This window comes from Phaseolus vulgaris, chromosome 4, assembly GCF_000499845.2.
Source record: "Phaseolus vulgaris cultivar G19833 chromosome 4, P. vulgaris v2.0, whole genome shotgun sequence".
Lineage (NCBI taxonomy): Eukaryota > Viridiplantae > Streptophyta > Magnoliopsida > Fabales > Fabaceae > Phaseolus > Phaseolus vulgaris.
In genome coordinates, this window is record NC_023756.2 from 29,917,284 (window position 1) to 29,988,245 (window position 70,962).

General features: G+C 46.2%; 3 protein-coding genes across 3 annotated transcripts; 2 read left to right on the top strand and 1 right to left on the bottom strand.

Annotated features, from left to right (window-relative positions):
* Positions 1-16,836: 16,836 nt before the first annotated feature.
* LOC137838626 (uncharacterized) lies at positions 16,837-48,775 on the bottom strand. Its single transcript, XM_068647866.1, has 3 exons — positions 48,596-48,775; positions 47,628-47,884; positions 16,837-17,752 (listed from the first exon to the last, which is right to left on the bottom strand). The coding sequence occupies exons 1-3, from the start codon at positions 48,773-48,775 to the stop codon at positions 16,837-16,839; spliced, it is 1,353 nt and encodes a 450-aa protein (XP_068503967.1).
* Positions 48,776-57,266: 8,491 nt separating this feature from the next.
* Positions 57,267-58,987, top strand: LOC137838627 (uncharacterized). Its single transcript, XM_068647867.1, has 3 exons — positions 57,267-58,253; positions 58,341-58,802; positions 58,934-58,987. Exons 1-3 carry the CDS (start codon positions 57,267-57,269, stop codon positions 58,985-58,987), a joined length of 1,503 nt encoding a protein of 500 aa, XP_068503968.1.
* A 3,209-nt stretch (positions 58,988-62,196) lies between these two features.
* On the top strand, positions 62,197-62,535 carry LOC137838628 (uncharacterized). Its single transcript, XM_068647868.1, has one exon. The coding sequence runs from the start codon at positions 62,197-62,199 to the stop codon at positions 62,533-62,535; it is 339 nt and encodes a 112-aa protein (XP_068503969.1).
* Positions 62,536-70,962: the final 8,427 nt, after the last annotated feature.

Consider the following 70,962-nt stretch of genomic DNA (forward strand, 5'->3'; position numbering starts at 1 on the left):
ACTGACTCTGGCCTCTTCTCGCACTTCGTCTAGCAGATCCAGATTCACCTTACGCTCTTCATTGGACTCTTCAGCAACGAAGTTCAAGAATCTGGGGGAGCTCTCCTGTATCTCCACAGGAATCATGGCGTCTGTCCCATAGACAAGGCTGAAGGGTGTCTCATGGGTGCTGGACTGTGGGGTGGTGTGATAAGACCATACAATTCTGGGGACCTCCTCTGCCCATCCTCCTTTGGCCTTGTCTAGTCTTCGCTTCAGCCCCCTGAGCAGCACTCGATTTGCTGACTCCACCTGCCCATTGGTTTGTGGGTGCTCCACTGAAGCGAAAACCTGTTGTATCTTTAACTCTTCACACATCTTCCTCAGCTGATGACTTGTGAACTGGGTGCCATTGTCGGAAACCAGCCTCTTGGGTATTCCGAAGCGGCAGACAATGTTCTTGCAGACGAAGTGTTCGACTTTCTGTGCGGTGATGTGTGCGACTGGCTCTGCCTCCACCCACTTGGTGAAATATTCGATGGCCACAATGAGGAACTTCATCTGCCTTGTCGCCAGGGGAAAGGGTCCTAGGATGTCAATCCCCCATGTATGGAATGGCCACGGGCTATGGATGGACCTCAACTCCTCAGGGGGTGCCTTGTGCCAGTCTGCATGCAGTTGACATTGTTTGCATCGCTGAGCAAACCTTATGCAATCCTCCTTCAGCTTTGGCCAGTAGTACCCCGCGCGGAGTACTCTACTTGCCAAAGCGCGACCACCTACGTGGCTTCCGCACACCCCCTCGTGCAGCTCAGACATGAGTCTGGTGCATTGCTCGCCGTGTACACAGATCTGCACAGGGTGAGAAAATCCAAATCTAAATAGGCTTCCATCTATAAGAGTAAACTTACTTGAACCCCTCTTTATTCTTTTTGCCTCTGCCAGATCAAGCGGGAGTACACCATCTTCTAAGTATAGCTGGTATGGCGTCATCCAGGTGTCGGGTTCCTTTTCCGCATGGACCTCCATCGACTCATCGGTCTTTGACGGTCGCGATCTCACCCTCGGTGCTCTCAGCGTTTCTTGAGTCAACGACCGATGACCGATCGTTAGACGCTCCATTGACTTGTATACATGAAGCACCTGGTTGTCTGATACGAACGCGCGCGGCACCTTCAGGGTCTCTTGAATGACGGTCATCTGCTTCCCCCCCTTGCCTGAGCTGGCCAGCTTGGCAAGCAGGTCTGCTCGGGCATTTTGCTCTCTTGGCACGTGCACTAACTCAAACTCGGCGAAGGACGTCTTCAGGAGCTGCACATACTCCAAGTAGGCTGCCATTTGGGGATCCTTTGCTTGGAACTCCCCCGTAACCTGCCCGGTGACCAGTAAAGAGTCGCTCTTGGCCAGCAGATTTCTTGCTCCCATTTCTCTTGCTAGCAACATTCCTTCGATCAGGGCCTCATACTCCGCCTAATTGTTGCTAGCTTTGAAGGCAAAGCGGAGGGACTGCTCGATCAGTACCCCGTTTGGTCCTTCCAAGATGACTCCAGCGCCGCTTCCCTGCTGGTTAGAGGAGCCATCCACCGATAACACCCATCGGAAATCTAGCCCTTCTGCAGGTGTCGCGATTGATGACAGCTCGACCACAAAGTCCGCGAACACCTGCCCCTTGATCGGTCCTCGGGGCTCGTACTGAATATCAAATTCTGACAATTCTACTGCCCATTTGACCATCCTGCCTGCTACATCAGGTTTCTTCAATACGTTCTGGATAGGCAGATCAGTCATCACCACCACTGTGAAGCTGTGGAAGTAATGCCTGAGTCTTCTGGCTGAAAACACCACCGCCAGAGCAGCCTTCTCGAGGGCTTGGTACCTCGTTTCAGGGCCTTGCAGCACTTTACTCACAAAGTAAACAGGCCTCTGGGCCTGGTTCTGCTCTTGCACCAGGACTGAGCTGACTGCTCTCTCCGTCACAGCAAAGTATAGACGAAGAGGGATGCCTACCTGGGGTTTTCGCAAGACTGGTGGGCTCGCCAGGTACCCCTTTAACTTGATGAAGGCCTCCTCGCACTCCTGTGTCCAGAGAAATCTGCTGTTGCGTTTGAGACACTGGAAGTATGGGTGACCTTTCTCCCCTCCAGCGAACATAAACCGGGACAGAGCTGCCAAGCGACCGGTTAGCTGCTGCACCTCCTTCACCGTCGTTGGGCTCCTCATTGCCACGATCGCCGCACACTTCTCCGGGTTAGCTTCGATTCCCCGCTCTGTCAAGAGGAAACCCAAGAACTTCCCAGCCTCCACACCGAAAATGCATTTCTCAGGGTTGAGCTTCAGCCTGTACTTGGCAATGGTGGTGAATAGCTCTTCCAGATCAGCTGCATGATGCTTCTTCTCTTGGGACGTAACCACCATGTCATCTACATAGGCGTGTACGTTCCTTCCCAGCATGGGCGAGAGCACCCTATCCATGAGCCGCTGGTAGGTAGCCCCCGCATTCTTTAACCCAAATGGCATGACCTTGTAGCAATAGCAAGACCGTTCCGTCATAAACGCAGTCTTGCATTCATCCATTGGGTGCATCCTGATCTGGTTATACCCCGAGAAAGCGTCCAAGAAGCTGAGTAGCTTTCCCCCCGAGGCGCTATCAACTAGAGCATCTATACTGGGTAAGGGGTAAGAATCCTTGGGGCACGCCTTGTTGAGGTCAGTGAAGTCCACGCACATTCTCCACTTGCCGCTCGCCTTTTGAACCAGTACCACATTCGCTAGCCACTCGGGGTACTGGATTTTTCTGATGTGGCCCACGGCAAGGAGCTTCTGCGCTTCGTCGTGGATCACCTTCCTCTTCTCCTCGTTGAATTTCCTTCGCCTCTGTCGCACAGGTCGAACCATAGGGTCCATCGACAGCCGATGGCAGAGGAAATCGGGGTCGATTCCTGGCATGTCGGATGCTGACCACGCAAAGGCATTTATGTGCTTCTCGATCACACCCACGATCAACCTTCGCTCTTCTTCAACGAGGGATCCCCCTAACTTGAACTTTCTTCCCCCGATGTCCACTTCGACCCACCCTTCAGCTGGGTGGGGCCTTCTCTCACTGGCGATGACCGCCCTTGCGATCCCTGACTCGCGGGGAGTGATCGCGCCTTCCTCTTCTTCTTCAACTTGGGCTACCTGGGAGCCCCCCACCGCAGCATCCTCCATCCTCTGAGCGCCCTGTGTCTCTCTGACCACCGATCGCTCTTCGCGCACCCCTGGTGGTGGTTTTGTGGTGACGTGGCACACACTTCTCTTTTGCTTCAAGCTGTTCTCATAACAGCGTCTTGCCTCAGCTTGATCCGACCTGATGGTTATCACGGTCCCCTCCATCGACGACAGCTTCAACTTCATATGCCTCGTCGATGGTATTGCGCCCAGTCTATTGAGTGTTGGCCTCCCCAACAAGACATTGTACGCGGAAGGGGCGTTCACCACCAGGTACTTTATCTTTTCAGTGTGGGCTGTCGTTCCGTCAGTGAATGTTGTCCTCAGCTCGATGTATCCCCGCACCTCTACCTGATCTCCTGCAAAACCGTAGAGACACCCGGTATACGGTCTTAGCTTATCGGGGGACAACTGTAGCTTGTTGAATGTTGGCCAGAACATGACATCCGTCGAGCTTCCTTGATCTACGAGTACTCTATGCACTCGTCTTCCCGCTGTGATGTGAGAAATGACCACAGGGTCGTTGTCATGCGGGACGACGTCTCGTAGGTCAGCTTTCCTGAAGATAATGTCCACTTCAGGGTAATGACTCTCATTCACTGCATCTACCGCCATCACCGATCGAGCGTATCTCCTTCTTTGTGAAGCTGTGCATCCCCCACCAGAGAAGCCTCCCGCGATCGTCTGCACTTCCCCATGCACAGGGACTTCATGCTGCTGTTCTCCAGTCTGGGATCCTGACGCGCGATCACCCTGCGGCTCACGCAGGTAATCTGCTAGAAAACCAGACTTCACCAACTCTGCCAGTTGGTGTCCCAGCGCCAAACAGGAATGAAGTGTATGGCCAAAGGCCTGATGAAACTCACACCATTCATTCTTCTTCCTTCCAAGTACCTTATCTGTCTTCTCTGGTACTCGTAGTCTTGCGGCTATAGCAGGAAGGGCAATGAGATCCGCCAATCCCACCATGAAGTTGTATCTCGGGGGTGCGTTATTCTCCCTTGCACGCCCCCTGCTCTGGTCTTTGCCTGGTGCATAGGGGCGAGGTTTTTCCCGCACCTTCTTCCCCTCCTTGGCCTCATGCACCCTTGCTTGCTGTGGCTTTCCTTGCCCTCCACGCGGTCTAGGTGGTGCAGCACTTCCCCTCTTCTCAGAAACCTCTGTTTCTGCCACTATGTGCGCCACCGCACGTCGTCGAATCTCTGCAAAGGTGTCGGGATGGTTCCTGATGAGAGACTCGCTGAAGGGGCCAGGCAGCACTCCCTTCTTGAACGCGTGCACCAGCATATCTTCATCTTTGCTGGGCAATCTAACCACTTGTGCCCCAAAGCGGTTGAGGTAGTCCTTCAACGACTCCCCCTGGTATTGGCGCACGTCGAACAGATCGTAGGACACCACTGCAGGTGCCTTGTTGACGATGTATTGCTCAGTGAAGAGCTTCGAGAACTGAGAGAAAGACGTGATGTGTCCTTCTGGTAGGCTCACGAACCATTCCATGGCGATTCCGCTGAGCGTACTCATAAACATCTTGCAGTAGACAGCGTCTGAACCCCCAGACAACATCATCTGGGTGTGGAACGCCGTCAGATGCGCCTCCGGATCTTCTACCCCTTTGAACGATGCCTTCACCCCCACCAGGTTGGGAGGCACCATGGTTCCCATGATCTCAGGGGAGAATGACATGGGGAACACTCTTGGAGGTGAGGGCTGTCTAGACACCCTTTCGTCAACCATGTGTTCCCTCTGCGCTTGCAGCGTCCTTCTCAACTCCTCGTTGACGCGATTCAGCTCGTCGTTCCTGCTTTGCGACGCAGCTAGCTCCGTCTGCATCCTCTCTTGTTCAACCTTTGACGCTGCGGCGTTATCCTGCAGCGTGCGCACCATTTCCAGGACCTGCGCCATTGTCACAGCTCCTTCGTCAGCGGATGGCGCAGGTGATGGTTGTCTGTTTCTAGGCATCTTTCTCTATCAACGAAACTGGTAAAACTCTGGTAAATCTTTAAAACTGTGGTATATAGGGGACAACGATTCACTCGTGCCCCACGGTGGGCGCCAAATGATCCTGCCGGCAACTCGAACGTGGAGGAATCGCTTCGTAGCACTCTTTGTCCCGTCTACGCGACTGCGTTTTCTTCAGGATCACCCTCAGAACCTTCTCTTGGATCTCCAAACGTGACCTGCAAAACACACAGACGTCGCCTCTAGCGGCCGTTTGCACTCCGACGATCAAGTTAGTCCACAGAACCACCAAAGACTAGAAAACTAGTAATGTGTGTGAAAAACTCTTGCTCTCTGTTTTTCGTATCCCCCTCACTCTCAACCTGATTCTCTCTTTTATCTCTCTTTCCCTACCTCTGGGCATAACAAAATTCTGTTATGCTTTTCTGGCATGTGTCAGAACCCTGTTATGCTTTTCAGAGAAAGCGTACCTTCAGAATCAGCAGTGGGAGCGTGAGAGTCTGTGCATGTCTGCGCGTCTCTACGCTTGGCTGCGCCTGTCTGTACCTTTAGCGGTACGGAGTGCACTTTTGTCTGGACCGCACCCCTCTCAGATGGTGACACGTGGAGGCCTGCAACTCACATCTAACCTCACACGTGTCACTTACTGGAAGGGCTCTAGCGCTTCTCTTTGTGTGCCTAAGTTACGCCCTTGCAGAGTAACTTAGGATGTTTCTCTTATCTGGGCAAATCGCATACTCTTGGGAGAACGTCGGGTGTGGCTGGTCTAGGCACACTCACCAAACGTTGCTCTCTGCGTAGGGGACTTACCCTTCGCGATGCCACGCACGTAATGGGTTGAGGGAATAACCAATCACTGACTGGTTTAATGGTTCCCTCAGGCCACTCTCGTGCATGATTCCCTGAGGTGCACTCATGCGAGATCCATGCGTAACGCTCTCGCTGGGAACCTCAGTTCCAGTTTAACTGCGTGTAACACGAGACCCCGATGACAATACACCCGATGACTGGTCAGTGTTTATTTGCTCCTCGCGTTCTGCCTTCAGGCGTTAGTCTGAGGACTGGTCTGTTGGTGGCCACTTGGCTACTGACCACCGATCACCATTCTGGATGATCTGTCCCCCGACCTCTCTGCCGCCTGATCTGTCGGTGGTCACTTGGTTACTGACCACCGATCACCGCTCTTGGCGATCGTCCCCCTGACCTCTCTGCCACCTGGTCCACGTGTCACCCTGCGAGTGGTCCACGTGGTTCCCTGTTGCTGACGTCATCGACTACCGATGACCGATCGGATCACACACCACGCCCCAATCTTCCACCAGTGAGACGCCTTTCACCTTAGTATACGGGTCGGATGCGATGATCCCGATGGAGATTCACGAAAGCTCGCCACGTTACCAGAATTTTGTGGTCGAAGAATCCAACGAAGAAAGGCGGGTGAATCTGGACCTCCTGGACGATGCCAGGGAAGAAGCAAGAATAAAGGTCGAAGCAATAAAGAGAAGAGTAGAGCGACAATATAGCTCTAAGGTGAAGCCACGGCAGTTTCAGGTTGGCGACTTAGTTATGAGGAAGGCTCACCTATACGAGTTAGAGAATATATTGTCTCCCAAGTGGACCGGACCATTCAGAGTTACCGAGGCTAAGGGGAACAGTTCGTACAACTTAGAGACTTTGGAAGGGGGTCCCATTCCGCACAGCTGGAACGCGGCCAATTTGAACTTTTATTTCAGTTGAATTATGTAAGTAAGCAGCCATGTAACAATCTTATTGTAGGGGACACTCTTTTTCCCTCTCGGGGGTTTTTTAACGAGGTCACCCAAATAAAAAGAAAAAAGAAGTTCAAGAGAAACCTTGCCTCAGTTTTCATCTTTTTCCCACTCGAAGTGCAAGACTAAGGGGTAAAGAGATAAAAGACAAAAACTCGAAGTGGTGACAGGCGTCGCCGAACGTACGCGTCTCCGGGAAGGGGCGTCGGCAGGAAACATAACGGAGGAAACGCGCGCAGTATGTAAAAGAAGTGAATGTAGACGATAATGTGCAAAAATGAAGCGGCGTTACAGAAATAAAAACATGGCGCCAGAGAGTTAAGATTACAAATAATGTTCGAGATAAAGGTGAACGAGACAAATGAGGCGAACAGGTATATGCCCTATGCTCATACCAAGAGTGCAAGCGGACCGCTTTTCAGTGGCCTCCGGAGTCTGGATGGGAGGAGGACGAAGCTCCGTTTTCAGCCTTCAGCGCTTGGGTAAGTTGCGACCTCTGTTGCCGGTTTATCTTCGAACCTGCACCGAGGGAAACAAACATGGTGCAGACACCACAAGACAAGGCATGCAAAGATTTAGAAAGGATTAAGAGCGGAAGTTTCTAAGGTAGTCACTCGTACATATATACTTCTCCAAGGTTTCGGCGTTGTACTCCAAACTAATCAGAGTGGCAGAGTCAAAACCCCCTGCCTCAGCCAGGATCCGACAAACCACCTGGTCGTTCAGGGGTAGCTTTTTAAAGGGTCTGGACCTTAAGGCCCGCGTCTCCCTCACCCAATGCAACGGAAAACCATCAATGGCGGAAGGCACGAGATCAGAACAGCAGACTTTGAAAAATCTGCCCTTCCACCCTGTGAAGGAGTTCTGGAAGGGAGTTAGGATAACCCTGCCGGGAACGTTGCTGAGGGTCACCCAGAGGTTGTTCATTTGCCTCTTCACCTCGAAGAAGTGAAGAAAGATGTCAACCGAGGGTGCACACCCCTGAAAGCCAAAGAGTATATCAAAGGCTTTGACGAAAGCCCAACTATTAGGGTACAATTGGGCTGGTGCAGCGTTAATCTCTGTCAGTAGCTCCCTCTCAAACCTGGAGAAGGGCAGGCGCACGCCGATGCTTTTGAACACCACCTGGTAGAAGTAGAAGAAGGGGACCCCGTCATTGGCCCGTTCATCTCCGCACACCGGCTCCCCTAAGGTGGAAGGGAGCACGACTATATCGTCGTCATTCCTCTTCGCGAAGGCACGATGATCGTAGGAGCACGAATCCCCTTTGTGTTCCCTTATGGCCCTGGCAGAAAGCAAGCATGAACACTCGTCAAGAAGCTCGCGCGAGGCCCATGCATACAGGTCCTTGGGGCTAACCCTAGGGGGGGGAGCACGGGAAGACATGTCGGAACAGTATCTGGGAAGGAGTTAGAAGGTCGAAGGGGAACGAATGCCGGGAGAACTTTTTGCGAGAAGAGAAGTGGTGCAAGGAGGCTACGAAAGCACAAAGATGATAAGGGCTGGAGTAAGATTTCGAAGATCTAAATATTACAGTTCGAGCGCCAAGTGACGCAAATGGGAGCACCGTGCGATTGGGCCACGTGTCAGAGGATGGGAGGATGATCCTAGCGTCACTGGTTAACATTCAGAAAAAACGGCGCGTCGAAAAAATGCCCAAGGGTACGATGCGCCGTCGAGAACGGGAGCATCTTGTCAGAAGCTCAGAAAATGTCAAGATCAAGTCAAGTGAGGGAACGTCCCATCAGCCATACGGGAAATGCCACGTGGCTGGCGAGGGCGAGACCTTGAGCCCTCTGCTACCCCCCGGTGTCGACCAAAGTCCAAGTCAACGCCAAGGTCAAGTCAACGGGATGATCGTGCCGGGCATCGCCAAGACACTGAAGGCGTCGCCAGAATGATACGCTGAAGGCGTCGCCAACATGATACGCAGAATGCGTTACCAGCATAAGGCATCAGTGGCGTCGCCTCCCCGATACCCACAGGAAGGAAAGATTGTGAAGGGAGACGAGTTCACCAGAAGCAACGGCGTCGCCTCTCCGATACCCACAGGTAGGAAAGACTGTGGAGGGAGACGAGATCGCCAGAAGCCAAGTGAGTTGCCGTGGGATTGCTCCCCGATACCCATGGGAAGGAAATACCAAGGAGGGAGCGACCCATGGGGGGCTTCGAGCCTTCCCGGTGCCTGACGTTTCTAGACACCCTGAGGACGATACGACGCTGTTGTAGCAAGCCTCTCCTTAGGCGTGGGCGCCAAGCACCAAGGACTAAGGAACGGGTCGCCTTGGTGTTTAAGACACCCCATGGACGATACGGCGCTGTTAGACAGGCCTCTTCATGGGCGTGGGCACTGAAACGCGATCTGGTCCCAAGTGTTTAGACCCAGAGCAGGTCTCGACTTTGGCGTCTATAGTAATGGCAGAGCGGCCAGAGCCTTCACGAGGCAGAGGCCTCATAGATACGAAGGTTGAGCAGGTTTGAGGTACACGTTAGAAGTGAGGCACCGGATGCACAGGATCGCCCAACACAGCGAAAGAAACGGGTAAAAGCACAGGCAAAGCAATTGTAGCACACAAGAATGACGGACGAAGGTAAAAATATCATACAAACAGAACTCGATACCTCAGAAGTGTAAAATGGTCATACAAAACCCATGGTTCCGACAAAAATGTAAATAGTTCAAAAGATTTACAAGTTTATCAAAGGTTGGCAAGCGAATATAGAGCACAAAAGATAAAGGTGGCAGCTGAGGGTTGGCGCCTCAGTCATCCAAGTCGAGGGGCACGACATGCCCGTCAACGACATGGTGGGTGGGATCGCAATTAGAAATCTTGATCCCCGGGTTCTCACAGGCAGCCTGTGCCAAAGCCTCCTTGAATCCCTACTCGAAGGTGCCGGCCATGTCATCGACGAGTGCCTTCTTGGCGTTCTCCATCTCCTCGATGGTAGAATCCCCAGAGGCCACCTGCTTCTCCAGGGCCTCCTTCTCCACTCGGAGCCGGTTGACCTCAGTTTGCAGCTTGTCATGGTCAACCTGGAGAAGGTCCCATGCCTTGGCCTTGGTAGCCATTTCTTCCTCCATCCACTCCAGTTTTTCCGCCTGCCCGCAACACTGATCCTCCAAGTCCTTCTAAAGCTCTTCGGAGGCCTCAGCCATGTCGCGGAGATCCGTTATTTGAACTTGGAGAGATACTTCCTGGACATAGATATCAGTCTGAAGTTCCAGCGCCTCACCCAGTTGCCTGTCAGCCTCCTCTTTGGCCTCTTGGGCCAACTTCAGAGAGGCTTGATAGGCCTCATTTTGGCGTCCCAAAGCTTCCTTCTCCTCCTTCAGAGCGGCCACTTCTTCTTTCAGGGCTTCGAGGGCTTGTGTGTTTGAAGCGGCATTTCTAGCTTGGGCGCGCCAGTCAAGGGCCAAGGCCAAGAAGGCCCCCAGGTAGAAAGGCATCCCTTCTCTCCTGTCGGAGCCTTCTGGCATCAATCCTCCGTTGAAGCCCCTCATCAAATGCATGATTGGAGGTGGAATGGCAATGAGATTGGGGGCAGCAGAAACGGGGGCAGGAACAGCAAAAGCCTCTGCTGGTGGTGGAGTTGGAGCAGACTCGGCCCCTTCGCCTTTTCCCTCTTGGACTATTGTGGGTTGGGGAGAGGTAGCGCTAGGGGGATTGTCCCTGAAGGAGTCCCCTCCCTGGGATGATGCTGCTGGTAGGATTGGAACCCTAGCAGCCTTTCTCCTCTTGAAGACTACCCCGCCGTGGAGTCTTCGTCATCGGAGAGGACCTCCAACACCCTTTTCCCTTTGTCAAGGGGGGCTGGAGCAGGTGATGAGGCCACAGCCAGTGGGACTGTGGCGATGGGTGGAGGTGAATTGGGTGTTTGAAGTGTTTGGGGGCTACGTGGGGGTGGTGAAGATGGGCCTAGTGGGGTTTCGGTGGTGGTTGGTGTTGGTGAGGGTGAGGATAATGGGAGGTTTGGGTCATCAGCGGGGGCGGTAAAGGCGCCAGCCTTGGAGGCACGAGCAGCCTTCAATGCTCTCGCCAAGACCATCCTCTTAGAGGAATCCATCACTGATCCTGCATTCAGAAAAACTAAAGAACGGGAGTTACAGCCACACCAGACTAAACACAAGGCGTTAGTTATCTACAAACCACAGAATGCCAATCCCACTACCAATGCAGTTATATAGATCCACCAGGCACGCAGGTAAATGAAATATAAAGAGTACAAATAAACACTTAGCAACGAGGGAAACAGGTGGAGGAGGCCAACAGAACAAACATGATGTAATAAAACACACATAAGAAAGAGCAACAAGAAACGAGCCTCCCTACGAAAATAGGTGGACAGGGTGTGTGCATTGTATTCACACACTATAAGCTTCAGCATGTCAAAAACAATTCCCAGGCCAGCCAAGGCCTCACATACCCCTCTGTCAACGGAAGACAGTTCATCCAGGGCCTTGGGCTTGAGTAGCTTGGGATGCTCTGTCTAGTATAGGGGGAAGCCATCCAAGGCTGTGGGGTCCTGTTTGGCGCAACACACCGTAAAAAATTTTCCTTTCCAGCCTTTGTACGAGTTCTGGAATAGGGAAAGGAGGATCCTGCCAGCGATCTCGGAAAAGCTCACCCAGAGGCTTTTCCCTTGCTTCTTCACCTGGAAGAAATGTAGAAAGACGTCCACAGAAGGAAGAACGCCTAGATATCCACAAAGAATTTGAAAGGCCCGAACAAAGGCCCAGCTATTGGGTTGTAGCTGGGCGGGGGCCGTATTGATCTCCGTGAGGAGTTCCCTCTCGAAGGGTGTAAACGGAAGGCGCACACCAACGCATTTGAATACAGTTTGGTACATGAAGAAAAAGGGGGCCCTACCCCTGGGTCTGTCATCCACACAAACAGGTTCCCCTGGGGTGCCGGGGAGGACGGAGATGTGGGCATCGTGGGTGTGGTAGAAAGCGTTGAAGTTGTATAAGTGAGGGTCACCCCGATGGTCCACCAGATCCTTAAAGGTTGTCAAGGTGGTGCACTCGTTTAAGAGATCGTCGGAGGCCCATTTATAGAAGGCCTTGTAATTAGTCTTGGGGGGAGAACTGGACCTCGGTTTTGAGCGCACTATGATGCGGATAAATAGCTTAAGAAAGAAGAAAGCAAAAGGGTTGTAACAAGCAATGCCAAGGCAGAAAGGGAAAGAGAAACCCTAGAAAATGCCACCCACGCGAAGAAACCCAGAAAGAGGGGGAAAGAGAATGTAGAAGAACGGAGGAGCGAAAGAATGCAAAAATGCAGAAACATGAACAGTCCCAGGCAGTTCAATACACAGCAATGCAACGCGATGAAAAAGAAGAGTCATGGAGTTAGAAAAATCATACCTTTGAGTGTCGAGGTAAGGGAGGAATGGAAGCGCGAAGGAGAGAGCAGTGATTGTAGAGAAAAGAGCTTGAAGGAGATGAACAGTGCGAGAATGCAGAGAAAGTGGATGGAACAGTGGTTTTGAGCGCGGGGTTTTGGGTAACTTAAACGTTACATTTGCAACCAAGAGGCGCTAATTTGGGACCGCGCGATTGAGTCGCGTGTCAAAGGATTAGGCGCTCAATGGGAGCGCAAGAGACTTTTGAGGCTGACCGTGTGATGAACCACGTGGCACGCGATTAAGCGTGGCCCCAAAAGGTGTTGCTTTTCTCGCTTCAGAGGATGTCCAATCAGCCATTAAGAGCACCACAATGGTTCAGAGAATGTCACGTCAATAGTTTGAGGAGTGTCAAGTCGGCAAAAATGACACGTCACCAGGGTGCCACGTGGATGGTGTGGGCGAGGCCTTAGTCTTTTCGTTGAAGACAAGTCATCAGCTTAAGACTGGGGGACTTGTGTACCGTCCCGTATCCGGGCGTTGACAAAGTCAAGGTCAAAGTCAACGTCGAGGTCAAAGTTAACATAAGGCATCGCCTAGGCGAGGCAACGCCAAGTGCAAGCATCGCCAAGGCGGACGTCGCCAAGAGGAAGCGTCGCCAAGATAAGACGTCGCCTAGTAGGCGTCGCCAAAGTAGGGCGTCGCCAAGGTAAAATGTCACAAGAGCAAGGCAACCACAGTGTTGCTCCCCGATACCCATGGGTAGGAAAGACCATGGAGGGAGCGACGCCATGGAAGGCTTTAAGCCCCGATAACCCGGGTTAGCAATAAAGAAAAGAAAGAGGTGGCTTCAAGGCCATAGTAATAGCGCCAGTGGAGAGCAATCTGACTCGTGAAGTGCCCGTGTCGCCCCAGAGAAGCCCTTGGGATAGTCACGATCCATGAGCAGGGTGACGCCCAGGGGTAGCCAGGTGCAGGGTACGAGAGGAAGGTAGATACGCTCTCAAAGTGAGTGACTAGAGGTTTGGGGGCATGAGTTGGCACCCAAAAAGTCACCCCTTGCGTAGATGCACTCCCAGGTAGGAGGACTCACACGGGAAAAATACCCCTAAGTTGGGTCGCAGTACTGTGAGGCTCTCCACGTGTGATAGCATCCAAGTCAGAATAGAAACATCAATTGGTCAGGTACAAGGTAATTAAAGCTATTTAAGTTAAAGTTTCTGTTTCGAGCGTTTAAGGTACTTTAAATGCTCCAAGCGGTTTAAACGTCTTAAAGGCGCTAAACGTTTCCTTAAATGCGCTTTAAGATGCTTTAAATGCGAGAGTCGTTTAAATAGAACCTTAGAGGTTGGAAACGGGGTTCGGACTTTTGGCAGATTTTCCCAGAATTCACTCTAGTTGCTTGTTCGAGACTTGAGGCTATGCACAAGGGACTAAAGAAGGGTTGTTTGCCAGAAGGAGAAAAGATACACACACACAGTTCTTTTGACCACCTTCAGAGTGCCATTCACGGTGCTCCGATACGGAGGTGTAGAGTTTTTGGTGTTTCTTGCTAGTTGACTTGAGTGTCGAAGTGCAATCGGCCGCTAGGGCGCCCTTTGTCCTTCTTTGCAGGTATCCACTGATTGCTAAAGGGAAGGTGTCCCTAGCTGACGGGCAAGGTTGCGCGCGAAGACGTCCCAGGGCAACCGGCCGGAACAAGTACACATGAACCGATTAGAATGATATAAGGAAGCATTTGCACCAATTAAAATGATGAACAACTCATTACAACCGATTAGAATCACACAATAGCAACATTCAACTTAACAAAAATCAAGAACAAAGAACAAGACATGTTTAGAGTTTGATATGGAAAGGAAATGGAAGAAGAAGATGAAAAGTTGGAAAGACTTATGTAGTTGACGCCAAGGGAAGGGTTCACGCCACTTAGTAGGTGAATGGCTCCAAGATGAGTGAGGAATGCCGCCACTTGATAGCTCCCAAAGACTCACAAGATAAGACTAGGAGAAGGAGAACAAATCTCACAAAACTCTCTCTCAGTTTGAGAAGAGTAACTTTACTTCAATTTCAATCTAATGTGTCTTAACAAGAACCAAGCTCCTCTTTATATAGAAATAGAGGGCCGGTCATTTCAAAAGGCAAAAGTGAGAAAGAGCAAGTGAAAAGGCATTTTAGAAAATGCCGCCCAATAAGTCACATACTTCATGGAAAGTGTGACTTTTGGTATTACTTCTAATAAGTCCTATACTCCTTTTCATACTTCATTTTTATGTTCTATTTTAAATCTATTCTAAAGAAATTACAAATGTTTAAGAACACTAATAGGAAGAACTTCAAATGTTTTGGTCCTTGACCATTCCTCCTATTGATGGCATCTTTATTTGTTTGTTGAGATGATCCTTCAAGTTTACCATCCTTGGTTATCTTCATGTATTTTTGGGTCAGATCACTTCAATAGGGAGAACATCACACAAGACCTCATCCTTATTTGCCAATGGAAAAGGCTATGAGGACTTGTTTACTTACTATGATCTCCCCTTCTTCAATTAGCCATTGAAGCTTATAGGGATTGGCAAGAGAGATAGTAGACAAGCCAAGTTTATCTACTACTCTTGTGCTAGCCACATTGGCACAACTACCCTCATCCACTATTAAAGAACACAACTTATCATTGATGAGACATCTAGTATGAAAAATATTTTCTCTTTGACTTTCATCAAAGGGTTTCAAAACTTGTCCTAACATTCGTCTCACCACCAATAAGTTGCCTTCAAAAGTAATCTCACTCTCATTTTCACTTGAGGATCTAGAGGTATTGGGAGACTTAGAGTGTTGGGAACTATGATCACTAACAACTACCCCTTCATGCACCATCATGTTTCGTTTAAAAGGACAATTAGAAGCAATGTGACCATAGCCTAAACATTTAAAGCATTTTCTATTTGAAGTTTAAGTTGGAGATTCAGGATTAGAAGGTGAAGGTTTAGACTCTCTAGTTTTGTAAGTGGACTCTTTAAAATTTGAAGAAGTTTTGTTTTTGTTTTTCCAAGAAGAGTGGTAAAAGCCATCATTGTGAGATTTTTTAAAAGAAGTTTCCTTTGAAAGTTGGGATTCTACCTTGATGGCAAGGTCAACCAATTTTTCTAAAGAAGAATATTCATACAATTCTACCACGTCTTGGATATCTCTTCTTAAGCCACTTACAAACCTAGCCATCTTTGACTCTTCACTTTCATGCATATCAATCTTAATCAACATCGTTTCAAGCTCTTTAAAATATGAATCCACACTTAGTGTGCCTTGCTGAAACCTTTGGAGTTTCAACAAAAGGTCTTTCCTATAGTGTGGAGGCACAAATTTAGCGCGCATGCATTCTTTTAAATCCTCCCAAGAAACCACGGTTGGTCTCTTGTTTAGCCCAATGTCCATGAGAGTTTTGTGCCACCATTGCATGGCATAGACCATAAATTCTAAGGAGGCTAACCTAACATTATGGTCATTTTGGACCTCATGTACATTAAAAATTTGTTCTACTTTAGCCTCTCATCCTAAATACACATTAGGATCACCTTCTCCACTAAAACTAGGCAATTTTACATAAGGTAGAAAAGGCTTTGTGATGGCATTAAGCTCTTCTCTTTTGTGAATTTTGGGTGGTTTGCGGAAGCTTAGTGGTTTGCTGATGGAACAAGGCCTTCCTAGGAAGTGTGGGTGTCTTGAAGGTGCATGAAGAGAGTGAGATTAGGGAGGTTCGGCCAGCCCCTTTGAAGGTGTAAGGATTAAAGACTAAAACCTAGATTCTAGGCAAGGAGTAAGGTATGGCTCAAGTTTGGCAGCATAACAATACTCAATTTAATCTTACAAAATGAGAGCCAAGCACCTCAATTTATAGTGTTTATAGGGCTATAAATTCAAAAGAAAGTGGAGGGAAATTCAAATGAATTCCCTCCAAAAGTGGAGCCTAAATGAGCACATGGGGAGAGGTGTGTCTAGTTTGTATGCTTACCCCCTGCATGGGCTTTCTAGACCGGCCTTGGTAAATTTAGAGGTTTTTTTAGAAACTCTAAGTTTACCTAGGTTGGTGTTTTAGGTGCCAAAATTCATTCTAAGAAAAATTACAAATAAATTTCCTATGCTAATTTTGACAAGAAATTAAAGTCTACTCTACACTAGAGTTTATGGCATTTGAACATGTAAAAGAACGTCTTCTTGGATCCTCTTGGCCATAACTCTAGGGTTGGCCCAATTCTACCCTTTGGTGGGCTTGCATGTGGGCTTGTGCTTGGGCCTCTTCCATCATCCCCTCCCTCTTGAAAAGGATTTGTCCTCAAATCCAATGCTTCTTCTTCTTCAATGTTAGGGGGATGAATGTGGTTGGATGGTGTCCATCATCTCCTCCTTCTTGAGAAGATCTATCCTCAGATCTACAGGGTCGTTCTCGAATAGCAGCCTCTTGCTTTGACAACTATGCTCGTCCTCCCGAATCAAACGTCCATCTATGGGAATCATCAAACAAAGCAAATGAGTTAGTTTGAGCAGTTGTTTAAAAATCAATTGTATGAAGTTGCCATTCTTTTTATTTTTCTATTGGCAACTTTTTACGATATTTCTTTAGGGAGGAGTTCATATTTTTGTTTTCTTTCAAAAGCTCAAGAGTTTGATCAACTCCAAAAAGACTTATGAATCCTCCTTCATGTGACTCATTCACAAGGAATTTTCTATGTGTTATTTGGGGTATGCAAAGTTTTTCTTCTTTAAATACGTTCCCCTCATAAACATAAAACCCTCCATGTGCTCTATGTTGATACTTAGCAAAAGTGGTTGCAAAATCTTGATAAAGTTTAGGTATGTTATCAAATCCAAGAATTTGGGCTCTAAGTTTTAAAAATAAGGCATGTTTCCTTGATAGAGCGTCCACCACAATATTTGTTTTGTCCTTCTTGTATTTGATAACATATGGAACTTGCTCAAGAAATCCCATCCACTTTGCATGTATTTTTAACTTGTGTTGACTCTTTAAAGATTTTAAAGACTCATGCAGGGCCCTCACAAGTGTATAGAGCTCTTTGTTATAGATGGGGTAGTTGAGGGTTGCACCATGAAGTTTTTCAATAAAATATGCAATTGGGTGCCCACCTTGCAAAAACCCAACACCTATTCCTACTCCCAATGCATCACACTCTAGCTCAAAAGTTTTTACAAAGTTTGGTAAAGCTAGAATAGGTGCATTGGTGAGTTGAGCTTTCAACCTTTGAAAGGCTTGCTCATGCTTCTCCATCCAACAAAATCGAGTGTCTTTCTTCACTAACTCATTGAGTGGTGAAGCTAGACTTGAGAAGTTAGGATCAATTCTCCTATAATAACTTGCTAGACCATGACAACTCCTAACATCTCCTACATTTTTTTGTGTTGGCCATTCTTGGATGGCTTTGATTTTCTCGGGGTCAACATGTTCCCCGTTTTTGTTAGCTATAAAACCCAAAGACACTACACTATCAACATAGAAGGTACATTTATCAATATTAGCAAACAAACTATTAGTCCTAAACATTAAGAAAACTTTCCTAAGGTGGCTTAGGTAATCATAAACTACTATATATTTACCTAGGCACTCCTCTTTTAAGGGTTCTTTTTTGACTATATTTGTAAGGGATGTTGTAAGATATTCCTTATTCTTTCTAGATTCACACAATCCCTCACTTGGCTTTTCTATTTCTATCATCACCTTTTTTCTCTTTTCTTTCTCTTCTCTAGCTTTCCTTTCGTCTTCCTCTTTTGATCTTTTCTCTTGCATCTTTCTTTCCTTCCTTACTTTATGGGAAGCAAACAATTGTTCTACCCTCATTTCCCAATTTAGGCAAGCTTCTATATTTTCTTTCCCATGGAAATGGGGTAGGTCTACCCTAACCTCTCTTGGGCTTTCTTGCTCTATCCTTCTATTCCTTCTAGGGGGTGGTTGATAATATTCATTTATTCTAAGACTTTCCTCCCCAAGATAATCATGATTTTTAGAGCTAGATGCATGAGAATGTATTTTTTTTTATTTTTGAGAATTCTCATCCTTTGCTTTAGTCAATACTTTAGTTTTGGCCTCATTCTCCAATTGTTGATATGAAATTAATTGAACATCCTTGGAAAGTTGTTTTAAAAGAGATTTCAAGGATTTCACATCACTTTTAAGAGATTTAGAGGAGTGAGAAGACATGACTAAAACTTTGTGTATAGAAATGCTTTACATTAAGAAAGATGAGGAAAGCTAATGAAGGTAGTTTTCCAGGTAAGAGAGGTGAGTCACAATGGACTACTTAAATACCAAGTCTTGCCTTAGCCAAAAACTATCCCTCAAAATCTTCACACAAATCTTTCTTTAGGTAAATCACTTAAAACACAATGAGGATGGGAAAATCAAATTTTATGCAACAAAAACAATGCAAGCTATCTCTAACAACTAAAGCAATTTATCAAAGCTTTAAACAAGGTTAAGCAAAAGAAATTAAGCGAAACTAAACAAAAGCAATTGGCGTAGGTTAAAGCAATTAACAAAGGCTAAACTAGAAAGCTTAAACTAATCGTTCCTAGGTGAGGCTTCTTAGACACTTTGAGCCTTTGAAGACACACTTACCGCCTAATTGCGTGATTGATCCACTAATTAAAAAGAGTGAAATGTAATTACAATTCAAGAAATGCAAAGAAATTAAATTGCACAAATGAAAGTTCAGCAAGGCACTCTTTTGACTTGTTGTTACTCTTCTTGGTTGTGCCCTTCAAGGTGTATGGTGTATTTTGGTTTTGTGTTTGTTGCTGCCCCTTGCCTTGATCCTCTTTGAATTAGGGAATTAAATTCTTCAATACAGTACCTATTAAGTAAAGCTAGACTCTCCTCAAGTCAAATCCCACTCAACAAGCACCAATTGATATTTATCCACCGACAATTTTAGAGGTCAAGAAAAGAAAGCAAGAAACAATTAAAATTTAAAAACAGCACCACTACAATTGGATTTAATAATGTGACACAACTAGAAGGAGTTCAGAATGAATTGGACAAGCAAATAAAAATAGGCACTCAAATAATGGATGGCACACAAAAGGAACCTAAAGATTGGCACTAGAATTGATTTAAAAACCGAAACAGCACCACTGAAAATGTTGTGGTCCAGAAAGCGTGACTTAAATGATTTATGTTGAGCTGGCTATTTTGTATTTGTTTCTGAAAATTTAAACACAATCAATTCATTTTCTCAACAAAATTTTGGGCTTTGGTTTCACTCCAATCACATGTGCCAATTAATTATGATAATTTTTCCAAAAACAGTGTCCAATTATCGTCAGGTATAGTGCCAGAATGCACACTTCTTTTGTATGATTTATCTTTTTTTTCTATTTCGTTTTTTCAACTTATTCTTTTTTTTTTCTTTTTGTGATAACACCTAAAAATATTGAAATCCAGAGGCTCATAATTTTCTTGTGACGTATTTAATTTTCATAAAGCAAAACAGCCAAAACAGATTTGTGAAAACAGAGGATTCTGAAATCTGAAATCAAAACAGAAAGATATACTTCAAAAACACAATGAAATAAATGTGATGGAATTTGTGTGGATCTAGCACAAAAATATGAACTCAAACTAAAAATAAAAATGCACCAAAGGATCAAATCAAAACACAATTCAGATTAAGCACTCAACTCAAAACAAGAAACAAATAAATCAAGAAAAGTACTACTAAGATTTGTTGACAATTTTTGGAATCACATGACTTGACAAAACTTATAGATTCAGAAAATAAAATGACTCAAACATATTAATATGAACCGAATAGAATTTCAATCAAGACTCAAGCAACCTAAAAAATCAAAAACAGCAACACAATGTATCAAGAATCCTACACAAAATTGAAATAAGATGCTCAAGCACAATTTGAACAAAAACTACCGATTGAAATGAATAGAGAAGAATTCAAATCATATTAAAAACATAAAACAAAAAGACAAGATGAACACAAGATAAACAAGCTGGAAATAAGAAGAACTCAAGCAAAAAAATGAAAAGAGATACTTATCTCTTGAAGACCATAGCTCTAGATACCAAATAATAGCATTGAGCTCTTCTCTTTTGTGAATTTTGGGTGGTTTGCGGAAGCTTAGTGGTTTGTTGATGGAACAAGGCCTTCCTAGGAAGTGTGGGTGCCTTGAAGGTGCATGAAGAGTGTGAGATTAGGGAGGTTCGGCCAGCCCCTTTGAAGGTGTAAGGATTAAAGACTAAAACCTAGATTCTAGGCAAGGAGTAAGGTATGGCTCAAGTTTGGCAGCATAACAATACTCAATTTAATCTTACAAAATGAGAGCCAAGCACCTCAATTTATAGTGTTTAGAGGGCTGGAAATTCAAAAGAAAGTGGAGGGAAATTCAAATGAATTCCCTCCCAAAAGTGGAGCCTAAATGAGCACATGGGGAGGGGTGTGTCTAGTTTGAATGCTTACCCCCTCCATGGGCTTTCTAGACCGGCCTTGGTAAATTTAGAGGTTGTTTTAGAAACTCTAACTTTACCTAGGTTGGTGTTTTAGGTGCCAAAATTAATTCTAAGAAAAATTACAAATAAAGTTCCTATGCTAATTTTGACAAGAAATTAAAGTCTACTCTACACTAGAGTTTATGGCATTTGAACATGTAAAAGAACGTCTTCTTGGATCCTCTTGGCCATAACTCTAGGGTTGGCCCAATTCTACTCTTTGGTGGGCTTGCATGTGGGCTTGTGCTTGGGCCTCTTCCATCACTTTGCCACATTTTGGCGCCTATCTTCATATTGGTGCCTCCTCCATTCGACTTCTTCTTCATATCCTTGATAATTTTGAGAATTTCTTGAATTCTATCTACGATGGTGCCTCCTTTGTCTTTGTGGTTTTTCATTCATCATTTCCAATCTTTAGAATCTTTCCTCCATTTGTCTCATTTCTTCCTTTTTTTGTGCAATGATTCTTTTAGCTTCCTTCAATTCTCCAATTAGAAAAGCTTTTTGAGGAGAATGAGGTTTAGATGATTCACCACTAGAAAGATTATCCATATTATCGAAAAACACAAAACACAATGAACAAACAATTAGAGAAAAAAAGTTAGATAGATAAAATGCTCACGGAAAAATGAAGAAAAGGAAAGAAGCACTCAAAGAAAAATTTTCTTTCCTTAACCGAGGTTTCTCTTGTGAATTGGATAACTCTCTAGTGAAAGATGCCAAACAACACTTGCTCAAAGTCAAATCACCATAAAACTTTAGGGAAGAAGAAAAGACAATCAAGAAAAGTGTAAAACAGGAAAGGCTAAACCAAAGTTAGAAAAGAGATACGACAAAACTTGGAATAGAAGACAATCAAGAAAAGCACAAAAGAAGACTCAATGAACCTTACTAAACTTTTAGCTATGAAACTTTTTGATATGGAAAATTGCTAAAGCAAAAGGATACACAATTCCACAAAGTAGAAAACTATTTGTCAATCAAGTTGAATCCATGGATGTGAAAATGAATTTCTAAACCAAATGATAAGCAAGATGCCTTTTCAAACAAATACTCCACTGTTTTTTATATATAAATGTTTGAAACGTCACTGTTTTGTAATTCTTTTATAAGAAAACAATACCGTTTTGCGTCTTTGAATACAATAGCTTGCTGCTTTTTTTTTCCTAATTGCATCATGCAAAATATCAAGAACATTCAATTTCACAAAAAAAAATATTGGTGGATTCAAGATAATTGAACACTTGATGTTCTTGCCGGTTGACTCGATTGCCTTCGTACTTCTAACGACGATCACACACCCAATTCTCTCTGCCTTCGTTCGTGCTTTCCCTCAATCAAACACCCTGAACCTGCAAACACAAAGGGGCGCCCTAGAGGACGTTTGCACTCCGACGCTCAAGTCAATACTGGGGCAAAGAAACAGAAATGTGTATCTCAACTCTCGTCTCAAGAACCGTGTAAAAACTGCGTAAAACTTGCATACCTTATGAGGTTTATTACTACCCTTTATATAGTCTAGGGTTTCTGCTTTTTCCGCTACCCGCATTAGGGTTTCTAGGGGTATAGCTTAGTTTCGCTATCACCCAATCTTAGAGCAACCTAGCGCGTAAGGCTCCCTTACTGGAGTGCTACCTCTGATGGAATGACCACCTAGGTACCAACTTGTGCCCCTAATCTCTGGGGCCATCCGTCCTGGGCGTGCCCTAGCTGTTCACGTGCCATGCATGCAGCCTACCCCTGGAACGCAACCCTAATGGGCCTTAACGTTTCAGGTGGTTCTTACTTGTGTCGCACCTGAATGCGCTATTCACACCAGACGCACAGACCCCTTGTGATCTAGGCTTCCCCCTACTGATAACTGGCGTGTTGTCTGGTACCCACCTCTCGTGGCCCAGCTCTATTGTTTGAGTCACCGAGGCCTGATGTCACATCGCCTCACTCTGTTGTCGAGGACATATCAAAACACCCTGGTGATCGACGTCTGACCACTTATCAGCACCCTGACGTGTGCCGCTTGCAAGGCACGGGCCCATGCTGCTTATGGGACCCAGCTTACGTGGCCCACCATTACTAGCAGTCAACGACGTTCGAGGACTGGTTTTATATGTGCAAAATGGTGCGGAAGCCATGGATGTAAATGTGCAAGATACTCCTAGGAGCTATGGTGATCTTGAAGCTGCATGAAGTGTATGGAATTAGGGAGGTTCGGCCAGCCCTATGGTAGGTGATGAAGGTGAATATTAGATCCTAGAAACTAGGAAAAGCAAAGTATGGCACAATGTTGGCAGCATAACTTTACTCTCATTAATCTTGCAAATACATGAGCCAAGCCCTCTTATTTATAGTGTTTAGAGGGCTGGAAATTCAAAAGAAAGTGGAGGGAAATTCAAATGAGAAGCATTTGAATTTGGAGCCAATTCCTAGTCACAAGGAAAGTGTGACTTGGTTTCTATTTTTGGCACCTCCTAAATCTATACCTACACCTTCTTTTTATGTCACATGGAAGGTGTGACTTAGCTTTATACATTTGCACCTCTTATACTTATATCTACACCTCCCTTTATGTTCTACTAAAAATACTCAAAAGTAATTACAAAAGAAAGACATCCAATGATGCTTAGTTTGCCCATATCTTCTATTTGTTGGGCTTGAGTTGAAGCTTGAACTTGTATTTGGGCTTGGGCTTGGGCTTTTTCTACCATGGGCTTGGGCCTCTTCCATCATCCCCTCCCTCTTGAAAAGGATTTGTCCTCAAATCCAATGCTTCTTCCTCATCATCATTATGTGGATGTATGTGGCTGGATGGTTTCCATCATCCCCTCCTTCTTGAGAGGATCTGTCCTCAGATCTACAATTTTGATCTCGAACAACAACCTTATTCCTATTTTGAAAACTAGGCTCGTCCTCCAGGATCAAATGTCCATCTCTGTGAGTCATCAAACAAATCAAATGTGTTAGTTTGAGCAGTTGTGTAAATATTAATTTTAGGAAGTTGCCATTCTTTTTGTTTTTCTATTGCTTTTGGCAACTTGTCATAATATTTCTCTATTTGTTGTTGTATTTGTTCTTGAATCCTCTCATGCATTTTCTTAAAAAAATCATCTTTTGTAACTCCTTCCTTACGCACAAAGGTATGTGGATTAGGAAGGGGTAATAAATCTAAAGGAGAAAGAGGGTTAAGTCCATATACAACTTCAAATGGGAAAATATTGGTAGTTTTGTGAACTACGCTATGGTATGTATCCTCATCTCTAGAGTTGTGTTTGTCCTTTATGATTATTTTAGGCATAGTAGAAAGAGCTAGATTTTCAAATGCATTTTGACCATGCTTTTGAGGATGATAAGAATTTAAAGTGTACAACTTAGTTGCAAGTTTTCCCAAGAGAATCCTCAAATCATGGTTTGCGAAATTTGGAACTCTATCCAACACTATGCTTGAAGATAAACCATGAGGATGTATCACTTTTAAATTTTAAACTTTTGAATTTTAAATTTTGAATTATGGAGTATTTTGTAAACATAATTCAATTTTTTTTCATATTTAGTTTTAAAAACTAATATTTTGTCAACATAATTCAAAATTGCAGTTAGAGAGCAGTGAGTTATTCAACCAAACATTTTCCTTCAAACCCTAGTTTTCTCCCTTTCTTCTTCAATAGTTCAGAAAAACCACTTACACCATCCAAGAAAATCTCTCTCTGCAACGTCATTTAAGAAGTGAACCAGTTTTCCCAAAAGTGTAACTGTGTAATGATGCACGAAAGAAGAAGAAGAAGAAAGTTTCATGCTTTCAACAAGAAAAAGTCTTTCAATCTTTTAAGGTATGCACAATATCTTCTTCCCTTTACCAAACTTCTTTGTTACACTTTTTATGGTATATGTTATTTATTATTATATTTTTGTCTCTCATTTCTCCTATTCTTTTCTTTACAAAATTTGTTCTTTCGTTTATTCGTGCACCTTTTTTTCCTCTCTTTTTCTTTCTCCCTAGGTGTGTGTTTTCGTGTTAATATTATGCGAGTACACACCTTTTTCACTTTTAAAATTTAAAATTATTAATTATTCTTTTAAAATGGGTGATTTTATTACTCTTTGTATTTTCTTTTAAATCTTCGTTTGTTCAAAATCTATAAACGTTGATTAATTGTTGGATCCGAACAAGGATAAAGAAAAGAAACATGTAAAAAAAAAGAGTAAAGTGAAATTGTTTAAATTTAGAATAAAAACGTAAAAATTAAAAAGAATATATATATTTATTTGTAATGAATATTTTTATTTACATGGAATTACTTTAACTATGAAGTTTATCTATATCTTCTTCTTCTTCTATATTCTATATCTTCTATATATGAAGCGATTCCCCTCTTAAATTACATTTTATTTTATTCAAATTTTATCCTTGTAATTATATTTTATTTTCTTATTTTAGGCTTTAGGGAAGGTGATATTTATCATTTTGTGACTTCTTTATTTTTTTATCTAAATTTTTGAATTTTAAATTTTGAATGATGAAGTAAATGTAAACATAATTCAAAATGTTGTTCATATTTATTTTTAAAAACTAATATTTTGTTAGAATAATTCAAAAAAGTAGTTAGGGAGCAGTGAGTTATTCGACCAAACATTTTCCATTTGTTTCTCCAAGCTACAAGAAGTTTAGGAATTCATAATAAGCTTGCAAAGAAATTTTTTATTTTTTCATCATCGTATGTATAAATACATATGCTGATGAAAAAATAAAAAATTTCTTTACAAGTTTATTGTGATTTCCCAATCTTCTTGTAGCTTGTAGAAACAAGTTGTGGGATTTTGTGTTCAAACTACACGTGTTATGGCTATTGCTACAACAATAAGTCTAGGAAATGGAAATCTACAAAGGATGTGGATGTGGGGGTTGTTTATATAATAAAATAAGACATGGCAACGCACGGTACTATTGTAATTTTTTTTTTCTCAATAGTTATTTAGGCCTCAGGCCCAATACCTTAGCATAAAGCAATTGCTTACTACACCATTCCGGATAAATTGCTTTTGGATGTGTATATTAATTACATATAGCCAGCTTACAGAGTTAAACTCTACTCTTCAATGCATTAAAATTTCTTTAAGGTCAACAGGCTTTGGGTAAGGAGAGCTTTTTGATTTTAGAATTCTGGACAGGAGCAGTCCTGTGTGAAAGGGAGTTTGTTACCTTTGAAGACATGGTTACAATGTGAAAGGGAGTTTGTTCCCTTTGAAGGCATTCTTTTGTAACAGTGAAACAATAATAAACAAGAATATTCAATGATTTGTTTGTGTCTTTCTGCCATTTTCTTGGGATCCTAACAATCTTCCTCTATATTTCTTCAAGTGGTAGCACAATTGGTTCAAATAAAAGAACTTAATAGTTATAGAGCTGAGAGTAAATTATACCCTACGTAGAGAAAATTTATCCTCAAAAGTACCTCCACAAATTAGAAGTAAACACTGCATATATAATATCAATCCAATGTGTAATTCTTGAATTACAAAAACACCAGAAGAATAAGGAGGTAAAGGCTAATTGTCATTATCCAAGGCAATAATAAATAAAAGAGAAAAGGAAAAGCACAAGTTAGTTTGTTCCCTTATTATAACTTCAATAATCACACAAAGTCACCACCAAAAATAATAATAATTTCTTAAAAGGATGATACACAGATTTCTCTTCAGCGTCTTGAAAGATGAACCAAATAATATATTCAACTTTCAACTTCTAATGGATCAATGACCAGGACCAAAACAAACAATGGGCCTAAAGATATACTATTTATATATATATATATAATTATTTTTATTTAAAAATTTGAATATATAAATAACATTATTTAACTTGATTAAATTATTTCATCCTTGTATCATCTTTGTTTTTTATCATTATGAATTTCACCGTATTTTTAATCTGAAGTGTATTAAGTCTTATGCATTATATAAATATTAGAAAAACAAATTAAATATTTAACATTTTATTTTCTAGTTACAATATTTCTAATATATATTCTCTTCTTCTATTCTCCAAATTTTTTAGATGAATTGTTAGTTACTATTGTCTTAAAAAGTAATCTAATAAATAATATAACTTATTATGATTGAATTGATTATATAGTTAAAATAATCGTCGAAAAAAATATAATTTATAAATTTTATTCCTACATATGTATTAAATTTTAGCTCTCACTCATTAGATCTTCGTTTGGTCATTCAACGCAGCAATAGAGTATAAATAACAGAAATGAGAAACTTTCTCTTTCACTATAAGTGAATATTGGAAGAAATAAAATAATAAAACTTCTATTAGTAATTTAAAAAATTATTTTCTTACTGTTTGATTATTTGTTTAAAAATTAAAACAAAGAAAGGAAAAAATAAATATTTCTCTCAATTTTGTAAAATTTTCAATGTTCTTAATTACTCACCCAAACAAAATTGAAAAATCCTATTTTCCTAAAATTACATAGAAATATAAAAACAAATTCAGAAAAATCATTTTAAAATTTGAAATATTGTCCAAGCAATATTTGACATTTATTGAATCTCCCAATTTTTGTTACACAGTGGTGTGAGAAACCTTATTATATCTTCACTTGGGAGAGAAAAGCTTACAATATAAGGATTAAGGATTAAGTTTGAGGTTATCCGAAATAAGAGAAATTACGTTAAGAGAAATTGCATGAAGTAAAACAAAGATCACAGATTATTGCGACGTTGTGGTTTATCCTTGGAGTGATCTTGGGTGCTTTTTCCCTTACATTTTGGACGTTGTTATCTACCCTTTCCAAGGAGTTTTCTGCTCTTACTCATTCCATCTGACCCTACAACATTATAACACTAATTAATCATTTCATTTAATTTCTTCATGCACATTGAGAAAAGGTGGAGAGGTTTATTATGAAGTGAAATTTAAGCCTAACTCAATCGCATAAAACCGGCTCATGGAGTGAGGTTTGCACCCACTTATATACAATGAAATACTCTAATCTCTAGTTGATGTGGGATCTCCAACAAAGTTCATCATCACTTACCTGCTTCTAAAGAAGCAGAAGCAAGAGCAAGGTTGTGTGTTGGTGATAATGTTTTAGTAGAAAAAATGAAGAGGGAAAAAAGAAAAAGAAGCAGGAAAATATTGGTTTTAGAAGCCATGAAGGTTCGTTGGCATGCTTTGCTTTGCTTTGCTACCTTTTTTATAATGCACAAATGCTTCTCTTTGCTTTGCTTTTCAACTATATCATTTAGACGTAGTTTTTGACTTTCTGTATCCAACTTTATTATTTTTTTCTTGTTTGAGTAGTAGAATACAGGTAGTGCAGGGAAATTTGTGTGCATTAGGCTACTTCCGCATTGTAGATTTAGTCATTTCAAATGGTGTCATAACATGAGAAGTAGTATAATGGCATTTGTTGATCAAGAGTGATCAAGGGCTTTGAAGAATCCAAATCCAAGTGTTTGATGCAAGGCTGGAGTTGTTGCTGTGTTTAGGATAGGATCTGGGAAGTTTAAAAGTGTAATCCACTCTTTGTTGAATCTAAAACTAATGCGTTTTTAAAACCAATTTGAAATTAAGTGTTTTTCAAACTAAGTGAAAAACAACCTGTTGTTTTGTCGAAACAACCGACTGTTTTACTCTTAGGTGTTTGTGAAAAGGTTGAAAACTATTTTGGTTGGTTGACTTGTTGTCAAACCAAAACAATCGTTTGTTTCGTGGTTTCAATCGATTGTTTCTTTGAAAATCCTAACAGAATTATGTTTTGATGGTTGAGTGTGCTTTAAATGATTTCCAACTGAATACACTCCTCTATTAAATGTTTTGACCAATCTTTGAAAAGTATAAATGGTTTGTTTATGTTTCAAAACAAACAAGAGAAACAAATTTGAGTTTTCAGTTGTGAGAAAGATAACTTTCAAGTTTTGAACATTCACATCAAGCTTTGGGTTTTGTCAAGAAAGAGTGGAATATGATTGGATCTGTATTGATTTCAGATTGTTCTGTAAACAAGTGTAATTCGTTCTGAATCTTCTGTATTTTCTGGTGTTGTTGCCAAGGAGTGTTGTGTTTTCTTGAGGTGGTCAAGATCAACATTTTTGGTGTGTGTTGTGCCAAAGTGAGTGTGTTTCTTAAAGGGTTCAAGGTCACTACTTTGGTGGTTTGTGTGTAATCTGTTTTGATTGCTTAGTGGATTGCCCAGTGGCTTTTGGGAACTAGATGTAGCTCTTGGTTTAAGAGTGAACCAGTATAAACTGATTGTGTATCTCTTTCTTCCCTTAAAATCCTTTAAATTTAAGTGTTATTGCTTTACTGGTATAAAGAACCGGTTGTTTCGCAGAAACAACTGATTGCTTTTCTGGTGCTTTGTGTTTTGTGCTTAAATTCTTGGAATTCTGAAATTCTGATCTGGATTCATACAAAGGATTTTGTTCAAGCTGAAAAAGTTTTCAAAAACCCCTCTTAAACAATTCAACCCCCCCCCCCTCCCCCCCCCCCCCCTCTCTCGTTTAAGGCCATATATTCTAACATCATTCTCATCATGCATGCAGTAATATATATTGTCAATTGAAATGGAACAAACACAACTCTCTTCCATAGTAACATGAAATAAATTTTAAACCTATTTACAATTATTTATATACTTAATGTTATTACTTTTTTAAATCTCCAAGCATATGTGAGTAAAGTATTCATGTATTTATGTGATACATAATTGACCATAATCTTCTATGATCTGAAAGCTTAGTTAATAATAAATTATTTTTTCATTTCAATAGTAAATAATTTATGTTTATCTTGAAATATTTACAATCACCTTCTTTTGTTATTAAATAAATTTTTGAAAAACATATATAAAAAAAATGTTAATATATATAAGAGTTAATATCAATAGATTAACATTAAAGTCCTTTCAAAATATCTAAGAATAAATTTTTTTAAGTGATGTAATACAATCATACCCACTAAAATAAAATTTCATGATATAACTCTTATTTACACTTATATATAAAAGAATTTTTCTTTTAACCTCTCTCAATTTTTTTCTTATTTTATCTTTATATTAATATTTGATTTAATTTCATTTCATTATTATGGGTATTGCGTCATTTCCTATTTTTTTAAAAATTTGAAATTTTTAAAATTCAAAATTTTCAAAATTTTAAAATTTTTAAATATATTCTCATTTCCTCATCTTTCATGGAAAAGTTACTTCGAAGCTGATTTACTTATTCACAATCTTCAAATAGGGAGAAACTTATGTTAGAAGAAAGTAGAAAGAGGAAGGAATGTAGAAAGAGGAAAACACTGAACCCAAGACATTATTTCCCATGCGTGTTCCTATCAATGTCGTGCTTACCCCTAAGCGCGAGGTTCCTATGTGAAGGAACATTGTTAAGAGCGTGTGTAATTTCGATTCGCTGCGTGTTGCATCCTCGAAAAAAAGTTGCATACGTTTCTACATCCACTGGAGAGTGTAGGGAAAGGTTGATAGTTTTGTTTGTGAATAGAAAAAAAAAGTTGCATACGCTTATTTTTTTCATTTTACTCTTATAACAACCTTTCATTCTATTAAATTATTCTGGGCATTTCGTAATTTCATAGAGAACAGTTTTCAAATTGATTTAAGAAACAATTTTTAATTCCTCTCTACTTGGTTGGTCACTATTGAATATGAATATCTCCGTAGAAACCCACGTACCCACCGTACTTTGCATTTTTATTCTCACTTGTCATTCTCTTTCTATGTTTTGATTAATCTTTCTAGAACCTTAATTTGACCTTTGTCTTATGATATTGTAATTGAAGTTTGTGAGTAGATGGAGGGGAAGGACTTAATAGGCGTTGTCTCTATCATTAGAGGGATTTGCTTTTGTCTGATCCTTTTTATTTCATGAATTCTAAAAGAAATGAGTTGAACTTCATTTTCTTAATAACTCTATTTTGTGATATTTATTTATTGATTTATGCATTACTCTTTAAAAATGGATGTCAAAATGAACGTTAACAACGATATCTATTATCATTTTTAGCATGTCCTTGGAAGTTTATAGTAGGTGAAAATTCTCCTAATTTATGACCTACCATAAGATCTGATCCTGCCTGTTGACCAGAACGCTGGAACCTGCCTCGTCAAAGGATCGACGTGTGCACCGCTTCAAACCTCCGTCCTTCTTCGAGATCCACCTCAAGAACCTACAAAAGTACAGAACGGCGCCGCTGCGGCCGATCGCACTCCAACGCCCAAGTCAGTGACCGAACCACCAAATACTAAGAGCAAGAACACTCAAGAAATCTCAAGGAACCGTGCAATGTTCTCTCTCCCAGTAAGCTCTAGAACTCGCAAGCGTAAAGAGTGTAATCTGAACGTGCGTACCTCAGAGTGTTTGTTGAGAACTCTTATATACCTGGTCACTTTCTCTCTCCTGGCAGTTACAGACCTGGACACGTGGCTCGCATCCAGTCGTACACGTGCCATCATCTGGAGCCTCCTTGACTTGGGCGTTGCTTCTGACTCTCTTTTTGGCTAAGTTACTTATGCATGGTACTGCCCAGTGCATAGCTAACTTGGGAGCGCGATCTCTACTGGAATTGGCGAGTTAGGGTGCTCTCGTACACCTTCCCTGTGGTCTCGCCGGCCGCCTTCATAATCTGCACCACCTTCATCTTCGGCGATGTGCTTGCTCTAGCGATCTCCAATCACTTGGTCGCCTGAGTTTATCATCTGGCGACTTCATCTTCAACTGGGCGATCGCCTGGTATGCTGGAGATCGGAGCACGCCAACTTAATAACTGGCGATTACACGAACCCCCCGACTTCCTTCCCTTCTGCAAATCTGGCGTCTTGTCAACACGCCTACTCTGTGGCTTGGTGCCACGTCATCACTTCCGACTACCAGGGCGGTACACAAGCCCCCCAGTCTTAAGCGAAGACTTGTCCAGCGAAAAGACTGAAAGAGTCACGTCAACACCGATCTACGTGGCACTGACGCAGAATTCCAAGCGGTTGTACTTTCTGGTTCTCTGACGCTCCACCAAACCCCTCACCCATCGCTCGACACGTGGCTTCATCAACGGTTACCTTCAGTTACCGTTTGCGCTTCCCAAACCCATTTCGAAAAACCCTTAAACCCATTTTTCGCTCCACTGTTCCATCACTTTTCTTCATATTCTCAAACGCTCTAACTTTCTTCTGCAAAAAAGCTCTCAGCGTTCTTCAACATTCTGAATCACCAGCATCCTTCATCGCCTTCCTGATCATAAAAAGGTACTTCCTTTCCTTCCTCTGCTGGTTTTTCCTGCATTTTAACCGATTCGCATCATCCTGTAACTGTCTGGTGCATACGTTGTGGGTTGTTTTTTCCATTTCTCCTTTCTCGTAACTTAGGGCTTCGTCAATCGTCAATCCTTTCTCCCATGGTCGAGTCAGCCTCTGCGAACCCTGATCATTTTTCCTTTTCTTCTTCCTTTGCAGCTTCGACAATGACTCGCTCAAATATCACCCCGAATCCTCCTCCTTCATCGCGAAACCCCTCTTCTCAAGCACTCAACCCACCGCGAGCACGCGGTGCTTCGTCTTCCCAAGCTGAGAGGCCTGCACCTTCCCGCCCCAACCCGGCCCAGGCTACTCCACCCGTCACCGGAGGAGCCTCCATTCCCCCACCAGACTTCAAAAACCTGTATCCATGGGCCAACTCGACCCTCTTGAGGGAAACGTCTTCTGTGAATACTGTTGGGGCAGTTCTGCGGTTGACAAAGGGGGATGAGCCTCACCAAACATTCCACAAGGAGCACGATGAGAAGATGACGGTGCTACCTTGCCCCCCCGACCTGCCAGTTTGCGCCGACGATAAGGCGAGCAATGACGGGCCCTTCTGCTTCGTCTACACAACTCTGTTCAAGAAGGTGAAACTAAAGTTTCCCTTTACTCGTTTCGAGAGGGAGCTCCTCACCGAGCTCAACATCGCCGCCGCCCAGCTCCATCCCAACAGCTGGGCGTTTGTGCGAGCGTTCCAAGTGATGTGCGACCATCTGGGGTTGCCAGCATCCGTAGATGTATTCTTATTTCTCTTCGAAGCCAAGCACCCAGGAGACCGCCTGTGGGTAAGCTTGAATGGGATTGCTGGGAGGTCGATCCTCTCCATCTTCCAGCAATCCTATAAAGACTGGAAGGGAAAGTTCGTCCAAGTGCGCCCCAACGACAAGGACGCTTCCCTACTCGAGGGCTTCCCCTTGTATTGGGTAAACAAGGGGAGCAAAGAGTCCAAGAGCTGCTTCAGGAGACCCAGAAGTCCTGATAGCATGGGCGCCTTGGACAGAGATCTCTGTTTCTTTTGGAAGAGTGTGGCGGACGCCAACATCACCTTCCTCACCACCACACTCATCAGCTTTGAGTTCTTCGAGGACCAACTCGAAATTCGTATAGGTTAGAACGCCTAAGTTCTTGTTCTAATATTGCTTCTGTTAACTGTTTCTGTGCGTTGTGCACAAGACTTTGGTTTTATTTTTCTGCACCCTTTATCTGCTTTGTTGTTGCATACTGCCTTATGCATTTATCTTCTCTCTGAACTAACCCATGCATTTTTGCTCTATGCAGATAATATGTTGGGCCAGGGCAAACTCGCTGAATTGAGGGCGCTCGCCCGAACCCACGGGTTGGCAACGGGTTCTCAAACAGTGCCAAACTCGGTGGTGGAGATCGCCGCCGCACAGGGCCGATCGCCACCTAAGGGCCCAGCTCCCTCCGATGTCCAACCCGCCGCCCAACGCAAAAAACTTGTCCTCAAAAGACCCAAGAGGAAAGCTCCCCAAGTAGTCCACGAGGAGGAGGAGGAAGACGACGAGGTCACTGAAGATGGCCTTGTTACGAAGAGGAAGAGGGTCGCACCTTCTTCACCACCTGCCCCACCCGCTCTTCCAACATCAACACCTCCATCCACGCCTGCTCCACCTCCAACTTTGCCATCTCCACCAGCTCCTGCCTCACCAGTCCAAGCAATCCCACTGGCAACTGCGCCACCTGCGGTTGAGGCCCCCGAGCCAAATTTCATGGAGGACCCCCCGAGCGCCTCCACGCCGTATGTATCAGCTGGAGGGGGTCCTCCTTCAAATGCCTCAGCCGCAGGCGTTGCTCCAATCGGGGATGAGGTTGCCCATACCTCTCCAATTCTGATTACCGAATCCCCGACGTCGCCACCACGCCCAGAAGCGCCTACTGAAGAACCGACTAAAGAAGGTGGCGACGAAAACCAACAACAGGCCCACCCGGCGCCTCTACAAGCAGCAAACCTCCCTCTTGAGGTCACGAGGATGTGGGAGCTTTTATCTGCCAAGCTGAAGACGATAGCAGAAGACATTCCCACCATCATAACTAGAGCTGTGGAGAGCTCCACCAGGAAGCTCCAGGATGACCTCTTCAACCTTAGAACTGAGAATAGCACCATGAGGGTTGAGGTGGAGAAGTTGTCCTTCAATCTGACACTCGCGGAGATTGAACACTCCCGAGTAGAAGACGCAATGAGCACCGAGCTCAGGGTGGCGCGCAAGGAGGCCACTGAACTCCGCCATAAGGTGCAGCAACTGGCTCAAGAAAAGATCGAACTAGAGAGAAAGATTGTGCCTTATCGCGTCAAGGTGGCTGACCTGGAGGCTCTCATAAAAACTGACGCCGCCAAGGTGAAGAAACTGGAGCAAAGGTCAGCCGACCGGGAGATCTTCCTTGGTAAGGTGGAGAAGGCGAGGGATGACGCCATGGCTGAGCTCGACGAAGCCAACAAGGAAAAAGGGGAGCTTGTTGCTGAACTGGGCAAGGTGCAAGCAGAATCCAAGAAGGTTGCTGAAGACCTTCTCCAGGCTCAAGAAACCAACGAACAACTCAAGAAGCAAGTTGAAGAGCTGGAGCAGCAGAATAAGGGGCTGAAGGAACAAACTGAAGAACTCAAGAAACAGATTGAAGAACTTAATCTGAGTTCTGCCCAAATTCTGGTTGCTGGATTCGAAGCTGCACGGGAACAATTCGCCTGCTTGTTCCCCGATCTGGACCTCAGCATGGTGTCCCTTGACAACGAGGTAGTGGATGGGAAAGTGGTTCCCGCTGAAGACTGATCAGTTTACTCCATCCACTGCCTTTATGCTTTTTCTTTGTGTATAACTTGTAATAAACTTTTTCCCTCTTTCTGTAGATGTGCCCGAACTGGTATTTACTTAATGAAATTACCTTGGCATTTCTTCCTGTAACTTCTTTGTCTGCTTTTAACTTCCCTTGCGTGATTTACTTCAAAGAAATAACTTAGCGAATTCGTAGGCACGATCTTATACTTAACTGCTTCGAACCACTTCAACTTCAAACAACAATCACTTTAACAACTCGTAACCTTAAGGCAATTAACCTTAGCGCAAAATCATTCCTCAAGCAACGAACTTTAACTCAACTACTGGCTTAAAACATCGCTTCACCCGATCTGCTTCATCAAAACGGGTCTTTAACTTTCTCGCCACTGTTTGAACTTTTTCGGTCGCCAAAGGCTCTTGGCGATATCAGCTTCTTTCTGGTTTCACCTTGGTCATTGTTCCTTTATCTGGGGGTAGAGACGCCTTTCGGATCCTTCTCTACCTTCCTGAACTTCAGAACAATAGACCGGGTGGCTAGGCGCTCTCTTCGAACCTACCGTAGCCACCTTCCAAACTTCGTCCACCCTTAACACCATACCTGAACTCGTTCGAGACGAGAAGGATTTTATCTTGCCTGAACTCGCTCATAGGCGAGAAGGTCTTTCTTTAACTCGCCTGAACTCGCTCATAGGCGAGAAGGTCTTTTAACTCGCCTGAACTCGCTCATAGGCGAGAAGGTCTTTTACTTGCCTCTACATTGCCCCAGGGGTTACATCTTCTCGCCCCCAGAAACACTGAGGACTTTTCGCTGGTGCCTCTACATTGCTCCAGGGGTTACATCTTCTCGCCCCCAGAAACACTGAGGACTTTTCGCTGGTGCCTCTACATTGCCCCAGGGGTTACATCTTCTCGCCCCCAGAAACACTGAGGACTTTTCACTCTTCCTCGCCTGCGCTCGCTCGACGGCGAGGAGGTCTTTATCTTGCCTCAGAACGCGCGAGGGTGCTGAGGTCTTTTAACTGGTGCCTCCGATCGCCGAAAGACGATGAGGACTTAAAACTTTTAACTGATGCCTCCTATCGCCGAAAAACGATGAGGACTTAAAACTTTAACTGATGCCTCCGATCGCCGAAAAACGATGAGGACTTAAAACTTTAACTGATGCCTCCGATTGCCGAAAAACGATGAGGACTTAAAAATTTTTAGAAAGCATGCAATATATCTTTAACTTGCCTTAAGTCACATATAAGTGACAAGGTCTTTCTTCAAAACTTTCTGAAAACAACAGGCACGCAATCTAAAACAACTTGTACTTTGAAAACTTCTCTTTATTGGGTGGCCTCATTAAAAACCCTCCTTAGGGAAAAAAGAGTGCCCCCTTCAAACTGTTTTAACAGAGACATTGTAATGTAACTTCGTGTTTATCTTTACTTACAAAGTTCTCAACTGTAATACAACTTCAGGTGCGTGGCGTTCCAGGTGCGAGGAATCGCCCCTCCTTCCAATGTCTCTAAGCGGTAGGCGCCGTTCCCGAGCGCCTCGGTTATTCTGAACGATCCAGTCCACTTGGGCGACAGTTTATTCTCCATCTCGTACTGGTGGGCTTTCCTCATCACCAGGTCGCCTTCTCTAAACTGTCTCGGCATCACCTTCGAGTTATATCTTCGTTCAATCCTTCTCTTCACCGCTTCAGCCTTCAATCTCGCCTCTTCCCTGACCTCATTCAGTAGATCCAGGTTCAGCCTTCTCTCTTCAATCGAGTCTTCCTCTACGAAGTTCTGGAATCTCGGCGAGCTTTCCTGGATCTCTACTGGAATCATTGCATCACACCCATAGACCAAGCTGAACGGGGTCTCATGGGTTCCTGACTGCTCGGTGGTGTGGTACGCCCAAACTATACGGGGCACCTCCTCAGCCCAACTTCCTTTGGCTTTTTCTAGCCTTCTCTTCAAACCTCTCAGCAACACCCGATTGGCTGACTCCACCTGGCCATTTGTCTGAGGGTGCTCGACGGATGCAAACACTTGTTGAATTCCCACCCCTTCGCAAAGCTTCTTCAACAGGTGGCTTGCAAACTGAGTCCCATTGTCCGACACCAGGCGCTTAGGCACACCAAACCGGCACACAATGTTCTTCCACACGAAACCTTCGATCTTGTGTGCGGTGATCTGAGCCACTGGTTCTGCTTCGATCCACTTGGTGAAATACTCAATCGCCACCACCAAGTACTTCATCTGCCTCATCGCCAGCGGGAATGGTCCCAGGATGTCGATTCCCCAAGTATGAAACGGCCAAGGGCTGTAGATCGACTTCAACTCCTCGGGAGGCGCCTTGTGCCAATCGGCATGCTGTTGGCATTGTTTGCAACATTGGGCATACTTCTTGCAGTCTTCTCTCATCGATGGCCAGTAGTAACCTGCACGGAGAGTCCTCGCGGCCAGAGCTCGACCCCCGACGTGGCTTCCGCATATACCTTCGTGGAGCTCTGCCATGATTCTCGTGCACTTCTCGCCATGTACACATTCCAAGAGTGAGTGAGTGAACCCAAACCTGTACAGATCGCCATCAATCAATGTGTACTTGCTAGAATTTTTCTTTACCTTCCTAGCCTCTGTCAGATCCAGTGGGAGAATGCCATCTGCCAGGCACCGCTTGTACTGTGTTATCCAGGTGTCTGGCTCATGGATAGCGCAGACCTGCGTCATGTTCACCTTCTCTCCTCGACATGCTCTGATTCTCGGCGATCTCAAAGTTTCTTGCGTCAGGGACTTATGACTTCTCGCTGCTTTCTCCGTCGACTTGCTTATCTGAAGAACCAGGTGATCTGCCACAAATGCTCTCGGCGTCTTCAGAGTTTCTTGAATCACCGTCCTCTGTCTACCCCCCTTGCCTGAACTGGCGAGCTTAGCTAGCAAGTCAGCTCGGGCATTCTGTTCTCTGGGCACGTGCACTACTTCAAAGGAGGCAAAGGAACTCTTCAATTCCTGCACATACTCCAAGTAAGCCGCCATTTGTGGATCTTTAGCCTGGAACTCGCCTGTTACTTGCCCTGTGACTAGCAGCGAGTCACTCTTAGTCATTAGCACCCTGGCTCCCATCTCTTTGGCCAGCAAAATCCCGGCGATCAGCGCCTCATATTCTGCTTGATTGTTACTGGCTTTGAAGGCAAATCTCAAAGATTGTTCGATCAGCATGCCGTTGGGTCCTTCTAAAATGACTCCAGCACCGCTACCCTGCTGGTTCGACGATCCATCCACCGAAAGCACCCAACGGAAGTCGTCCCCTTCAACTCGTGTCGCCTCAGATGAGAGCTCGACCACGAAATCCGCAAAGATTTGCCCCTTGATCGGGCCTCGAGGCTCATATTTAATATCAAACTCTGACAATTCTACTGCCCACTTCACCATCCTTCCCGCAACGTCAGGCTTTTTCAAGACCTTCTGGATGGGCAGGTCAGTCATCACCAGTATGGTGAAGCTATGAAAATAATGGCGCAACCTCCTCGCCGAAAACACCACAGCCAGCGCAGCCTTTTCCAGGGCCTGATATCTCGTTTCGGGGCCCTGCAACACCTTACTAACAAAATAAATAGGCTTCTGAGCCTGATCTTGATCCTGGGCGAGCACCACACTCACCGCCCTCTCAGTTACAGCAAAATACAACCTGAGAGGGGTTCCCACCAGCGGTTTGCACAAAACCGGCGGGCTCGCCAGATACTCCTTCAGCTTGACGAAGGCTTCCTCGCACTCCTTCGTCCAAACAAACTTGTTATTGCGCCTCAAGCACTGAAAATAGGGATGGCCCTTTTCTCCGCTAGCCGACACGAAGCGAGACAGGGCTGCCATCCGACCTGTTAGCTGTTGAACTTCCTTCACCGTAGCTGGGCTCCTCATCGCCAAGATGGCGGCACACTTATCAGGGTTGGCCTCTATGCCTCTTTCAGTCAAGAGGAAACCCAAAAACTTTCCAGCCTCCACGCCAAAAATGCATTTCTCTGGATTAAGCTTTAATCTGAACTTGGCGATAGTCGTGAACAATTCTTCCAAGTCTGCATCGTGCTTACTCTTTTCCGGCGAGGTCACGACCATGTCATCGACGTACGCTTGCACGTTCCTTCCCAGCATCGGTGCAAGTACTCGATCCATCAGCCTCTGGTACGTGGCCCCCGCGTTCTTCAGCCCAAACAGCATCACCTTATAGCAATAGCACGATCTCTCCGTCATGAAGGTTGTCTTCTCTTCATCCATGGGATGCATCTTGATCTGATTATACCCCGAGAAGGCATCCAGGAAGCTCAGCAACTTACACCCTGCAGCACTATCTACCAGGGCGTCTATGCTTGGTAAAGGATACGAATCCTTTGGGCAAGCTTTGTTCAGGTCAGTGAAATCGACGCACATGCGCCATTTCCCGTTACTCTTCATCACCAGCACGACATTTCCAGCCATTCAGGGTACTGGACTTCCCTGATGTGGCCTGCAGCGAGGAGTTTCTGTGTTTCGTCCCTGATCGCCTGCAGCAAAGGTCTCTAAAGGAGGGCCACGCGATGGGCCACGTGGCGCGTGATAAAGGGTAGCCCAAAAGGTGTAATCATCCCCATTGCAGGGAATGTCCAATCGGTCATTAAGAATACCCCTGTGGTTCAGATAATGTCGCGTCAGTAATTCGAAAATTTGCTGAGTCAGCAGAGAATGACACGTCATCAAGAAAGCACGTTGATAGCGGGGGCAAGGCTTTAGTCTTTGCGCTGAAGACAAGTCTTCGGCTTAAGACTGGGGGGCTTGTGTACCGTCCCGTATCAGGGCGTTGACTAAGTCAAGGTCAAAGTCAACGACTGGAAGGTCAAAGTCCGTTCAAGGTGTCGCCCAGGTGTAGGGACGCCAAGAGGAAGCGTCGCCAAGGCAGGACAAGGCGTCGCTAAAGCACGGCGTCGCCTAGCTGAAGGCGTCGCCAAGGTGGAGGCGTCGCCTAGATGAAGGCGTCGCCTCGGTGAAGGCGTCGTCCAGGTGAAGGCGTCGCCTAGGTGAAGGCGTCGCCCAGGTGAGGGCGTCGCCAGATCGAACAGTGTAAAAGCGAGGCAATCACGGTGTGGTTCCCCGATACCCATGGGTAGGAAAGACCATGGAGGGAGCGACGCCGTGTGAAAGCCTCAGGTCCCGATATCTCGGGAAAGTGATAAAGAGAAGGAAAAGGTGGCTTCAAGGCCATAGTGATAGTACCAGTGAAGGGCAGCCTGACTCGCGAAGTACCCCTGCCGCCCCAGAGACGCCTTCGGGACAGATACGACCCAAGAGGAAGGTCACGCCCAGGATAACTGGGTGCAGGGTGTGAGAGGAAGGCAGATACGCTCTCAGAGTAAGTGGCTAGATACTTGGGGGCATGAGTTGGCACCCAAAAAGCCACCCCTAGCGCAGTAGCACTCCCAAGCAGGAGGACCCACACGTAGAAACGTCCCCAGATGGGCAGAAACGCCCCCAGATGGGGTCAAGGCGTCGTGAGGCCCTCCACGTGTATGACAGCAATACCGGAATAGAAACACCCTCTAGTCAGGTGCCAGGTAATTAAAGATATTCAATACAGTTTCCCTTTTTGGCATTCAGGTACTATTATGGCTCCCAAGCGTTTCAACGTCTTAAATGCGCTACGTTTCATAATTAAGCGCTTTAATGAGCACGTTACGTTTGAGTTTAAAAGCGCTTTAAGGCGCTTTAAATGCTGGGGGCAGTTTAAATAGCGCTGAAAATGTCGGAAAAAGGGTTGGAACCTTTGGCAAATTTACGAGAAACTCTATGGTTGCTTGCCCGTGCTTTAGGATTACGTACAAGTGACTGGAGAATATTTTTGCCTGAAGGGGACAACACACACACATATACACAGTTCTTTTACCACCCTTCAGAGTGCCACACGCGGTGCTCAGATACGTGGGTGGACAGTTTTTGGTGTTTCTTGCTGGCTGACTTGAGCGTCGGAGTGCAAACGGCCGCTAGGGCGCCTCTTTGTCCTCTGTTTTGCAGGAAATTTGCAGGCATTCAGTGGGAAGGAATCCTTAGCTGACGATTGAGGCCACGCACGAAGACGTCCCGGTCAACCGGACGGAACATTTGGCGCCCACCGTGGGGCTCGATATAAAACATCAGTCCCATCACAAAGTTCGAGAAAATCTACCGGGTTACAGTAGTGCTGAAGGAGGTTGGAGTGACAATGGCCCCCACCAGACGAAGATCAACGCGCGCAGCCCCAGCAGACCTATCCATGCAGCAGGTCCTGGAAATAATGAGGGGGCTGCAGCAGGACATGGCGGATTCGAAGATGGAGCAGGAGCGCATGCAGGCAGATCTTGACGCCTCGCATGAGCGCAACGAAGAGCTCCACCGTGTGAATGAGGAGTTGCGCCAGGGCCTGAGAAACGATAGGAGGCGGCCTGGGCATGACGAGATGGAGAACCATTCCCCACCAAGGGAGTTTTCCACTCCGTTCTCGCAAGAGATCCTAGACGCAGCAATCCCGAACACGTTCGCGGGACCCAAGGTAATCTTCACTGGGATGGAGGACCCAGAGACGCACCTCGCGGCATTCCACACGCAGATGGTCCTGATAGGCGGTTCTGATGCCGCCAAGTGCAAGCTCTTCATGAGCACCCTGACCGGGATGGCTATGGATTGGTTCATTAGCCTCCCCGAGGGCCATATCACATCTTTCCGCCAGTTGTCGCGGTTATTCAGAGAACAGTATTTGGCCAACAAGGCCCCGCCGCCGGTCTCCTACGACCTGTTTGACGTGAAGCAGTATCAGGGGGAGACCCTGAAGGAGTATATCAATCGCTTCGGGGCCCAGGTCGTGAAGGTTGGTACAACAGAGGAGCCTATGATCGTGTACGCATTTGTGAAAGGCGTATGCCCAGGCCCCTTTGGAGAATCTATTATCCGCAATCGCCCTAGGACTTTCGCAGAATTACGGCGTAGGGCGGTGGAGCATATCGCTTCGGAAGGGGAGGTATGTGTGAAGCGCACCAGTACCGTGCCCTCACGCCCGAGGGGACCGGCGCGAGCTCAACCCGTCAGAGTCAATGAGACCACGACGGGGAGAAAGAAGCCAGAGGTGAGACACCCCTACGAGGCCAGAAAGCCCCAGCCTCGGGGCCCCGCAGGAGGCGAACGCCCCACCAGAGAAAGAGCAAGACCGGCGAGGTACAACTTCGTAGTTGAGTTGAAGGATTTGATCGCCGTGCCCAACATAGCCGAGAGGCTGAGGCGACCGGCGAAGACCGACAAGGTGTTAGGGCCCCGTAAAGACTCTTGGTGCGAATTTCACGAGGCTTTCGGGCACCAAATTGATAATTGCCTGTCGTTGGGCTACCAGCTAGATGAGCTGGTGAGGACTGGGTTTCTGAAAGATTATGTCGCAGAGTCCACCAAGACCGCCACCCTGCCGTCGCCGGCGGATGAGCCAGCACACGAGATGCCTGTGCTTGGCGAGGTCCACACCATTGCTAGAGGTTTTTCCGGCGGAGGACCCACCGCCTCCTAGCGGAAGAAATACGCGAGGGGGGTAAATTCAATCGAAGAGAGGCTCTCGGGGGAGCCCTGGGAGTCAGATATTGTGTTCACAGGAAGGGATCTCCGAGATGTGGTGCCCCATGACAACGATCCCGTTGTCATCTCGGTCGTCACGGCTGGAAGGAAGGTCCACCGAGTGCTTGTTGATCAAGGAAGCTCGGCAGACGTCATGTTTCTGTCGACTTTTAATAAGTTACGGCTGTCCCCCGATCTGCTGAGTCCCTATACGGGATGTTTGTATGGGTTCGGGGATAACCAGATAGAGGTCCGGGGGTACCTGGAGTTGAGGACTACGTTCACAGACGGAGAGGCCTCCCGAACAGAGAGCATTCGATACCTCGTCGTGAACGCCAATTCTGCCTATAATATTTTGCTGGGCAGACCGGCGTTAAACCGTCTGAGTGCAATATCCTCCACCCGACACATGAAGATGAAGATACCGGACCTCAGTGGCCGGGTGATAGTCATCAGATCAGACCAAGAGGAGGCAAGAAAATGCTACGAAAACAGCCTGAAGACGAAGAGAGGCGTTTTCATGGTGTACGAACGTCCGCCGAGCGCGGACGCAACGATGATCGAGGCGACGCCCGCTGGGCAGACCCTCGAAGAGGCCATAGCAGAAAGGGCGATGCCCGAAGCAGATGTGCCAATGGAGGAAGCACACGTGAAGAGGCGGCGCCCGTAGAAGAAGCGGCGCCCGCCGATGATGATAATAGGGAGCAACCCGCGACCAACATCCTAGAAAGGGAGATTGGCGGAAAAGCTTTCAAGTTAGGAAGCTCGCTGAGTCCAGAAGAACGGGAAGGGGTGGCGGAAGTGATTTCGCGCCACCTGGATGCCTTCGCGTGGTCCGCCTCGGACATGCCGGGCATCGACCCCGATTTCCTGTGCCACCACCTCAGCATGGACGCCACGGTTCGCCCCGTGCGTCAGAGAAGGAGGAAATTCAATGAGGAGCGACAACAGGTGGTGAAAGACGAAACACAGAAGCTACTGAGCGCTGGCCACATTAGGGAGATTCAGTACCCTGAGTGGCTCGCCAACGTCGTTTTGGTGAAGAAGGCAAACGGAAGATGGAGGATGTGCGTTGACTTCACGGACCTGAATAAGGCGTGCCCGAAGGATTCCTATCCGCTGCCCAGCATCGACGCCCTAGTGGACAGCGCGTCTGGCAGCAAAGTGTTAAGCTTCCTGGACGCCTTCTCAGGTTATAACCAAATCAAGATGCACCCCAGGGACGAGAGCAAAACTGCGTTCATGACTGAAACATGCAGTTATTGCTATAAGGTGATGCCCTTCGGGCTCAAAAATGCGGGCGCCACGTACCAGAGGTTAATGGACAAGGTCCTGGCGCCAATGCTCGGGAGGAATGTATACGCCTACGTAGACGACATGGTGGTGGCGTCGCAGAACAGGATGCAGCACATGGCAGACTTGGAGGAATTGTTCAATACAATATCCAAATACTGCCTCAAGTTGAACCCCGAGAAGTGTGTTTTTGGGGTAGAGGCCGGTAAATTCTTGGGTTTTCTGCTATCCGAGAGGGGGATAGAGGCGAACCCCGACAAATGTGCGGCTATTATCGCCATGCGGAGTCCGACATCGGTAAAGGAGGTTCAACAGTTGACAGGGCGGATGGCGGCGCTCTCGAGGTTTGTTTCCGCCGGAGGAGAAAAGGGGCACCCGTACTTCCAGTGCCTCAAGAGAAACAGTCGCTTTGCATGGACTGAGGAATGCAAAGCGGCTTTCGTTAAACTGAAAGAGTACCTGGCGACGCCTCCGGTTCTCTGCAAACCGGTAACGGGCGTGCCCCTCCGTTTGTATTTTACTGTAACAGATAGGGCCATCAGTTCTGTGTTGGTACAAGAGCAGGACCAGAGTCAGAAGCCCATCTACTTTGTAAACAAAGCCTTACAGGGAGCCGAGACAAGGTACCAGGCGCTGGAGAAGGCGGCGCTGGCGGTAGTGTTCTCGGCTAGGAGGCTCCGTCATTACTTTCACAGTTTCACGGTGGTGGTAATGACCAACCTCCCCATACAGAAGGTGCTGCAGAAGCCCGATGTGGCAGGAAGAATGGTACGCTGGGCTGTGGAACTGTCGGAATTCGACATACAGTACGAGCCTAGGGGATCCATTAAGGGGCAGGTGTACGCGGATTTTGTAGCAGAACTTTCGCCCGGAGGTGAGCAAGAACTGGAAGCGGGTTCACAGTGGCTGCTCTCGGTTGATGGTTCCTCAAACCAGCAAGGGAGTGGTGCGGGAATAGTGCTGGAAGGACCCGACGGCATACTAATCGAGCAGGCCTTGCGTTTTGCCTTCAAGGCAAGTAACAACCAAGCAGAATACGAAGCCTTGATTGCAGGAATGCTCTTGGCCAAGGAGATGGGCGCACAGAACCTCCTGGTGAAGAGCGACTCCCAGTTGGTCACGGGGCAGGTGTCGGGTGGGTTCCAGGCGAAGGACCCACAGATGGCGGCGTATCTCAAATACGTCCAGTTGTTGAGAGGGGTGTTCAACGCCTTTGAGTTAATACACGTCCCGAGGGAGCAGAATGCCAGAGCTGACCTGCTCGCAAAGCTGGCCAGCTCAGGCAAGGGGGGTAGACAGAGGACAGTGATCCAGGAGACCCTCAAAGCTCCGCGTCGATTCGTGGAAGACAACAGGGTGGATGTCCTCCAGATTTATGCATCAAGGGGAAGGCCGAGAAGCCATTCCTCATTAACCCAAGATACGCAGAGGGCGCCCCGCATCAGTATATACGCGGGTGTGTCTGAGGAAGAGCAGATGCAGGTTTGTGTCCTGTCCACGGGAGACACCTGGATGACGCCCTATAAACGATACCTGGCGGATGGGGCCCTTCCAGTGGACCCTGAAGAGGGTAAGAAAATCAAAAGGAACGCCGTAAGATATACCTTGGTGGATGGGGTGTTGTTCAGGCACGGCTTCACTCACCCTATCCTAACATGCGTCAGTGGCGATGAGTGCACCAGGATAATGGCGGAGCTACATGAAGGCATCTGCGGAAGCCATGTAGGAGGAAGATCCTTAGCCTCCAAGGTAATACGCGCAGGTTTCTTTTGGCCAACAGTGAAAGAGGATTGCGCACGGCACGCCCAGCGGTGTAGGCAATGCCAAAAGCACGCCGACTGGCACAAGGCGCCGCCTGAAGAGTTGCGGTCCATATACAGCCTGTGGCCTTTCCACACGTGGGGAATTGACATCCTGGGCCCTTTCCCACTAGCAATTAGGCAGATGAAGTATCTGGTCGTCGCCATAGAATACTTCACTAAGTGGATAGAGGCAGAGCCCGTGGCACAAATCACCGCGCATAAGGTACAGCATTTTGTGTGGAGAAACATCGTGTGTCGCTTTGGCGTACCTAGGCGCCTGATATCTGACAATGGGACCCAGTTCGCCAGTCAGCAGTTCCTTCTCGAACCGGGAGAAGGGTAAGCGCACCCCGATGGTCTTGAACACCACCTGGAAAAAGTAAAAGAAAGGGACCCCGTCGTTCGCTCGTCCGTCTCCACACACTGGCTCCCCCAGAGTGCAAGGGAGCACAGCGATGTCGTCATCGTGCCTCCTCGCGAAGGCCCGATGGTCGTAAGAACACAACTCCCCTTTGTGTTCCCGTACGGCCCTAGTGGAGAGCAAACATGAACACTCATCAAGAAGTTCGCTCGAGGCCCAAGGGTACAAGTCTTTGGGACGGACCCTGGAGGAAGCATCGTGAGAAGACATTCTTTAACAAGATCAAGATGGCTGGAAATGCAAGAGTTGAGCGAGGGGAGCAGTTAGAACAGCCCTTCGACAGAGAAGAAAGGGTGCAAGAAGAAAGGGTACAAGAATAAAGAACGCAAGTAGGTTATGAAGAGTGAGAAAATGGTGAAGATAGTTCCAGAGTTTGAAGAGTTAAATAAAGCGCCTAGAGCGCCAAACGACACGAACGGATGCACCGTGCGATTGATACACGTGGCAGAAGGTGAAAGGATGACGCTGGCACCACTGGTTTAAATCAGAAAACGTCGTATCAGCAGAATATCCAGTGGTACGATGCGCCGTCGAAAATGAGCCAGGGGTACAGCAGGAGTCAGAAAATGAAATGACTAGATACCCCACCGACCATGCAAGCAGCGCCACGTGGATCAAGTCGAATGACAGAAGGTCCCATCAGCTGTACCAGAAGCGCTTTGTGGATGGCACAGGCAAAGCCTTGGGCTCTTCGCTGTTATCAGGCGTTGACCAAGGCAAGAATTAAAGTCAATGTCGAAGTAAAGGTAATGCCCGAGGCGTTGCCAGGAAAGACGTAAAGGGCGACGACAGACGAGAAGTCGCGGGCGTCGCCAACCCAAATACCGACTGGCGTTACCTCCCCGATACCCACAGGTAGGAAAGACTGAGGAGGGAGAAGAAATCAGAGAAAGGCAAAGTTAGTTGAAGGCGTCGCCTCCCCGATACCCACCGGTAGGAAAGACTGTGGAGGGAGACGAGACCGTCAAATGCCAGCGAGTCACTGGCAGGGTGTTCCCCGATACCTATGGGCAGGAAAGACCATGGAGGGAACAAAAACCCCAGAGCACTCAGCGTTTTAGACACCCGGGGACGATACGGTGCTGCTTTGGCAGGCCTCTCCTTAGGCGTGGGCGCCGAGTGTTAAAAGATCAAAGAAAGAGCCTTTCGGTATTAGAGTCGTCCCGTGGACGATACGGCGCCACTTAGTGAGCCTCTCCACGGGCGTAAGGGTTGGCGAGCGACCTTACCCCATCATGCCAAACCGCCCAACGAAGTGTGAGAAACGGGCAGAATACAGATAAAATAAGTAAAGCGTATGAAGGGAAAAGATGAGAACGAGATCGCATAGGCGGAGTCGTATGTGAAAAAAGAAATAAGGACAACCATGTGAATGTCCCGAATCAGTAACAAGAGTGTGGATAGTTCAAAGAATTACAAGTTTTTGGCAGATGAAATTAAAAAGCGAAGGTAAAGAATGAAGAGTTAAGCTCGAAGAGGAAGGTGGCGGATGAGGGGCAGCAGTTCAGTCGTTCAAATCCATGGGCACGACCTTCCCGTCGACTACGTGATGTGTGGGGTCGCAGTTTGAAAGGTTGACGCCGGGATTCTCGCAGGACGCCTGGGACAGGGCTTCTTGGAACCCCTCCTCGAAGGTGCCCGCCATCTCTTGGATAAGGGACTTTTTCTCCTTCTCCAGCTCCTCAATGGCGGCGTCTCCGGAGGCCACCTGTTTCTCCAGAGCCTCTTTCTCCACACGAAGACGACTAACCTCGACCTGCAGATCGTCGTAGTCCACTCGGAGAAGGTCCATAGCTTTGGCCTGCGTGGCCATTTCCTCCTCTATCCGTTCCACCTTGGCAGTTTGTTCACAGCAGCGGTCCTTCAGGTCCTTTTGGGTTTCCGCGTCTGCTTTGACCAATTCCTGAAGACCCGCTACCTGTACTTGGAGAGCAACTTCACGAGCGTAGAAGTCAGCCTAAAGCTCCAAGGCCTCTGCCAATTTCCTCTCAGCTTTTGCCCTGGACTCTTGCGCTTGTTTCAGAGAGGAACAATAAGCCTCGTTCTGGCGTCCCAGGGCCTTCATCTCCTCCTCCAGGGTGGTTGCTTTCGTTTCCAAGGCCTGGAGGGTTTGGGTTTGCAAGACAGCGTTTCTGGCCTGGGAGCGCCATTCAAGAGCCACCGCCAAGAAGGCCCCCAAATAGAAAGGCATACCTTCCCTCCTGTCGGTACCTTCCGGCATAGTCCCGCCACTGAAACCCCTCATCAGATGCATGATTGGAGGGGGGATGGCAATGAAGTCGGGGGCGGCAGCATCGGGAGCCGGGGAAGCAGTGGTTTCTGGCGGCGACAGAGGCGGTGCAGATTCAGCACCTTTGCCCCTTTCCTCTTGGAGAATCATAGGAGGGAGTGAGGTTGCGCTTGGAGGGTTGTCCATAAAGGGGTTCCCTCCCTGCGGCGGCGTCTCTACCAAAAGAGGAACCCGCGCGGATTTTCTCCTCTTGAAGGGTGCCACGCCTTCTGATTCCTCATCATCTGACAGAATCTCCAAAACCCTTTTTCCTTTGTCAAGGGGGGTTGGAGCCGGTGACGAGGCCGCAGCTAGGGGCACAGCGGCGATAGGCGAAGGAGAGTTGGGAGTTGGAAGCACGTCAGAGCCAGGTGGAGACGTCGGAGATGGGCTAGAAGCACCTTCAGCAGTGACTGGAGGCGGCGGTGTCGGAGCCGGCGGGAGAATCGAATTGGCAGCAGGGCTGGAGGAGGCGCCTGCCTTGGCGGCACGAGCCTCCTTCAGTGCTTTCGCCAACATCATTCTTTTGGAAACGCCCATCACCGATCCTACACCAAGGCAGACCAAACAGCAAGGATTAGTACTAAAATAGCTATGCGAATTCACGATACGCGAAGAGACGTGAAATGCAAGTAACATGGTACAAGTGTAAAACAAGCATAATAGTATGGGGAAACAAACGCTCGATAGCAGACTGTTCATAGCTAGAAAGATGAGGGGAGAGCCCCTTACCAAAATAGGTGGTCAGGGCGTGGGCATTGTACTCGCTAGCGACCAGCTTCAAGGTATCAAAGACGATCCCCAACCCCGCCAAGGCTTTGCTTACCTCCCTATCGGCGGGGGATAGCTCTTCCAGGGTTTTGGCCCTGAGCAATTTGGGGCGTTCCGTCCAGTAAAGGGGGAAGCCATCCAAAGCTGTGGGATCATGCTTGGCGCAGCACACCCTAAAGAACTTCCCTTTCCAGTTCTTGTAAGAATTCTGGAAGAGGGAGAGGAGGATCCTGCCAGCGATCCCGAAAAAGCTTACCCAGAAGCTTTTCCCCTGTTTTTTCACCTCAAAAAAATGCAGGAAGACATCTACGGAAGGAGGAATGCCCAGGTATCCACAAAGAATTTGAAAGCCCCTCACGAATGCCCAGCTATTGGGATGAAGCTGGGCGGGGGCAGTGTTGATTTCAGTAAGAAGCTCCCGTTCGAATGGAGTGAACGGGAGACGCACTCCTACGCGCTTGAACACGGTCTGGTACATGAAGAAGAAGGGTTTCCCCTTTCTAGGTCTGTCGTCCAAACAAACAGGTTCCCCAGGCCTGCCGGGACGGACGGATATGTGGGCGTCGTGTGTGCATCAGAAGGCGTTAAAGTTGTACAAATGGGGATCCCCCCGGTGAGCTTCCAGGTCCTGGAAGGAAGTCAGGCTGGTGCATTCACTCAGGAGCTCATCGGAGGCCCAGGGGTAGAAGGCTTTGTAGTTGGATTTGGGGGTCGTAGGGGAAGAATCAGGCTCCGCGTTCGCGCGCGTCATGGTGAAAATAGATAGCTGGAGAAAGAAGAGAGGAAAAAGGGTTTAGCAAGTTTAGCCATGGCAAGAAGGGGAAAGAACCCCAAGAAGCGTCACCCACGCGAGAAAAATCAGAGGAGGAAGAAGAAGCGAAGAAATGCAGTAATACGTGAATAACAACAGTCCCAGGCAGTTCAATAAATCAATCCAATGCGACGAAGGGGAAAGGTCGTGAGTATCCGAGATCATACCTTTGCTATTGGAATGGAGGCAGCAGAAGGGCACAGGAAGGAGAGAATCGCAGTTGCAGAGAAAAAAGGTTTTCGAAGGCGATGAACAGTGCGGAGTTGCAGAGCGAATGAATGTAACAGTAGGGTGAGCGCGGGGTTTGGAGTAACTTAAACGTTACATTTCGTAACCCAAGAGGCGCAAATTGAGGGCCGCAGGATCGAGCCACGCGTCAGAAGGTCGTTTGCCCAGGGGAAGCGCAAAGGTCTCTAAAGGAGGGCCACGCGATGGGCCACGTGGCGCGTGATAAAGGGTAGCCCAAAAGGTGTAATCATCCCCATTGCAGGGAATGTCCAATCGGTCATTAAGAATACCCCTGTGGTTCAGATAATGTCGCGTCAGTAATTCGAAAATTTGCTGAGTCAGCAGAGAATGACACGTCATCAAGAAAGCACGTTGATAGCGGGGGCAAGGCTTTAGTCTTTGCGCTGAAGACAAGTCTTCGGCTTAAGACTGGGGGGCTTGTGTACCGTCCCGTATCAGGGCGTTGACTAAGTCAAGGTCAAAGTCAACGACTGGAAGGTCAAAGTCCGTTCAAGGTGTCGCCCAGGTGTAGGGACGCCAAGAGGAAGCGTCGCCAAGGCAGGACAAGGCGTCGCTAAAGCACGGCGTCGCCTAGGTGAAGGCGTCGCCTAGGTGGAGGCGTCGCCTAGATGAAGGCGTCGCCTCGGTGAAGGCGTCGTCCAGGTGAAGGCGTCGCCTAGGTGAAGGCGTCGCCCAGGTGAGGGCGTCGCCAGATCGAACAGTGTAAAAGCGAGGCAATCACGGTGTGGTTCCCCGATACCCATGGGTAGGAAAGACCATGGAGGGAGCGACGCCGTGTGAAAGCCTCAGGTCCCGATATCTCGGGAAAGTGATAAAGAGAAGGAAAAGGTGGCTTCAAGGCCATAGTGATAGTACCAGTGAAGGGCAGCCTGACTCGCGAAGTACCCCTGCCGCCCCAGAGACGCCTTCGGGACAGATACGACCCAAGAGGAAGGTCACGCCCAGGATAACTGGGTGCAGGGTGTGAGAGGAAGGCAGATACGCTCTCAGAGTAAGTGGCTAGATACTTGGGGGCATGAGTTGGCACCCAAAAAGCCACCCCTAGCGCAGTAGCACTCCCAAGCAGGAGGACCCACACGTAGAAACGTCCCCAGATGGGCAGAAACGCCCCCAGATGGGGTCAAGGCGTCGTGAGGCCCTCCACGTGTATGACAACAATACCGGAATAGAAACACCCTCTAGTCAGGTGCCAGGTAATTAAAGATATTCAATACAGTTTCCCTTTTTGGCATTCAGGTACTATTATGGCTCCCAAGCGTTTCAACGTCTTAAATGCGCTACTTTTCATAATTAAGCGCTTTAATGAGCGCGTTACGTTTGAGTTTAAAAGCGCTTTAAGGCGCTTTAAATGCTGGGGGCAGTTTAAATAGCGCTGAAAATGTCGGAAAAAGGGTTGGAACCTTTGGCAAATTTACGAGAAACTCTATGGTTGCTTGCCCGTGCTTTAGGATTACGTACAAGTGACTGGAGAATATTTTTGCCTGAAGGGGACAACACACACACATATACACAGTTCTTTTACCACCCTTCAGAGTGCCACACGCGGTGCTCAGATACGTGGGTGGACAGTTTTTGGTGTTTCTTGCTGGCTGACTTGAGCGTCGGAGTGCAAACGGCCGCTAGGGCGCCTCTTTGTCCTCTGTTTTGCAGGAAATTTGCAGGCATTCAGTGGGAAGGAATCCTTAGCTGACGATTGAGGCCACGCACGAAGACGTCCCGGTCAACCGGACGGAACAATCCTGTTGAGCGTGGGCCTTCCCAACAGGATGTTGTATGCTGAAGGAGCGTTTACAACGAGGTATTTGATTTTCTCCGTTCTTGAACCCGCCACATCTGTAAACGTTGTCCTCAATTCTATGTACCCCCTGACCTCCACCTGGTCACCAGCGAACCCATACAAACACCCTCCATAGGGCCTCAGCTGGTCAAGGGGCAGCTCTAGCTGCGTGAAAGTCGGCCAAAACATCACATCTGCCGAGCTTCCTTGGTCCACCAGCACCCTGTGGACCTTTCTTCCTGCTGTTATCAGCGAAATTACTATGGGATCGTTGTCATGAGGCACAACATCCCGGAGATCTTGCTTGGTGAATGTAAAATCCACTTCCGGCGAGTGGTCTTCAAACATATCCACCGTCATCACAGACCTCGCGTACCTCTTCCTCTGTGATGCGGTGCATCCACCTCCTGAGAAACCCCCTGCAATGGTGTGGATTTCTCCGTGCGTAGGCATCTCGTGCTGCTGAGCTTCAGCACCTGCTGGTTGGGAGCTCGACGCACCCCCCGTCCTTCTGTCCAGCAAATAGTCATTTAGGAACCCGCTCTTTACCAGATCGTCGAGCTGGTATCCTAATGCTAAGCACGAGTCCACTGTATGGCCAAAGCCCTGGTGAAACTCACACCAGGCGTCTGGCTTTGGTCCCAGCACCTTGTCGCTCACCTTTTCTGGCGCCTTCAACCTAGCGGATATATTGGGAATGGCGATAAGATCCGCCAATCCCATGACAAACTTGTGCTTAGGCGGGCGATTGTATTCCCGGCGCGCTGGTTGCTGGCGTCCTTGGCCCCTGCCCTTGTTCTTCCTTGGATCATAAGGATGGCGAGTCCTCTGATCCCTTCTGGTCGCCGCTATCTCCAGCACTCTCTGCGGCTGGATCCTGGTCTGGGCGCGTGGCCTAGTGGGGGCCACGCTTCCTCTCTTCTCGGCGACTTCGCTCTCGTCGGCGATGTGGGCCACCGCAAGTCGCCTGACCTCAGCAAACGTGGCGGGGTGTGCCCTGATCAACGCCTCGCAGAATGGTCCCGGCAGCACGCCTTTCTTAAATGCATAGACCAGCATTTCTTCATCCTTGGCCGGCGATCTGACCATCTGCGCCCCAAAACGATTCAGGTAGTCCCTGAGGGACTCTCCCTGATACTGCCTTATATCAAACAGGTCGTAAGACACCCTGGGCGGTGCCTTATTCACGATGTACTGCTCGACGAAAATCTTCGAGAACTGTTGAAAACTGGTTATGTGACCGTTAGGCAGGCTCACAAACCATTCCAGCGCCGTTCCCTGGAGCGTGCTCACATACATCTTGCAATACACGGCGTCTGATCCCCCTGACAGCATCATCTGCGTATGGAACGTGGTGAGATGAGCTTCAGGATCCTCCACGCCGGTGAAAACAGCCTTAACCGGAACCACGCTCGCAGGAATAGGCGTGTCAGTAATCGCCTGATCGAAAGGCATAGGAAAAACAAGAGGTGACGACGTCGGCGCGACCTCTTCAGCAACAGAACGCCCTTGCTGCTCCTGAAGAGCTTGACGCAGCTCCTCAGTCACCTTGCTAAGCTCGTCATTCCTGGCCCGATAGGTGGCCAGGTCCTCGTGCATTCTCGCCTGTTCTATGCGCGAGGCTTCCACAGTTGCCTGCAACGAGCGCATAATCTCTACCATTTGCGCCATGGTCATGGCGGCGACGCCTTCAGCAGTGACGGGCGCAACTGGACTTGAACGATTGCTTCTCATTTTTCTCATGAAACTTAGCGAATCACAGAATGCAGCGAACAACACTTACTTCAGCTACGATCGATTCAACGATCAATCGAAAAAAATTGCGCGAAACTCCGCAAGAAAACTCAAGAACACCGCGAACCTCCAAAGAAACCTGTAACTCCACCAGAAACCACCGCTTCTCCCACAGATAACCAAACGAGCGAAAGAACTCAAACTCCACCGAACAAATCACGCGTAAACAGCAGAAAACCTCACTTCACCGATCAAAAATCCAAACGAACGGTATAAAACGCGAAATCACCGAACAAATCTCAAGCGAACAGCGAACGATGGTTGCACCAGCACACAACCACGCAGAAAACTACGAAACCTCCAAGAACTCACGCTGTGGATGGGAGCAAGTTTTACACGACCCCACGGTGGGCGCCTGATGATCCTGCCTGTTGACCAGAACGCTGGAACCTACCTCGTCAAAGGATCGACGTGTGCACCGCTTCAAACCTCCGTCCTTCTTCGAGATCCACCTCAAGAACCTGCAAAAGAACAGAACGGCGCCGCTGCGGCCGATCGCACTCCAACGCCCAAGTCAGTGACCGAACCACCAAATACTAAGAGCAAGAACACTCAAGAAATCTCAAGGAACCGTGCAATGTTCTCTCTCCCAGTAAGCTCTAGAACTCGCAAGCGTAAAGAGTGTAATCTGAACGTGCGTACCTCAGAAAGTTTGTTGAGAACTCTTATATACCTGGTCACTTTCTCTCTCCTGGCAGTTACAGACCTGGACACGTGGCTCGCATCCAGTCGTACACGTGCCATCATCTGGAGCCTCCTAGACTTGGGCGCTGCTTCTGACTCTCTTTTTGGCTAAGTTACTTATGCATGGTACTGCCCAATGCATAGCTAACTTGGGAGCCCGATCTCTACTGGAATTGGTGAGTTAGGGTGCTCTCGTACACCTTCCCTGTGGTCTCGCCGGCCGCCTTCATAATCTGCACCACCTTCATCTTCGGCGATGTGCTTGCTCTGGCGATCTCCAATCACTTGGTCGCCTGAGTTTATCATCTGGCGACTTCATCTTCAACTGGGCGATCGCCTGGTATGCTGGAGATCGGAGCACGCCAACTTAATAACTGGCGATTACACGAACCCCCCGACTTCCTTCCCTTCTGCAAATCTGGCGTCTTGTCAACGCGCCTACTCTGTGGCTTGGTGCCACGTCATCACTTCCGATTACCAGGGCGGTACAAGATCTATTATATAAATATGTAAATGTTCTTTTCCATTATGGATAACAATGGTATGGCCAATCGTTGTAGGTAGATGCTCTATACCAAGTGAATATTATACTTTTTTCCACTTTTGTGTTATGTTGAAATTATTATTTTATCCTTGTAATTATATTTTATTTTCTTATTTTAGGGTTTAGGGAAGGAGATATTTGTCATTTTGTGACTTCTTTATTTCTAAAATCTAAATTTTGAATTTTAAATTTTAAATTTTAAACTTTTTAATTTTAAATTTTGAATTATCATAATTCAAAATGTTATTCATATTTATTTTTAAAAACTAATATTCTCTCAACATAATTCAAAATTGTAGTTATAGAACAATGAGTTATTCTACCAAACATTTTCCTTCAAATCCCATTTTTCTGCCTTTCTTCAATGGTTCAGAAAAGCCACTTATACCATTCAATAATCTCAATCTCCGCAACGTCATTTAATAAGTGAACCATTTTTCATAAAAAGTGTAACTGTGTAATGATGCAGGAATGAAGAAGAAGAAGAAGAAAGATTCATGCTTTCAACAAAAAGAACTTTTTCAATCTTTTAAGGTGTGCACATTCTCTTCTTCACTTTACCCAACTTCTTTGTTACACTTTTTATGTTATATGTTATTTATCATTATATTTTTTTGTCTCTCATTTCTCCCATCTTTTCTCTGCAAATTTGTTCTTTTCTTTACAAAATTTGTTCTTTCGTATGTTTGTGCACTTTTTATTTCCTTTATTCTTCGTTCTCCATAGGTATGTGTTTTCGTGTCAATATTATGCGAGTACACACCTTTTTCACTTCTAGATTTTAAAATTATTAATTATTATTTTAAAATGGGTGATTTTATTAGTTTTTGTATTTTCTTTTAAATCTTCGTTTGTTCAAAATATATAAATGTACCGACCCGTCCCCGGGCGTTGGCAAAGTCAAAGTCAAACATATGGTGGGACCCACCAAGGGGCCCCAGGGGAGGAAGTCAATAGGTTGACCACGTTGGGCGTCGCCAGGTGTGGGCGTCACCAGGTGTGGGCGTCGCTAGGTGTGGACCTCGCCTGGTGTGGGCGTCGCCAGGTGTGGACGTCGCCAGGTGTGGACGTCGCCAGGTTGAGGCGTCGATAATGTCACCCCCCGATACCCACGGGTAGAGAAGACCGTGGAGGGGGCGCCACAGCGAGAGGCCACGGTACGGACGAGGAGGCCTCGGGCCCCAGTACCTCAGAATAGTAATAAAGAGAAGAGAAAGGTGGCTTCAAGGCCATAGTCCCAGTACCAGTAGAGGGTAACCTGACTCGTGAAGTACCCACGCCACCTCTGTAGAATCCCTGGGACAGATACGACCCAGGAGAGGGGCACGCCCAGGGGTAAACCATGTGCGTGGTACGAGGGCGAGTGGCTAGAAGCTGGGGTGCATGAGTTGGCACCCAGGTAGTCACCTCTCGCGCCAGATGCACTTCGAGGAAGGAAGACTTACACGCTGGAATTTCCCTAAGTTGGGTTACAGTGTCGTAAGGCCTTCCACGTGGAGTTGCGGTTAAGTCAGAAAGGTCACGTGGCAGTAAGCACTGAGACCCAAGGTATATAAGCTTCTCTGAACGTTTAGGAAGGTACCTTTTTGACAGAGTTTACACATTTTCTAATCATTTGCTCGCTTACTCACTGTACGCACGAGTGATTGGAGAGAGAGAAGTTAATTACAATTCAGTTACACACCTTCAGAGCATTCAGCTACGGTGCTCCGATACGGAGGTGTTTGGTGTTTTCTGCTTGATGACTTGATCGTCGGAGTGCAAACGACCGCGAGGGTGCCCTTTTGTTATCTCCTTTTCAGGTGATCACGGCGGAGTTGGGTGAAGATCTGAGTTGGAGACGAAGGAGTCCTTGTTCGTGAGTCAAAGCAACGCACGAAGATCTTTTCGGTCAACCGGCATGAACATTTGGCGCCCACCGTGGGGCCGATCTGAAACCTCAGTCCCCCCGCAAGTGTTCAGTAGTTCAGTTGCTGTTTCGTGATAAGTTTCCTAGAATTTTCCAAGATCCACCGTTCTTCGTCAAGTTTACGCAGTTTCACCGATCGCTTTCGGTTTAGTTCGAGTTTTCGTTATTCGTTGTTGAAGTTCAGATCAGTTCACTGTTCATCGTGGAAGTTTCCTCAGTTTCCACCGTTTGTTCGTAGTTTCTTTAAAGTTTGCTTAAGAACCACCGTTGTTCGTGGTTTGCTCTGTTTTCACCGTTTTTCTTCGGTCTTGATCAGTTTCAATTGTTAGTTCTTCGTTTTCTTGAAGTTTCTACTGTGCGTTCGCGATTCCATTTATTTTTACCGGAAAAGTTGTCAAGAACCACCATAACAATTTGAAGATTTCCAAGAATTGCAAGAAAATGAGGACAACCAGGCAAAGTTCGACGCGCGCTGAGAATGGAGATATGACCATGCAGCAGGTCATGGATATGATGCAGGGATTGCAGGAGGCAATGACAGCATCAAAGGTTGAGCAAGAGCGCATGCAGGCGGATCTCGTGGCGTCTCAGGCGAGAATTGAGGAGTTATGCCGTACGAATGAGGAGCTGCGCCGCAGGTTGCGCAACAACTCGGGGCTACGTGATGCAGATGATCGTGATTGCTTCATTCCACCGAAGGAGTTCTCCACACCGTTCTCGCAGTCGATAATGGAGGCGGTGATCACAGGAATGGAGGATCCTGAAGCATATCTCACTGTGTTCCATACGCAGTTGATGCTGGTAGGTGGCTCTGACGCCGTAAGATGCAAGCTCTTCATGAGCACGTTGACTGGGATGGCCATGGACTGGTTCATTAGCCTTCCAGATGGCCACATCACATCTTTCGCCCAGCTCTCACAGCTTTTTCGTGAACAGTACATAGCAAACAGGGCTCCACCACTAGTATCGTATGATTTGTTCGACGTGAAGCAGTATCAAGGCGAGACCTTGAAAGAATACATCAATCGTTTCGGGGCCCAGGTGGTGAAGGTTGGCACCACAAAGGAGCCCATGATCGTCTACGCGTTCAGAAAGAGGGTGTGCCCTGGGCCTTTCTGTGAGTCAATCATCTGCAACCGCCCCCGAACTTTTGCTGAGATAAGGCGTCGCGCTGTGGAACACATCGCCACTGAGGGCGACGTATGCGAGAAGCGCACAAGTGTTGCACCCACACGCCCCAGAGCACCGTCGCGTGCACAACCCGCCAGGGTCAACGAGGCCACGACGGGGAGGAAGAATCAGGACAGAAAGCGCCCATACGAGGCGAGGAGGCCCCAGGCTAGGGGGCGAGCAGAAGGGAATAGGCCGACGAGGGAGGGAAATAGGCCGCTGAGGCACAATTTTGTGGTAGAGTTGAAGGATCTCATCGCCGTGCCTAACATAGCAGATAGGCTGAGGCCACCAGTGAAGACTGACAAAGTACTGGGACCTCACAAAGACTCGTGGTGCGAGTTCCACTAGGCGTTTGGGCATCACATCAACAACTGCTTGGCGTTGGGCCATCAGTTGGATGAGCTGGTGAAGAACGGTTTTCTAAAGGATTATCTTGCCGGATCATCTACGACTGCAGCCCTGGCGGTACCAGAAGAGGATCAGGCACAAGAGATGTCGATCCATGGGGAAGTCCACAGCATCTCTGGTGGCTTCTCAAGAGGAGGGCCCATCGCCTCTCAGCGCAAGAGGTATGTGAGGTCAGTTAATTCAGTACCTGAGGAGGGTTCGGATGACCCGTGGGAGTCAGACCTTGTGTTCACCAAGGCTAACCTACGTGATGTCGTCCCACATGATAATGACCCCGTGGTCATTTCGGTCGTCACCGCTGAGAGGAGGGTGCACCGAGTTCTCGTGGACCAGGGCAGTTCAGCAGATGTCATGTTCTGGTCCACCTTCAACAAGCTACAGTTGTCCCCTGACCTGCTAATGCCCTACACTGGATGTTTGTATGGGTTCGCAGGGGACCAAGTGGAGGTACGTGGCTATCTGGAGCTAAGGACAACGTTTACGGATGGAACGGCGTCACGTACCGAGAGCATTCGATACTTAGTAGTGAACGCCAATTCAGCTTACAACGTTCTGTTGGGTAGGCCTGCGCTGAATAGGCTAAGAGCAGTGGCTTCCACACGCCACATGAAGATGAAGCTGCCAGACCTTAGTGGCCAGGTGATCGTGATCAAGTCTGATCAAGAGGAGGCCCGAAAGTGCTATGAGAATAGCTTAAAAACGAAGAGGGGGTGGTCATGGTGGTGGCGATGCCCGTGGAGGCCTCACCCGCGGAGGAGACGCCTAGGGAAGCCACTCCCTTGGAAGAAGCACATGGCGAGGCCTCGCCCATGGAAGAAGTATCCGATGAGGTCTCGCCCATGGAGGAATTATCCGAGGAGGCGTCGCCTGAAGTAACTGATGAGGCGATGCCTAGGAGAGAAGGCCACAAAAACGAGTCTCGTGCAGAGAGCGTGCGAGATAGGCAACCCCAGCCGGTGGATAATGTGGTCGAGAGGCAAATTGGTGGGAAGGTATTCAAGTTGGGGCGATTATTGATCCAGGAAGAGCAAGATGAAGTGGCGGCGGTAATCTCACGCCACCTAGACGCATTCGCATGGTCCGCCTCGGACATGCCAGGCATCGACCAAGATTTTCTATGCCACCATCTCACCATGGACCCCAAGGTCCGCCCTGTACGACAGAGGAGGAGGAAGTTCAACGAGGAGAGGCACCTCGTCGTGCAGGAGGAAACGAAGAAACTGTTGAGCGCTGGGCATATCAGGGAGATCCAATACCCTGAGTGGTTGGCCAATGTTGTGTTAGTAAAGAAGGTGAATGGAAAGTGGAGAATGTGCGTCGACTTCACAGATTTGAACAAGGTGTGCCCCAAAGATTCGTATCCATTACCCAGCATCGACACGTTGGTGGAAAGCGCCTCGGGTTGCAAGAAGCTGAGTTTCTTAGATGCATTTTCGGGGTTCAATCAGATCAAGATGCATCCACGTGATGAGATTAAAACGGCGTTCATGACCGAGACGTGTAGCTACTGCTACAAGGTCATGCCGTTTGGGCTGAAGAACGTAGGCGCCACCTACCAGAGACTGATGGATAGGGTCCTTGCACCTATGTTGGGAAGAAACGTGCAGGCGTATGTTGATGATATGGTGGTAACCTCCCAGGAGAGAGGGCGACATACAGTTGATCTGGAGGAGTTGTTCGCCACAATAGCCAAGTACCGCCTCAAGATGAACCCGGAGAAGTGTGTTTTTGGGGTCGAGGCGGGGATGTTCTTGGGATTCATGCTCACTGATAGGGGGATAGAGGCGAACCCCGACAAGTGCGCAGCAATCATCGCCATGCGAAGCCCAACCTCGGTAAAGGAAGTGCAGCAGCTGACGGGGCGCATGGCGGCTTTGTCTAGGTTTGTATCAGCTGGTGGAGATAACAGCCACCCATATTTCCAGTGCCTGAAGAGGAACAGCCGTTTCGTGTGGACAGAAGAATGCGAAACAGCCATCCTCAAGCTAAAGGAGTACTTGGCGACGCCCCCCGTGCATTGCGAGCCACGGGCAGGCGAGCCCCTCCGTTTGTACTTTGCAATAACGGAATGGGCCATCAGCTCTGTGCTGGTCCAAGAGCAAGATCAAGTGCAGAGGCCCATCTACTTCATGAGCAAGGCCTTGCAAGGCCCAGAGACGAGATACCAATCATTGGAGAAAGCGGCGCTGGCAGTGGTGTTCTCAGCCAGGAGGCTCCGTCACTATTTTCATAACTTTACAGTGGTGGTGATGACGGACCTCCCCATTCAGAAGGTACTACAGAAGCCAGATGTCGCTGGGAGGATGTTTCGTTGGGCAGTGGAGCTGTCAGAGTTCGATATTCAGTACGAGCCCAGGGGATCCATCAAAGGGCAAGTTTACGCAGACTTTGTTGCAGAGCTCTCACCAGGAGGTGTCCCCAGGAGGTGGAGCTAGGATCACAGTGGATGCTTTCAGTGGATGGGTCCTCCAATCAACAGGGAAGTGGCGCTGGGATAGTCTTGGAGGGGCCTAATGGAGTGTTGATTGAGCAAGCCCTGCGTTTTGCCTTCAAGGCAAGCAATAACCAAGCGGAGTATGAAGCTTTGATCGCTGGAATGCTCTTAGCCAAGGAGATGGGTGCGCAAAGCCTCTTGGCAAAGAGTGACTCGCAGCTGGTCACAGGGCAACTGACCGGGGAGTATCAAGCAAAGGACTCCCAGATGGCTGCGTATCTGAGGTATGTCCAAGCGTTGAAGGGAGCTTTCGCTGCGTTTGAGCTGGTGCGTGTCCCGAGAGAGTAGAATGCCGGTGCTGACCTGCTCGCCAAGCTGGCCAGCTCAGGCAAGGGGGGAAGGCAGAGGACAGTCATCCGCGAAAGTTTGTGGCAGATAATACGGTGGATGTCCTCCATATCAGCACAACGAGAGGAAAGCCGAGGAGTCATCGGTCCTTGATTCAAGACACGGCGAGGGCTCCCAGTGTCAGCGTTTATGCGGCCTCGCCTGAAGAGGAGGGTCGTATGCTGATATGCATTTCGGAAGAAGGGGATACATGGATGACGCCTTATAGGCGATACCTTGCAGATGGGATCCTCCCAGCAGAGCCTGGAGAGGGCAAGAGGATAAAGAAAAACTCCGCAAGGTACACTCTCGTCGATGGAGTGTTATTCAGTCATGGGTTCACGCACCCAATTCTGACATGTGTGAGTGACGACGAGTGCACAAGGATAATGTCGGAACTCCACGAAGGGATGCGAAAGCCACGTAGGGGGGAGAGCATTGGCATCCAAGGTGATCTGTGCAGGGTTCTATTGGCCGTCAGTAAGGGAGGATTGCGTGAGATATGCCCAGCGATGCAAGCAGTGTCAGATGCACGCGTACTGGCACAAGGCGCCTCCAGAAGAGTTGAGGTCGATTTATAGCCCGTGGCCTTTCCACACATGGGGAATCGACATTTTGGGACCTTTCCCTTTGGCGATAAGGCAGATGAAGTATTTAATAGTCGCCATCGAGTATTTCACGAAGTGGATTGAGGCAGAACCAGTGGCGCAGATCACTACACATAAGGTACAACACTTCGTATGGAAGAACATTGTGTGCCGCTTCGGTGTGCCGAGGCGTCTTATTTTAGATAATGGCACCCAGTTTGCCAGCCTGCAAATGAGTAAGTTGTGCTCAGAAGTAGGCATCAAGCAGGTGTTCGCATCAGTCGAACACCCCCAGACGAACGGACAGGTGGAGTCCGCAAACAGAATTTTGTTAAGGGGGCTGAAGTGAAGACTTGAGAAAGCTAAAGGGGCGTGGGCAGAGAAGGTACCAAGGATCGTATGGGCTTACCACACCACGCCTCAATCTTCCACCATGGAGACGCCGTTAAGCCTAGTGTACGGGTCGAACGCCATGATCCCAGTAGAGATTCATGAGAGCTCGCCCCGTTTCCAAAGCTTTGTGGCAGAGGAGTCCAACGAGGAGAGAAGGGTGAATCTAGACCTATTGGATGAGGACAGGGAAGAGGCGAGAATAAAGGCTGAAGCTGTGAAGAGAATGGTGGAGCATCGGTACAGTTCTAAGGTGAAGCCACGGCAATTTCAAGTAGCTGACCTGGTCATGCGCAAGGCTCAGCCATATGAGCTAGAGAACAAGTTGTCTCCCAAGTGGACCGGGCCCTTTAGAATAACTGAGGCTAAGGGGAACGGTTAGTACAAGCTTGAGACTCTGGAAGGAGGCCCCATTCCACGGTCCAGGGATGCAGCCAATTTAAAGTTTTACTTTAGTTAAAGAACGCTATGTAGTACACAATTTTAAAAGGGGACACTCTTTTTCCCTCTCGGGGGTTTTTTAATGAGGTCACCCAAGTAAAAAAGAAGTTCAAGACTACTTTGTCTCATCTCCCTTTACCCCTTTTTCTTGTAATGTAAGGAAACGCTAGAGGGAAAGGCCGCCGCTTTGGGCGTCGCCAGGTGTAGGCGTCGCCAGGCGTGGGCGTCGCTGGGTGTGGGCGAGGACGCAAAACGTGCAAAACAGCTTGGAAGTGTCGCCACCCCAAAAGGAGTGGCGGAAGCGCGCTCTTCGGACGTAGGCGTCAAGTTTGAAAGGTACGTATAGCAAAGTTAAAATCCGGGCGTTTAGTCCTTGGGCAGGGGTTAACGGATTCCTTCGGGACGCCCCCTCCCCAGGTGAGAAAGGCTAGCCCCGGTGTCTGATTCCTCGACACCTCGCAAGGAAGTGGCAGGGGGCGTTTCCTTCGAGTGTGGGCATCAGGCAATAAGGAAGTTTGGAGCAGTGGAGAGCCAGGTGACTCTGGTGCAGATACACGCCATGTAGGAGAGGCGCCATCCTTCGGGAAACCTTCTCCTTAGGCGTAATCACCAAAAACCCTGGTCATCTTGGTGTTTAGACACACCGGGGACGATACGACATTGCTTTCAGCATGCCTCTCCCCGGGCGTGGGCACCAAGAACACTGATTCGCCTTGGTGGTTTTAGACACTCTGGGGACGAAACGGCGCTGCCTTCAGGCAGATCTCTCCTCAGGCGTGGGCACCAAGCGCGCAGAGATAAGGGCTAGTTGCCTTGGTGTTTAGACACCCCGAGGACGATACGGTACTACTGTAGCATGCCTCTCCTCGGGCGTGGGCACCAAAGTGGGACTTTGTCCCAAGTGTTTAGACACGTTGAGGACGAAACGATCGTGCGTTCAGCAGGTCTCTCCTCGAGCGTGGACACCCAGTGCAGGTAAGCAGGCTTCGGCCAAGTTAAGTCCTCCCTCGCCCTCGAGCGATGTCGAGGCCACAGAAGAGCTGAGCCCTCCCTCACCCTCGTTCGATGTCGAGGCCATAGAAGAGAGGGGCCCTCCTTCATCTTTAAACGATGACGAGGCCAGTAGCACCTTTGGCAGTAAGTGCCTCAAGGCATAAGAGGAGTAAGTAAAGAGCGAGTCGAAGTTGTTACGAGTCAAAGAAATAGAAGGGATTCGAAGAGCAAAAGGGAAAGGCATGGAAAATACAAGTTATCAAAGACATTAAGAGTAGAAAAGAATGTGCAAGAGTATGTAGACAAAGAGCAATTATATTCAAATGCGTGGAAGCATATGTTCACAACGATTACAAAGTCAAAAGAAAAACAATTATGTACACATAGTGAAAGTGTTGCAAAGTTAAAGAAAGAGGCTAATCTTCAGGAGCCTCTAGAGGCACAATTTTGCCTTCAATTATCTCATTGAAGGGGCTGCAGTCGGAGACGTTGATTCCTGGGTTCGCGCAGGCCGCTTGGGCAAGGGCCTCAGCAAACCCATCAGCGAACGCAGTAGCAGATTCTTGGACCAACCTCTCCTCTGTTGTTTGGAAGTGTTTTGCTTGTGAGGCCAGCTCCTCATCCTTGGTCGCAAAGGCTTTGACCAACTCTGCCCGCAGTTTGGCTTCCAACAGGTCAAAGGCCTTCACCTTGGCTTCAAGAAGCTCGCACTCCTTAGCCTTTGTTTCCAACGCCGCCTCAGCTTTGCCCAGCGCTACCTCAGCTTCAACCAGCGCTACCTCGGCCTTGCCCAGCTTTTGCTCGCGATCGACGCCAAGTGTGGGCGTCGCCAGGTGTGGACGTCGCCAGGTGTGGGCGTCACCAGGTGTGGACGTCGCCAGGTGTGGACATTGCCAGGTGTGGGAGTCGCTAGCTTGAGGCGTCGATAATGTCACCCTCCGATACCCATGGGTAGGGAAAACCGTGGAGGGAGCGACACAGCGAGAGGCCACGGTACGGACGAGGAGGCCTTGGGCCCCGGTACCTTAGAACAGTAATAAATAGAAGAGAAAGGTGGCTTCAAGGCCATAGTCCCAGTACCAGTAGGGGGTAACCTGACTCGTGAAGTACCCACATCACCTCTGGAAAATCCCTGGGACAGATACGACCCAGGAGAGGGCCACACCCAGGGGTGAACCATGTGCGTGGTACGAGAGGAAGGCAGATACACTCCCAGGGCGAGTGGCTAGAAGCTGGGGCACATGAGTTGGCACCCAGGTAGTCACCCCTTGCGCCAGATGCACTTCGAGGAAAGAAGACATACACGCTGGAATTTCCCTAAGTTGGGTTACAGTGTCGTAAGGCCTTCCACGTGGAGTTGCGGTTAAGTCAGAAAGGCCACATGGCAGTAAGCACTGAGACCCAAGGTATATAAGCTTCTCTGGAAGCTTAGGAAGGTACGTTTTTGACAGAGTTTACACACTTTCTAATCATTTGCTCGCTTACTCACTGTACGCACGAGTGATTGGAGAGAGAGAGAAGTTAGTTACAATTCAGTTACACACCTTCAGAGCATTCAGTTACGGTGCTCCGATACGGAGGTGTTTGCTGTTTTCTGCTTGTTGACTTGATCGTCGGAGTGCAAACGGCCGCGAGGGCGCCCTTTTGTTCTCTTATATTCAGGTGATCACGGCGGAGTTGGGTGAAGATATGAGTTGGAGACGAAGGAGTCCTTGTTCGTGAGTCAAAGCAACGCACGAAGATCTTTTCGGTCAACCGGCAGGAACAATAAACAATGATTATTTATTGGATCCGAGATAGGAGAAATAAAAGAAACATGTAAAAAAATAGTAAAGTGAAATTATTTAAATTTAGAATAAAAAATAAAAATGAAAAAGAATATCTATACCTTTTATACCTCTATATCTTCTTCTTCTATATTCTATATCTTCTTCTATATATAAAAGGATTCCCCTCTTAAATGGCATTTTATTTCATTTCAATTTTATACTTGTAATTATATTTTATTTTCTTATTTTAGGGTTTAGGGAATGAGATATTGTCATTTTGTGACTTCCTTATTTTTAAAAATTAAATTTTAAAGTTTGAATTTTAAATTTTAAAACTTTTGAATTTTAAATTTTGAATTACGGAGTAATTGTAAACATAATTCAAAATGTTATTCATATTTATTTTTAAAAACTAATATTCTCTCAACATAATTCAAAATTGCAATTAGAGAACAGTGAGTTATTCAACCAAACATTTTCCTTCAAACCTCATTTTTCTCCCTTTCTTCATCAATGGTTCAGAAAAACCACTTACACCATTCAAGAATCTCTCTCTCCGCAACGTCATTTAATAAGTGAACCATTTTTCCCAAAAGTGTAACTGTGGAATGATGCAGGAAAGAAGAAGAAGAAGAAAGTTTCATGGTTTCAACAAAAAAAACTCTTTCATTCTTTTAAGGTATGCACATTCTCTTCTTCACTTTACCCAACTTCTTTGGTACACTTTTTATGTTATATGTTATTTATCATTATATTTTTTTGTCTCTCATTTCTCCTATCTTTTCTCTGTAAATTTGTTCTTTTCTTTACAAAATTTGTTCTTTCCTATGGTTGTGCACTTTTTATTTCCTATATTCTTCATTCTCCCTAGGTGTGTTTTCGTATCAATATTATGCAAGTACACACCTTTTTCACTTTTAGAATTAAAATTATTAATTATTATTTTAAAATGGGTGATTTTATTAGTTTTTGTATTTTCTTTTAAATCTTTGTTTGTTCAAAATCTATAAACATTGATTAATTATTGGATCCGAAAAAGGAGAACTAAAAGAAACATGTAAAAAAAGAGTAAACTGAAATTGTGTAAATTTAGAATAAAAAAGTAAAAATGAAAAGGAATATATATCTTTATTTTATGGAATTCCTTTAACTATTAAGTTTATTTATACTCTCTATACCTATATATCTTCCTCTTCTTCTATATTATATATCCTTTTCTCTATAAAAAGGGATTCTCCTCATTTTATTTTATTTCAATTTTATCCTTGTAATTATATTTTATTTTCTTATTTTACGGTTTAGGGAATGAGATATTTGTCATTTTTTGACTTCTTTATTTTTAAAAACTAAATTTTGAATTTTAAATTCAGTTTTAAAGTTGGAATTGTAAACTTTTGAATTTTAAATTTTGAATTATGGAGTATTTGTAAACATAATTCAAAATGTTTTTCATATTTAGTTTTAAAAACTAATATTCTGTCAACATAATTCAAAATTGCAGTTAGAGAGGAGTGAGTTATTCAACCAACCATTTTCCTTAAAACCCTATTTTTCTCCCTTTCTTCTTCAATTATTCAGAAAAATCACTTACACCATTCAAGAATCTCTCTCTCCACAACGTCATTTAAGAAGTTAACCATTTTTCCCAAAAGTGTAATTGTGTAATGATGCAGTAAAGAAGAAGAAGAAGAAGAAAGTTCCATGCTTTCTACAAAAAAGAACTCTTTGAATCTTTTAAGGTATGCACATTCTCTTCTTCACTTTACCCAACTTCTTTGTTACACTTTTTATGCTATATGTTATTTATCATTATATTTTTTGTCTATCATTTCTCCTATTCTTTCTCTGCAAATTTATTGTTTTCTTTACAAAATTTGTTCTTTCGTTTCTTAGTGCACCTTTTTTTCCTCTCTTCTTCATTCTCCCTAGGTGTGTATTTTCCTCTTAAATGCCATTTTCTTTTATTCAAATTTTATCCTTGTAATTATATTTTATTTTTTTCTTATTTAGGCTTTAGGGAAGATGATATTTGTCATTTTGTTACTTCTTTATTTTTTTAAACTAAATTTTAAATTTTAAATTTTGAATGATGAAGTAATTGTAAACATAATTCAAAATGTTTTTTATATTTATATTTAAAAACTAATATTCTGTCAGCATAATTCAAAATTGCAGTTAGGGAACAGTAAGTTACTCAACCAAACATTTTCCATTTGTTTCTCCAAGCTACAAGAAGTTTAGGAATTCATAATAAGCTTGCAAAGAAATTTTTATTTCTTCATCATTGTATGTATAAATACATACGCTGATGAAAAAATAAAAAATTTCTTTACAAGTTTATTGTGATTTCCCAATCTTCTTGTAGCTTGTAGAAACAAGTTTTCGGATTCTGTGTTCAAAGTACATGTGTTATGGCTATTACTACAACAATAAGTCTAGGAAATGGAAATCTGCAAAGGATGTGGATGTGGGGATTGTTTATATAAGAAAATAAAACATGGCAACACACGGTACCATTGGAATTTTTTTTTTCACAATAGTTATTTCGGCCTCAGGCACAAAACCTTAGCATAAAGCAATTGCTTCCTACACCATTTCGGATAAATTGCTTTTTGGATGTGTACATTAATTACATATAGCCAGCTTACAGAGTTAAACTCTACTCTACAATGCATTAAAATTTCTTTAAGGTCAACAGGCTTTGGGTAAGGAGAGCTTTTTTATTTTAGAATTCTGGACAGGAGCAGTCCTGTGTGAAAGGGAGTTTGTTCACTTTGAAGACATTCTTTTGTAACAGTGAAACAATAATAAACAAGAATATTCAGTGATTTGTTTGTCTTTCTGCCATTTTCTTGGGATCCTAACAATCTTCCTCTATATTTCTCCAAGTGCTAGCACAATTGGTTTAAATAAAAGAACTTAATAGTTATAGAGCTAAAAGTAAATTATACCTTACGACAATTCAAACAAAAAAGACAGTAAATGAATTGTAGAATCAATAAATATCCAATTTTTTACGTAGAGAAAATTTATCCTCAAAAGTACCTCCACAAATTAGAAGTAAACACTGCATATATAATACCAATCCAATGTGTAATTCTTGAATTACAAAAACACCAGAAGAATAAGGAGGTAAAGGCTAATTGTCATTATCCAAGGCAATAATAAATAAAAGAGAGAAGGAAAAGCACAAGTTAGTTTGTTCCCTTAATATAACTTCAATAATCACACAAAGTCACCACCAACAATAATAATAATTTCTTAAAAGGATGATACACACATTTGATTGTAAAAGTAAACTGACTTTGTTATATGCAGGGATTCAGAATTCGTGGGCGAATTCTCTCCAACTCGGGGAGTATGATGAGAATCAACTAAAGGTGGCTTTTTATAATGAAGAACAAGATCATTCGCCTTCACATTTAAAGTTTTTCTTGTTAATCTTTGCAAAAGATAAAGCCCAAGCCCAAGCCTAAGCCCAAGCCCAAGCCCAAGAAGGCCAAAGCCCACAAAAGCCCAAAGACCATCCCATGAAGGGCAAGGCCAAGTTTTAAATAAATATTGTATAGAAAGGTGCTTAGAGGGAAACATTAGAAACCTCTATTGTTAAAGCATCTTTTAGTCTTTAGTTAAGAGTCTTAGGGGGGGGGGGGGGGTGTTAGTAGATAGGTGTAGGAGTAAATAAGGAGGTGCCAAAGTGAGAGAAAGGATCCCACCTTCCTCATGCTTTGTTTTAGGCGCAAATTCTAGAAGCTCTTTGGGAGGGAGTTTTTTGAATTTGTGTAGCTTACATTTCAGCACCTTAGGCTATAAATAGAGGTGCTCTCTTTGTAAATTGGAGATTGAAATTAATCTAAGAAAACTCTACTCAAATTTTGAGTGAACTTTGGAGAGCTTTTGGAGCCTTCTTCTCTAGTCTTATCTTGATGGATCAATGGAGTCCTCAAGTGGCGGCATCACTCTTATCTAGGAGCATTCCACACTTCTAGTGGCGAGATCATCCAACATCCTTCCATCTTCATGAGCACTCTCTTCTCCTTCCTTCCTTCTCTTTCAATTGTTCATGTTGTCTTGTGTTCTTGAGTTGTTTGGTTCGGCTTTTCTATTTTTTCCAGCACCTATGTTCTGTTCTTGCCTTTTAATTACACTTTTGTTCGGTTCAAATGTTTGCTTATTCAATTCTGTTCGGTTCCTTTAATTGTACCTCTCTTTGTTGATTCAATTTGACAATATGTGGAGCATCCAAATGAGTTTGGGATTTGGTACTAGTTTTTGGTGAGTTCTTGTCTTAGAACAATGATCCAACTCTAAGAAAAGTGCCTCTATAATGTCCAGCTCAAGGTGATTCCTAAGAATGTCAAGAATCATTCTCTATATGGCTAGTGGAATCACATCAATAGATCTTCTCAAAGAAGGAGGAGATGATGGACACCATCCAGCCACAACCATCCCCTAGGAAGCAAAAGCATTGGATTTGAGGACAAATCCTTTTCAAGAGGGAGGGGATGATGGAAGAGGGTCATGCACAACCTTCCATGAAAGGCAAGAGCCAAGTCAAGAGCGTCTAGACCCCAAGCCAAGAGCGTCTAGACCCAAGCCAAGCATCTAAGACCAAGCTAGGAGCGTCTAAAGATCAAGCTAGGAGCGTCTAAGATCAAGCTAGGAGCGTCTAAGACCAAGCTAGGAGTGTCTAAGAACAAGAAGACTTGGATCAAGCTAGGAGCGTCTAAGATCAAGCTAGGAGCGTCTAAGACCAAGCTAGGAGTGTCTAAGAACAAGAAGACTTGGATCAAGCTAGGAGCGTCTAAGATCAAGCTAGGAGCGTCTAAGACCAAGCCAAGAGCGTCTAGAACAAGAAGACTTGGATCAAGCTATGAATGGGAAAAGGCCTAATAGCACATATTCCGTGAAGGCCCATCAAGTGTAGTTTAGCTTTAATTGGGGTGTAAATAGCATAGCCATGTGGACAAATGTTTATTTTTCTGCACATTAGAATTAAGGAAGCATTAACCTTGATTAGATAAAGGTTTCTAGAAGCCTTTACTAATAAAGGACCATGTGCACCCATGTGCTTCACATTTTCCATTTCATTTGGCTTACATTTGTGTAGCATTTAGGTCATCAAATCTGGTCCTCTTTAGCCTATAAAAAGGGGAGCCTACACCTTGTATTGTCAAGATTATTGTGAGTAAAGTTATGCTGCCCACATTGTGCTTCATCATCTTCCTCACTTTCCATAGGGCTGGCCAAACCTCCCTACTTCCATACATATCATGAACCTTCAAGATCACCATAGCTCCTAGGAAGATCTTGCACATACACATCCATGGCTTCCGCACCACTTTTCACATGATTCTAAGAAGAGCTCCATGAATTTGCCATCACATGAGAAGTAGTGTTAATCGCATTTGTTGATTAAGAGTGATCAAGGGCTTTGAAGAATCCAAATCCAAGTGTTTGATGAAAGACTGGAGTTGCCGTTGTTGTTTTGTCGAAACAACCGATTGTTTTACTCTTAGGTGTTTTTGAAAAGGTTGAAAACTATTTTCGTTGGTTGACTTGCTATCAAACAAAAACAATCGATTGTTTCGTGGTTTCAATCGATT

What these genes read in the sequence shown, in the direction of transcription:
- LOC137838626 (XM_068647866.1), bottom strand. Translation starts at nt 48,775, where the DNA reads ATGGGCGTTTCCAAAAGAATGATGTTGGCGAAAGCACTGAAGGAGGCT. An exon ending in CGTCTCCACCTGGCTCTGAC is followed by an intron (nt 47,885 to 48,595) that starts GTGCTTCCAACT and finishes CTCCAAGTACAG; the next exon opens with GTAGCGGGTCTTCAGGAATT. An exon ending in GAGCTGGAGAAGGAGAAAAA is followed by an intron (nt 17,753 to 47,627) that starts GTCCCTTATCCA and finishes CTATGTTGATAG; the next exon opens with TGTAGTGTCTTTGGGTTTTA.
- LOC137838627 (XM_068647867.1), top strand. Translation starts at nt 57,267, where the DNA reads ATGCAGCAGGTCATGGATATGATGCAGGGATTGCAGGAGGCAATGACA. An exon ending in CACCAGTGAAGACTGACAAA is followed by an intron (nt 58,254 to 58,340) that starts GTACTGGGACCT and finishes TTGGGCCATCAG; the next exon opens with TTGGATGAGCTGGTGAAGAA. An exon ending in TCGCAGGGGACCAAGTGGAG is followed by an intron (nt 58,803 to 58,933) that starts GTACGTGGCTAT and finishes TGCGCTGAATAG; the next exon opens with GCTAAGAGCAGTGGCTTCCA.
- LOC137838628 (XM_068647868.1), top strand. Translation starts at nt 62,197, where the DNA reads ATGGAGACGCCGTTAAGCCTAGTGTACGGGTCGAACGCCATGATCCCA.